Here is a 72089-nt window from a genome sequence, read left to right on the forward strand (position 1 = left end):
GAGTAATGGCACCGTGAAGGGTATTTCGGTCTTTTACGTAGTTAAAGTGTGAGTGAAACGTATCAGACTTTTAATGTAGAGTACCGTTAATAAATCGTCGGTTTGTGTGAATTGATGCTTTATGTTAGAGGAGACTAAGTATAGGATTTAGATTATGAGAAGGAATTGATGAGGATTTGAGGCTAAGGAATTAATTGGGAATTATAGAATTGCTTTGAGGATAATCGATGAATTAGAGAAAGGAGTGTTCATTGTCGAGGTTAGTGAATGATGATTAGGCAGTTATTATACAAAACGATCAAATTAATTAATAAGGAAATGCTAGTATGGTTTGAGTGACTGACAAGTGATGGGTCGTGAGTAGGAGTCAACTTCGGAAAAGATTTGGTGTATTTTAGACAAAACAGTAAGGGTTGATGATAAAGCCTATGTAGATGTGAGACTGAAAAGAAATACAAGAGGAGTTATATTGTGAAACAAGGATAGTTATGAGATGGTTTGGGAATGTTGTGATTGAGGTTGTGCGGGAATACCTGCCTGCCCGTGCATCGATTCGCTCTGTACGGGAAGTGGCGAGCATAGATACCTGCCTGCTCGTGCATTGATACGCTCTGCACGAGAAGTGGCGAGCATAGTTACCTGCCTGCTCGTGCATTGATACACTCTGCACGAGAAGTGGCGAGCATTCCTGCCTGCTCGTGTATAGATTCGCTCTGCACGAAAAGTGGCGAGCATTCCTGCCTGCTCGTGTATAGATTCGCTCTGCACGAGAAGTGGCGAGCATTCCTGCCTGCTCGTGTATAGATTCGCTCTGCACGAGAAGTGGCGAGCATTCCTGCCTGCTCGTGTATAGATTTGCTCTGCACGAGAAGTGGCGAGCATTCCTGCCTGCTCGTGTATAGATTCGCTCTGCACGAGAAGTGGCGAGCATACCTGCCTGCCCGTGCATTGATCCGCTCTGCACGGGAAGTGGCGAGCGATTTACAGTTTGTGGAGTATGAATTGTTCTTCAGAGGTCGATTTACAGTTTTGAGGGGATTGAGAAATGGATCTGAGGAAGAGATTTTGAAAGTAGTTTGAAAGCTAGAGGATTTCAAAGAGCGACGCGAGTGAAATTAGATAGTCTATTTTGTTGCTTTGTGTGCTTGTGTGCATTCGTTTTCTAGGATTTGGTTTGGATAGGACTTGATAAAGTGTAGGCTTGAATCTTGAGAATGGACATTGATGAATGAATTATGCATTGAGGTTATGAGTTAGGAAGTGAACGATTCGAGATTGAGGTTAATAGTTGACGTCTAAGCATTTGATTTGTGGGATGATTATTATTTATTGATGGGATTTAAGATGTGAATTTGAGGAATTACATTTATCTTGATGCTTGGATATTTGTTGATGAATTTGTGATGTGATTGAGTAATTATAGATACTCTTGTGGATTATTTTAAGCATGGAAGTTGAGGGTTTTATTAAAGATAATTATTTTGTCTTTTATACGAGCTCTAGTGAGCTTACCAGGTTTGTTGTATAACCCGGTACACCATGGATGTGGTGTAGGATTTGTGTTTTACAGGTTAAGCAGGCTGAGGAAGCAGTGGGGAGAAGACGAGGCAGTGGGACCCACAAAGATTTATTTAATTGTTTTTACTCAGTGGTGTGTTTAAGATGTTTTTGACAGAATTATATTTACTTATGTTGTTGTGCATGGCTCAAAAGTGAGAGAAAACAGATTTAACAGTTTAATGTTCAGTATTTTTCATGGGCCCGAGGTTCGGGGTGTTTCATTATATACCAATATAAATTGTAATTTAATTAAATATGATGCATAACATATAATGTTTATTAGATATATATTTGCATGAGTAGTATTGACAGTTTAGTATATAGTACTGATGGGCCAATGACATTTCATCTAGAATCAAGACCATATTGCTACTTTGCTAATGTAGTTAGCTAGTGAAGCCTTTAAACAAAGTATCCTTTTCGGGTTTAGAATTCAGGAGATTTGAAATTAGTGAAGAAATCCAGAGGATTTGTTCTATCTCCTAAATAGTGCATACAGAAAAAACCTTTAATGTGAAAGAAATTGTGAGTTGATGGATATCCTGCAAGTAAACAGGGTGGATGTAATATAGTATATGGAAAAGGGTTGTCGTACCCACGAGGATTTTTAATTTAACTCAAAATTTAAATTCCTTATTTAGATCTAGTTAACTAAAATAAAATAAACAATAAACAATAAACACTTGAAAATTAAAAACAACCTTGAGAAGAGTATTGTGATGATTTATGATGAGAGCAATTAAAAACGAAAAATGCAAAGACAATGATTAACAATAGGTAAACTAATGAAGATAGAAGATTATGGTTTAACAATCAATTAGAGAGAGAACTAGGGATTTGGAATCAACCACAAGCAATCCAGTTTAGGTTTTAATACATTCAACAGATTCTTTTGATTCTTTAGATGAAAATTCTTGTATCTAAGTTCCTCTCAGACACTTAGACCATAGTTTTCCTTAAGTGCATGATTTTTTCCTTCTCAGGCAAATGTCGTATACCCTATCATGCAGTTTATCCTTTGTAGACACAAATTTAATATGTAAGATTCATTATGCTCTAGAAAATAATAAGAGAACTAGGCAAATCATTATTTTTTCTCAAGCAACAATATAATTTACCACACTCAACCACAATAAGCTAATTCAAATTATATTAATTTGACTTTAAATTTACTAGATGCAAAACCCTAAGGTACGCAGTCAAAGAACTTAACAAATAGCAACAATTAAAACAGTGATTAAGCATATATTCATCTAAAAGAAACTAGAAATCCGTCAAATAATATTAAAACCATATATAAATCATCATGATAGGGCATCATCCTAGCCCTAGAAAAAGAGTTAATTAGCTCCTCATGTTCAAAGAAAACATAATGAAAAATCTAGAAAGAGTTAATTAATTAGGGTACACCCATTTCTGAGGCCCAATTTGATATTACCTCATTCTTTTAATAAACACCCATTTTTGAATTTGTCACGTAGGATTATCTATTTTATGTTCAAATTAATGTCTTATTTCAAGTTATTGTCATAAAGTTTTTTTGTAATTAATTGTCATTAATTTATGAAGTTGAATATTAAGATTTTCCATTTCTGGTTTTCATTTTCAAATTTCAAAATAGGTCTAATCTTGTCCAATTTAGTGTATTACCATATAGAAGAAACGTCTTTTACTTATTGCAAACATCATTAAGCTTCCTTCTCACCTGTTCTCTAGGTTGCAATATTATAAAATTCAATGGAGGGTGCTATCATTGCAAGATGTCGTCTCGGCCAAAAACAATAGTTGTTCCACTTTTTTTCTCTAGGTAAGTAACTTATTATTTTGCTTTGGTTGTGTTTGTGGTTTCTTCGATCTTCTTCTTCTTCTTTGATCTTCCTTTTCTTTTATTTTTCTTCATCATCAATCTTCGATCTTCTTCTTCTCCCTCCCATCTTTTTCTTTGATCTTTTTTTTTTTTTTCAACACCAAGCCCTCCATGATTTTTGGTTTTATTTTTTTTCCACAATTTTCTACCTGAGTAAGAGGTGATGAAACCATTGGTATATATACCTCAAAAGGAGGTTGGATTTGGGGGGGATAGGTATCTTCTTCTTGACCTAAGTGATAGGTATATATCTTCTTATCTTTCTTCTTTTGTTTTATGTACGTCAGTCCAAGGTATTGGTATTTGTATTTATATATCTTAGTGCTAAATTTGTATTGTGATGGATTTGTTATATTTTTATTAGATATATATATATTTTTAACCCAAAGTGGAGGCTTACTGTATTCATTTTTTTAATCTATATTATAGGTATATTATATGTATATAGGGTGTTTAATTTTTTTGTATTTAAGTGTTTATATGTTGATGTGAATTGGATGCATATATGAATCATGAAATTTCAACAATAAAAAAATTCAAAATTAGGAATAATAAATGCCTCAAATAATGGATCTTTAAATATTGCTCAAATTGGAGCAATGGCATCTTTTGTAAATATCTACAAATTCATGCCTAAACTATTATCTGACGTGAAAAAAAAAATCATCACATACATTTATTTACCTACTGGGCCTACTCTAAAATGGAGTATTGAAAATGAAGGTATATCTAAAAGACTCATTTAGAAAACATGGAAAAACTTATGAACTACAATGATGGATGAAAGAACCCGATGATGGCAGCAGTTTCTTGTCTCTTTCACACGTTCAAAAAATCTCCTTTTTAAAGAACATACCCCTCCTTAAATAGGAACAAATCCTTCTCTTATTAGTTGAAACACACTTCCTTATTTGATTGGGTTTATCCATGTGATGAGTTGTCATTGATGATTTGGCATCTAAAAGCCCAACAAAAGTAGGCTCAGACCTTAGAAAATAAACCTGCATTCTTGTAGATACTTCCCAAATGCACGTGACATCAATGGGGCTCCAAGAATGAAATCTAAAAATAATAACTCTGCATATTCGCACAAAACCTTCTGCCTGACCTGTCTGTACTAAAATGGCAATAACTTTCTCTAGAAAAATGAAAATGATGAATCGTAAAATTCAACAGAAAGCTAACATCCGTATCTTTCCATCGGTATAAGGCTTATCATCTTGTTTGCTCCGATGAAGTGCAGTTTAATCCGAGAAGTTGGCTGATCTGCACAGGAATTTTTGCTCCGAAAGTGTCAGAGTGCCTTTTTTGCTTTGTTTTCTCTTCTTTGCTCTTCAACCCTATAAAAAACACAAAACTAAGTTAAACGAAACTAAATTCACCTAAAAACATAACAAGAATAGGAGTATAAAAATGTATGAATTATAATGGTCAGATCATGAGTTTTAATAATTTTAATTTTCAGGTTTGGGATAGTTAGGCACAAAGATGAATTTCCCCACTGCAGAAAATTTCCTCCACTTCATAGAAAAAAATTTGTAAACCAAAAATAAAAATAACCTATAGTCATTGGAGCCTGTGGAGCTCCAATGATCTTGTTGCTGCAAGTGAAACTTTTGCCACCATTACAAGCACCTTTCCACTTCTTGGGAGAAGACTAAAACCTTCATATTTAAAGGTCTCCGATTCAGGCCAAATTCCACTGTCAATAATAACATCATTCTCGATAGTTCTACTGATTTATCATGGAATCCCATAAATTTGTTGGAACAAATGTGTATGTGGGTAATGGCTAGAGAGGGAAAAATGCTTCAAAGGCACGGAAAAGTTTTACGCTTTTCTTAAGACTTTATTTTCCCCCACAACAAGTGTGCAAAGGGGATATACAAATAAGTCCCTAGCTAGGATACAATGAAGCCTAGTAATATGCATGCTAATGTTGGTCTGCGTTTTGCACAACCGAAGACCAACCCAACACTCAAATGAAGGTTTTCAAGAGACTCAAATTAAGTTCCTAGTAATCGTTTCTGCAGTATAACAATTACTAGATGTTTTTTGTAGAATAAAAACTATAGTGAAAGCTTGTTAGAAATCTCAAAGGAGATGAAAGCACAAGATAAAAGTGAGGAATTAGAATTTTGGATGTATTTAATCTGCAGGGAGTCAATCTCTTTATATAGAGATGATCCTTTTCTTGCTAAATGGTGTATAACTTTTCAAATTTTGGGTTGCTGCTCTTTCTTAAGAGTTGTCATTTGTAGTAAATGGCCATTAGATTGTTCTAGTCAATAGACACCTTTTGATCAAAAGTCATACACTAGAACCCAACACACACCTTTAGAAAGAGACATCCCTCTGCAAATTTAACCCAAGTGGTGCAAAGACCACTTTGCACCCTTCCAAAATGAAAGGTTAATTTCAAGCGGTTATACAACCACCACTTCACCAATTCCTCTTCCTATCTCATATTTATATTATGAAAATATATCTAACAAAATTCCCAAGATCCGGTTGTTTGAAGCTGGAAAGTTCTGCTTGGGAGACTACTTCCATGATTAATGAGTCGTAGCTAGGTAGCCAGCAAAGATGATGCCAGCAATTTTCTAGCAGCAATTTTCTGTTGCTAAAATATTTTTGTCATCGACTTTAATTACTTTGAAACTTAGGAAATTCTTTCTCCATACGGCCAGTTTTTCAAAATTTAAAATTTTATGTGAGATTCAATTCTTAAGCTCTTTAATCAAGTTTATACTCAAAAGGTTTGCAACAGGTTAATATCTTGTTACCATTGGGATTTTGATTAAAAATGCTTTCTTCTTTTGGGTGATCATGGATTCACAATCCGCTTTTCTAAGTAACAAATGCTCATTGGTTTGGCTCTATTTAATACAAGAACTTAACGATATTGAAAAATACACAATCAGAATTTATTTGCTTAGAAACAATGAAGTTATGCATAGTAACGATGAAATTGTGATTAAGCTGCTACGTTGCTTATGACAATTGGACTTCTAACGTTGTGAGTTCCATCAGACCAAACCAGTGATGTAGATACATGTGATCCATCTGGTATTCCTTCTCCGACAACGATCACATCAAAAGTCTTCTCCTTTTTCAAGGACTTGAAGGAAAGAACATCAGGCACCACTTTGATGTCAACCTTAGAATTTGCTGAGATTTTGGCCTTGTAAGTGGAGTTTCCAAGGCCAACATTTCTAACTTCTCTATGAAATTTAATCATAAACGATTTTGTTGGTGCAACATTAGCTGCCAGTGAAGGGTAATTGTGATCCTTTGGAGATCCTTTGTCAGAGCCTGTAGGGCAAGTGCTGTTATCCCCATATATAACTCTAACTTTGGTCTCATCAAAGACCAAGCAGAGCAACTTTATGTAATCTTCTTTAGAAGCATCGTACACAAGACCGGGGTCTATAGCTTTTAGAGGATTGATATGTCCTGATCCATAAGCAAATTCACCAGGGGAATTGTCGGTATCATTCATGGGCCAAGCTGTAGTCATAAGAGATGATTTAATGGCTGTTGGAGACCAATCAGGGTGGATTGTTTTAATATATGCAGCTGCACCAGCAGCGTGTGGGCAAGACATGGAGGTTCCAGATATTATACTGTATTTTACACGCTTCTTGTCTTTACCGCTTCTTGTGATAGGAGAAACAGGTGAATATGCAGCCAAAATTTCTATCCCTTGGGCAGTTATATGTAGGTTAATAATTTCGGGTAAAATTTGATTAGGTCCACGTGAAGAGAAGGAGGCGACAATAGGAGCGACACGATCTTTTGTGACTTCACTCTTTAATATGTTAGCTCGAGGATCTTCCGTTGAGTTCAGGTTGGACTTGACCACATCATAATCTTGGAAGCTTAAACCAGTTGCAGGTTCTGGGACAACAGACGAAACATCAGCTCTTGAAGTGTTTGAAATATATTGAACCTAGTGCACCGGCTTTATGAGCCTGAATATTTCCACCAAACTGATCACATAGCACAATCTTTCCCTTAACCAAATCACTGTCTAGGCAAGCACAACTCCTAGCAAGAAATTCAGAGCATTGACTAGAAGAAGCATCTTTTCCATTTATCAACGGAAAACTTGTTCCATTTAATCTGAAAGTGTTCACTGAACTCCCAACCAGAGTCTTCCATTTCCAAGAACAACCTTGTCAATGATCCGACGATCTGTGCTACTTGCTGCAACTGTAAGGATCCATGGTGCTACACTTGATACAGTACCAGCTAAAGGACCATCATTGCCTGCAGAGTTTGAGGTTAATATCCTTTTCTCCATTGCAAGAAAAGCACCAATAGCTATAGGATCCTGATAGAAACCAATTGCAATGCTGCCTTCGATTGAAATTGTAATGATGTCAACTCCATCAGCAATAGCATCATCGAAAGCACCCAAGAGAGCCTCTGAAGGGCACCCCAAAGCAGTGCAGACTTGATATGCAGCAATTCTCGCAGAGGGAACTCCTACCCTTGCAGTACCTTGTGCTAGTCCGTAAAAGCTCACATCCTATATGGCGTTCCCTGCTGCCGTTGAGGCACTGTGGGTTCCATGACCTTGTTCATCCCTTGCAGACTCCGATGATGAGTAAATTCGAGCTCCAATGATCTTGTTGTTGTGATGCAGAACGGATGGGGGAGAAGTTTATGCAACAGCTTGATCGTTGCAAACCCAAGAAAATTTGGGAAATGATTTCTACTAGTCGGAGGGTTTGGCTCTGAAAGTGGGACTAATGCATATCGTTTCGAAGGGAATCGCGAGACGAGTCAAACTCATTGCTATGCCATGACGTATGGGTTTTTTCGGCCCCATCCGAGATCGTTTAGGGCCTCAAAACTGCATTCTAAACTTTTAGACATTTTATTTATTTTCGTTTATATTTTATTTGGGTTTGTAATTATATATCCGTGGGCCTTAATTATATGGTTGTTTGCGCCCTAGGGTTTCTTTAAACGTACTTAAGCAATTTTTACAATTGCTAGCCGGATTATTCTATTATTAATTTATCAAACTAATTGTTGAGGTTTTCTCTCAATTTCCTGGTGGATTCCAGGCTTCTTGTTCTTTTAGGTTTACATTTGTAAACCTTTGGCTGATTGTACTGCATCATGTTGCAAGTGAAATTTTTGCCCCCATTACAAGCACCTTTCCACTTCTTGGGAGCAGGACCAAAACCTTCATCTTTAAAGCTCTCTGATTGAGGCCAAATTCCAGTGTCAATCACACCAACAATAATATCACTCTCGACGGTGGAATTTTGATGAATTTTTTGATCATTGAAACCAAGAAAGTCCCAAGATCTTGTTGTTTGAAGTTGAAAAGTTCTGCTTGGAAAGACAGAGACTACTTCCTTCATGTTAGCAAGCTTTTCGCTTTCATTTTTAGTGAGGTTGGCAGCAACTCCATTGAAACTCCTTTTGTAACTTCTTACCAAGAGATTTGCCACATAACTACTCTCGATGACTCGTTGTAGTAGACCAAGGTGGTGAGACAATGGTGAGTACAGATCATCACCAGGAAGTGATCCCAAGTACACATATGAACCTTTCTATCTTCATGATCAATGACTTTGCACAATAAGCTCATAATGATTATGAGAATAGGGAGGACAGCATAAGAAAACAGGAGAGCTCCCTGCTTAACCATTGTTTTCGATGCTCAAAAACTTAAACTGGTGAAGAGTATTTATCTAGAGTGCTGCTATTTGCACACTTTTTTTTTTCGTTTTGCACACCCCTTCTAAAAAAATAAAAGAAAAACTCAAGGGAAAAGACCACCTTTTAAAAAGGGTGTGCAAAAACAAAAAAAAAGGAGTGCAAATAGAAGCTCTCTTTATTTATACTTTGACTACATGGCACAAAATCTCATCTCCATTAATAAGCATCAAGATTTTATTTTCTTCTGAATCCATATATTTGTACTCAAAATAGCCAAATTCAGTCTTTTTTCAAGAAATTTAAGAATTATTAAGGTCGGAACTAAAGCTAATAAATGATTTTTTCTTCTTTTCTCTCTCCCCCTCCTTTTCTCTCCTTTCTCCAAATCTTATTTAAAGAAAATCCCCAATAATTTAAATCCTCATGATAATAATTTATGTTATTGGAATGTATGCCATCTGCTGAGTGAGTCGCATAACAATGGCGGCTGGGAGAGAAGAAATGAAAGGGAAAAACTGAAGAAGAAAGGTCATCGGGTGGAACCTGGAAGCCAGGAGGGAAAGAAAAAAAAAAAGGAAAGAAAAAGAAAAAAAAAGAAAAAGGAAGAAAAAGTCAAAAAGGAAGAAGAAAGGTCATGCTCACGCCATCACGTGGAGAAGTGGAAGCCAGGATTAGGAAGGAAAGAAGAAAAAAAAGAAAAGAAAAAAAAGTTTAGGGTCGATTAGGGTTTGAGATCTTTGGGCAATTGAAAAAAAAAAAAAAGGTTTGGGGTTTCATTTGATTCTTTTGGGATTTCGTTTAGTTATCTTTAAACCCTAAATCATAATATATTTCTATATAAAAAATAATTAAAAATACTCTAAAGGGCATAAATCCTAATATTTTATATCATATCTTAAAAAATATAGAGTATATAGGGTTTAATGTAATATTATGGCATATAAAGTATTGGGTTTATTGTATAGATTATAGAGTATAAAAAATATAGTAATTTTATTTATTCATTATATTAATTTTATTTAACAGTATTTGCCTCCAGTGCGCATTATATTCATCACATATCACATGAAACCTACCATATAATTTGGTTTCTTCAATGTTTTTTATCAATGTAGTAGATAATATGTTAAATAAACATATGGTAAAGTTTCATTCAAAATTTCCGTATTTTGATAGCAATTTCCGTCGTTTCCGTCTAATTTTTGTCGAAATTTAAAAATCTTCGAAATTTCTGTCGAAATTTCCATCGATATTTCCTTGAAATCCGAAACTTTATTCCTTGGTAAGTACAAAAGAATTTAGCATAACAAGTAAACATATTACATAGTAAAATAAATCAACTATTAAATTAAATGCAAAGTGCAAAAACTAGTGCAAAATACATAGAAGCTCTTCAAACACTCCAAGAAATAGAATCAAATACAACACCAGTAGGAATTTCAGATTATACATCTAATATCTCAAACCAGCATATCCCTATCAGACAAAATAATTTTATATTTCAAATTTTAGTAAATATAAGTGAAAGATTAGACAATCTTGAAGAACAAATTGACCTTAGCAAATCATAAGGCTACACTGCATCCAGAATTAGTACAAAAATTAAAAAGATTAACTATAGGAAAAACAGTAACAAAACATAAGAAAATCAATCCCTTTGATAATACTAAATGAAACTCTTCAGAAGAAAAGACAAAAAAGTGGTCAGAACTGAAGACATCTACCCAACAGAAATAGAAACACAAGAATTTCTTAGAACATGATTTTGAAAAACATAAAAACATAAGAACTCATTATATCATTTAGGAATGCTAGAAAGTAAGAAAAACATAGTTAGTAATATATATTAGTCAACAAGAAATTAGTTGTATAGACAAAGAAGTCATATTAGATTTATTAAGTCCAGAAGCAACTAAAGAACTTATAAAACAACAATATAGATCAATACATGTAGGAACAATTCTTGTAGAAATATCAGGATTAGCAAGAGTACAATTAGGAACTAAAACACTAGTATATATTTATGATGATAGATGAGAAAATCATGAACAAGCTGTCATAGCTACAGTTGAAATAGATCTTAATAGGGACTTAGCAATAGTAGGATGTATACCTAATTTTCCAATGAAAATCAATGAATTTAGTCAACATATAAAAGTAAGTATAAGAACAAAGAATTATAACATGAAATGTGAATATAAGAACTTAAGTGTAAGACTAATGTATATAGGAAAGATAATAGATAAAATAGATTATAAATTTAATTTAGAATTTCAAGATTTAATGAAAATGTTTGGATGTAAACATATTAATATGATAGAAGCACGACCTGTAGATAATAGTTTTTTTTCGTAACGATGAGTACAAATTTTCTATAGCCTCAAAATAGTTAAATCACTTCCAAAAATCCTCCTCTCATAATTTAATTCCAAAAAATGAAAACAAATAAAATAATCACCAAACTCTTGATCGAATTTTCTTTCTCCAAAAAATTCACTTCCACACAACTAAGCTCTAGAACCACAATCAAAGATCTTGGTTAGTTAAAACAAATTTTATTTAAGGAAAAATTCTAATTCCTTTAAACATACGTTAAGAACAAGGTCAGAAGAATTAAGTACAAAATTAGCATAAACTGAAAATTCAGGGTGTTTCAGGTTGGTTGTACAGTTTTTTGAAGCATTGATGCTTTATTTTTCGCTCAACAAAATTTTGTTGTGTGCTTGATTACTTTGTGTATGTGTGATCTACTTTCTCAAACTAGTTGTTATAAATATAATTTGTAAACCTTTTAAAACAAGCTTCACAATTAACCCTTATAATTTATTTTAAGAATAGTGCTCTAGATTAAGATAAATCTCGGGCCAAATAGAGGGGTTCAAACAAGAAAACCCCACAACTTTTCAAAATGTGAGTTTCATTCCCTTTTCTTTTAATTTCAAAGCCCAAAAGCAATTACTAATAGTCAGAAATAGAAGTTAAAAATGTCATTTTGTTCTAAACAAAAAAATTTCAACTTAAATCTCAAATAGAAATCGTAGGAAAATACTCTGTACACCCAAACAAAAAATCAAACCATAATTCCTAATAAAGTTTTAATAGAATCCAGCAAAACAAATTTAGATTCAAATGCTAGTAACTCCAACAAGATTCAGTTCGATCTTCAAAAAAATTGAAAATTTCTTCTCTGATTCACTTCCTATTTCTTCTCCTCTTCAATCATTATCTTTTCTAATTTACTTGCAGCTGTGCAACACATAGAAAAGAGGGATGGCAAAATATAGAGAAGGGGAAAGAGTAGAGCACGCAATAGATGAAGGGAGGCTAGTCAACGAAAATGACGGCAAGTCGGTCGCCAGTGCCAGACCGTTTAGAGGGCGACTACAAGTTGTGGAACTGCAGAGTGCTTCAACAGTTTGATATGAATTTTTGGTTTTTGAACGACCTCCCAATATCCATATCAAACTTGATGTATTGAAAATGCACATGCAGACTAGTCATTCGACCTTACAGGTTGTCAAAAATGTAGGATCTGCAACTGTAAATCATCAATTGACGTATAATTAGACAGTCATAAATATGGCAGTAGTCAATTGTAAGTAAATCAAAACTTTAGGTACTAAATTGAAAAAATTGAAACTATATGGTGCAAGTTGTGAAACACCCCTAAACTTCAGGGGTGTAAATTGTATTTGCTCTTTTATTATAAATAACTTTCTTATAATTATATGTATTTATTGGTAGAAAGCTAACCATGGTTAGCCAACTTAGTTTATAAGACACATGGCTCAATTATATTTTCATGATAAGAACCATCTTCTTTTTATGTTTCCATTGAAGCATTATCCTTGAAAACAATTAGATCAATCAACAACCATATAACCATTTGATTAAATAATCATCATTTTAAGTGTTTATTGAAATATTATGATCGTCTATTTATTTAAACACAATTAGATATCTTAATTAATGGTTTCTATTTGTCTAATTTTGCATAAATTAATGATCGATATTTGAATAAAGACATCAAAAATAGACAGTTCGGATATTTGAAATACAATATATATGGACTGAAATCCATGAGAGATCCCTTAAATAAAATCATCTGAGAAATCCCTTAACGGAAGAGACATATATATATATACAGGCTCCTTCTATTGAGGTATACCTCAACTTATTTATGTTGAAGTATGACCTTGTTGAGGCCCACACGAATCGTTTTGCGTCGATCCGAACCATTCGCAAGGATCATCTTCATTGATAGATCATCCTTACAAAAAATTAGCTAAATCGGAAATCATTTGCCTATCTAACTTTGATAAAACAAATGGACGGTTTCATCGAAAATATTTGGTTCGTCCATTTATTTGATAAAAGTTAGATAGGTAAATGATTTCCGATTTGGCTAATTTTTTGCAAGGATGATCTATCTATGGAGATGTAAAAATTGAACGGTTCGGATCGACACAAAACGACTTGTGTGGGCCTCAACAGGGTATACCTCAACATAAATAAGTTGAGGTATACCTCAACAGAAGAAGCCTGTGTATATATATATAATAAAGTCTCAAGAGCTATTAATCGTTTTTTTTTAGGCTATCAGATTTCGAGTGATCGCCAGAGACACCGAGTGATTAGTGTCGTCTTTTTAACCTTAATGATCGCTTTATGTAGCGATCACCATTGCTTCCACTCCTTTTTTACATCATTTAACAATGTTTTCATTCCCATGGAATATAAAATGGCTTGTGAAGATTTGATGCTAAGTTTTAACTCTGCGATTTTGGGATTAGAAACCTTATTAAAATCTTTTGCTTCAAACCTTTAATAAGAAAATAAGAAAAGATTACGGTATGAAATCCATTTATGATCAACCCAAATTTGTCAACACAGCCTATTTATTGAAGGGCTTAAGATCAGGGGCGGAACTAGGTTAGGGCTACCATGTGCTGTAGCTCGAGTAGCTTTTTTGGAAAATACATCTTATTATGTATGTGTTTACACCCTAATTTGGTTTTGGGCCGTGAGTATGGCCTAGCCCATGGTTTTGTTAATAAAGCATAGTAGACGCCTAAGCCCACGTTTTTATGTAAGCAAGCCCATTCAGTTAGGGCCCAAATTGAGAAGGAAATCAGGAGTTCAAAGCCGTCAAGAATCCTTGGTGAGGTAGGAGTTCTAAATAAGACAAAAAGTGAATGTCTTGGGCGCAAAGAAAGGAAGAAAAAGGAGTTTTAAAGCAAATAGGAAAAGGTTTCCTAACCCTAGGGACCGATCACTATATAAAGAGGCATCAACATTCAGAAATCTCTCTCAACACACATCTCAAAAAAATCAAGCACAAGCTTTTCAACAACTCTTCTTCAGAATTCTCAAAGAACTTTTACTTGTTCTTTAGTTTCTCTATTTCTCAAGACCTAGTTCTTTTGTTTTTGGCTCTGCTAAAATCTTTTCTTAGTATCGATTTCTTTTAATTATTATTTCTTTTTGTTGGTTATTTTTCTTTATGAGATTTGTCATAAGAACTCGTATTATTACTCAATTTAGCAGAGATAATCAGACTATCCACACATTCTTCATTAAGATTCATTATTTTTCAATTAATCCGGTCACTTAAGCTACAATTTTACGTACTTACGAATTCGAGCATCAAGTCATTGAAACCAATAATTAAAGTCCTTGAGGATCAAGTCATTAAGAATCTAGGCGAAATTATTGTTCCTTGTTTTGCCGAGCAATTTTTTGGTTAGAAGGTTAGTTCACGGTGCGATACATTAGTACACTCAATCATAACTTTCTGCAACGGTCTCTCAGCCGAAAAGGAGTGGCACGCCCGCAAGCTCATTAAAAGAACTACCAGTGTTCTTGCTAGAATTCCGGCCAGGCTTGTCGTGAATTTTAGAGGTAACAGTATGTTTGTAGCCTAAGAGTACATATATAGCCCACCCAATTAAGAGTTAGTTAGGCCAATTTACTAATTCTTAGCCTAAGTTTTTAGTCCTTAATTTACTTCTTAAAATTAATATTTCGCTGAAAAAATGGGCTAAAACTCAATAGGTTGAGCTAACTCTTAGTTAGGTAAGTTATATATACTTTTGGGCCGCAACATAAATAAAAAATAATCATATGGTTTGCGTGATTTTTTTTTCTTAATGGTTAGTAATTTAGCACAGGTTTTTGGGTAATATATATATATATATGGGTGATGTTAACTATGTGTGATTGAATTTATCTAAGGGCTCTCATAAAACAATATCTTATAATTAGTTCCTCATAGTAGCCATTCAGTTATAAGATTTTACTTAGATCTTCATTATTACGATGATTATAATATAATTGTATCTAGAGGCAAAACATAGTCATTAAACTTTAAGATAATATTAGCTAGCCCCCTTAGCTGACAGGACCGCCCCCGAATTCCACCCTGAAACCCGGAGAGGTCCTGCGGGAATCCAAAATCAAGGAAAATCCTACCGAAAATTCGGCAGAACCTCCCCTGAAAATAGACTAACCCAGAAATTTCAAACCTGTTAAAAGCACACTTCTAAACAACAACCACCTCTACCACAACCAAATAGGGTCTTAGACCCAACAATTTCACAGAAAAACCAACTAAATATTTAAAGTGGTTATCAGAGCCTCTAAACTATTACAAAGAATTTTACACCGAAAAATAAAATGACGCCTACTGGTCCGAGAAGTAATATGGATGTGACTGCCTCGACGTAATGGCTCGACCTCCACCAAAGCTACTACCTGGGGGGAACAATTTAAGACGAAAGAAAATAAACCGTGAGACAAACTCAGTGAGTGGACAGTTTAATAAAAACGAAAAACATAAGTAAAATTTATGTCTTAGAAAATCCTTCAAAACCACGTTTAACTCTAAAACCTCAGGTCACTCTTTGAAATCCCCCAGTTTTAAAACAATTTCACAAGTCTTAAGAATGTTATAAAACTCATGAAACTCAAGGAAAAGATAACTCAAAACACATTTCTCAATAGCAAATCATTTAAATTAACAAAGTCATAAAAATAATAATAAGATCGAAATCATTATAAAAATCGAAAGATATTTCTCACTTAAAATCCATACTTAAACTCTGAAGATACCAATTTCATTTTCCACCATACTATATACCCTGAATAACCTGGCCATACACCTGTGCAGAATTCCTGCATCGCACAGGCAGGCAATATCCTGGCCATACACACGCGTGGAGTGAAATCCAACACGTGCAGGCAATATCCTGGCCATACACACGTGTGAATAAAATCAGCACGTGCAGGCAAACCTGGTCATACGTGCACGCAGAGCAGCCCCCAAAGGGCGAAGCATCCCGACACACGGCCCAAAGCCTATATGTGTGCCGTGATGGGTCCCAAAGACCTATGTATCTGATAACCTGGAGGGTACTGCAAAAGCGGTTTGAAAACTATCTTTCATAACCAAATCATAAAATCATTTTCTCACGGATAGATCGAAAATATCTTTATCGTTCCAATAAACTTTAAATCCTCAATCCACAATGCATAAGCACAACTAGTAAAATAGTCCTTAATAAATCTCATTCGAAACACATAAAACCAATCAAATCTTTGACCATAGGCTAAAATATGAAATAATCCATACGTGTAAAAATAAGAAACTAGTTTTCTTTCCAACGTTCAACAATAAAACTTATTCGAAATAACATTTGAAATTCAACGTTTAATACCAATGATCAAATCCCAAATCAAATCAAAATATTATGAAATCTTTAATGAAATTATTTGAAAACCAAAGTTCGCTCACATTTGTTATTACTAAAACAAATTCAATTAACCAAGATAAAAATGCAAATTTTATAAATCATTTTAAGGAAGTAAGGTCCACTCACAGTGATAGCCCTAGCTTCGATCCTCCGCCGGATCGTCACGAACCACGGTCGTCTCGCCTATAAAATGCACAACAAAACCGTAAAATTAGTCTCCAATTACGGTCCGAAACACTTTTCGGTTTCCCTAATCACTTCCAACCTACCCAAGATCAACAACCAACTCAACAATGGCTCTAAATGATCCTACATTTCAAGAGATGAAAGTGGATGTTTGAGACCACTGCGATTGCCGCCCAAAGTAGCTATCTCAAGTCCAAAATTAACCAAATATATAAAAATTTCTCAAATCTTCTCATACATTCAAATCTAACATCCACTTTTGGGTTTCATAAGGATGAGATTGTCCAAAACCACACCAAAATTACCAAAAGACTTAGCAAATCCTCAGCGGACCCGAATGGGTTCCAACCTTGCAAATCAAACTTCCCAGAACTCGAATTTCCTCCAATTTAGTCTAAATTTCAGGTTCTAGATGACTAATGAGTACTTTAGGGATGTAAATCATTTCAGAAAACAGAGAGAAAAGCCTTTAAATCTGAAGTCTACAGAGGAACCCGAAATGCCCTTCAATTCTCCAAAACCCAAGTTTCTAAATGCTCAAATTGAACAAGATAGGTATAGGGGAAATAAAGCCCATAGGAAATGGAGGGAAACCCACCTGAAAACAAGCCGAACGGAGGCCGGAGAGGGTTGAAAATCCGGCGAAGAGGAGCGGCGGCTGTAGGATTTTCTGGCGTGTTTCTCGCGTGTGGGTGCTGGCCGGCGAAGGGAAAGGCCGGGGAGGTGGTGGTCGGCTTGTGGGGATCACGCCGGTGAGCCCAGCTCGGAGGGAGGTGGCTGGCGGCGTGATTTCCTGGTCGTGGTGGTGCTACGCCGAGCAGGGGAAGAGAGAGAGAGACGCGAAAAAGAGAGAGCACGGGGAGAGAGAGAACTGGGCCAGTGGGGTTAGCTGGTCGCCGGCCTCTGGTCGCCGTGAAAATGGCCGGAGTTGGCCACGCCGGTGAGAGAAGAGAGGGGGAGGTGAGTGAGCTCGGGGAGAGAGAGAGAAGTGAGTGCGGGAGAGAGAATAAATAGAGGGAGAGAGAATAAATAGAGGGAGAGAGAGTTCTAGAGGGAGAAATTTCTAGAAAAATCTAGAGAGAGAGGAAATCTGATTTTTAAAACTCACTTTTATAAATTTACAACATTGCCCCTTACTTTAAACGCCTATATCTTTCAAACCGTAACTCGGATTGGCGCGTGCCGCGTGTCTATGAAATCGTGAGTTCGAAACCTATCTAACGGACCCGAAGTCAAAATCGAATTCCCATTCTTTTTAAAAGTTAACTTTTGGTCAAGCTTAAATTAAAACAAAAATAAATAAATTAAAACTTTAAATTCAAAACCCTTTTTACTTTCCAAATAAATTTCAAAATCTTTAAAATACAATCCAACATCTTTTATAAACCTCTTAAAAACATAGTTAAATAAAAATTTAAATTTCTAGTGAAAATTTGGGTCGGGTCGTTACATTAGCAAAATTTATGGTTCCGCCCTTGGTTAAGATTGTCATATTCGGCTTTTTGGGGTTGACTTGAAAACAATCTATTTTTAAATTGTGTTTGGTGGGTTGATCTGACTTTAACGCAAATCCATTTCCCAAATTCGTTAATTTTGTATGAGTTTCAAGTTATGTCAAGAATTAACACCTCTACCGAAGACGAACTCTGAGTTTGGATCCCCACTACAAGAAAAGTGAGCAACACTCACTATTTTTGAAATGTAAATTCTAGTAAGTTGCAATTGCTCAAATTTATGGTCAACAAACACTATTGTGCCATTGACTTCATAAAGCACCCCCATTTTAGTTTGTAAACACTAACTAATGTGGGTTAGGATGGCTTATGGGGTTACTAAATATTGTTACCAACTATTAACACAAAAGGGACATAGGGTATATAGAGAAAAATAGTTGCTTATATAGTTGGTATAAAAAAAAGATCAAATCATCCACTCTTATAGTCACCAACAACATAAGAGAGGCTTTGTAAAGCAACAATTAATAGTTAATGAGACACATTGTCCAATACACTTAGGGATCCAATCCCAAAACCATCTATTTCAAATAAGTTGGATAACATATTATATGCCCAAATTATCAATTTGAGAAATAACCCTTTCATTAAATATTTTACAAATTATCCACAATCAGTTTTACAAAGATTTTAATAATAAAAAAAAAAGTTGAGAAACCCTAAATTAATAAACAAATATTTGGGAAGGTTATTTCTGTATATCAAATTCAAGAGTTGATATTATTTCCTTTAAAGGGATGCTAGTAATTTTATTTTTAAAACTTGCTGCCGACCCAAAAAAAAAAAATTTCCAGATCTACCTCTCTTTCTGCCAAACAAAACCCTCAACCCTCTGTTCTCTCTCTCGCTCTCCTCTCTCTCCCTCTCTCTCTTTTTTTCTCTCCCTCTCCCTCTCCCTCCCTCCCTCCCTCTCTCTGAAGCGTAAAAATGGAACTCCAAAGTTGGAGCATTGTGGATCTGAGCTTGAAGGAAGCTTCTATTTGATGCGTTCTTTCTTGTGACAGGTTAGGGTTTTCAAAACTTAAATCGATTTTGCAATTTTAGGGTTAAGAGAGTTGGGGTTTTTGGGGCTTTTGTGGTCTATGATGGTCTGGAAAAAACAAAACTGATTTGCCTAACAAGGGTTCCTTGTTCGTGTTTTGAGTGTGATGGTTAGATAAAAAAAAGGCATAAATTCAATTTAGACACATAACTATATATGCTATTTCAACGGGGTCTACAAACTTTCAAATATTTCAAATATACACCTGATTTATTATGTAAATTGAAAAACGAAATTTCGTCCATCAATTTATTGAGAGATTAGTTAAATGTCAGCTTGACTTTTGCTAACAGGGATTAATTGGCGACGTGGCACCAACTCAGCATACATTTCCTGCCAAATGAGCAACACATGTCCACTTGACACGGGCCCACACACCCATCATGTAACGACCCGACCCAAATTTTCACTAGAAATTTAAATTTTTTTTAACAGGTTTTGAAATTTCTGGGTTAGTTCATTTCAGGGGAGGTTCTGCCGAATTTTCGATAGGATTTTCCTTAATTTTGGATTTCCGCAGGATCTCTCCGGGTTTCAGGGTGGAATCCGGGGGCGGTCCTGTCAACTTGGTATCAGAGCATTAGGTTTTAGATTCCTCAATTCTGCACTGAATGTGCATCCCCATTATTGATAAGAGTTTTGGTTTTCTTATAGGTATTATGCCTCCTCGACGACGTGGCCGACCACCGGGGACCCACCATAGGGTAGCAGAAGGTGTCGATGAGACGACACAAGGATTCGAGCAGTCTATTGATAGGTTAGCCGAGGCTGTGAATACTGCTGTTCGTACTAGGGCGTTTCCTGAGGGAGAGTACAGCATTGAGCGTGCCCGTAAGCTCGGGGCCTCAAATTTTTCGGGTACTTCGGATCCCAGTGTGGCTAACGAGTGGATGATACAACTCGAGAGGATTTTTGAGGTTATGGGATGCCCCGATGACAGGAAGTTAGTCTTGGCTACTTTCCTGCTAATGGGTGACGCTTATCACTAGTGGGATTCCGAGCGTTTAGAACTCACCGCGGCGAAGGTCACTTGGGACAGGTTTAGGAGAGTCTTTTACGAGAAGTATTATCCGCGGGTTTATTGTGATGAGAAGAGGGCCGAATTCCTGAGGCTTAGACAGGGATCTATGTCAGTAGCAGAGTATGAGAGGAAATTCACTGAGCTTTCCAGGTTTTGCCCAGCACTTGTGGCAGACGAGGCAGATAGATGCTCGAGATTTGAGGAGGGTCTGAGAGACTCTATTCGCACGGTGGTTACCGCAGCTAACCACTCCACCTTTAGTTCATTGAGGGATGCTGCCATGAGGGTGGAGAGATCTTTAGCGGAGCGGAATAAGAGTGAGACGAGACGTCGCCCTCACCAGAATACTTTTGTGGGTGGCCCTAGTCAAGGACCATCTAAGAGAGGCTGTTTCAGTTCGGGTTCTTCAGGAAGTGGTGGTTTTAGAGGTGTTAAACATGGCTCAGTGGATAGCCGAGGTTCTGGACACAATCATAGTTCTGGTTATCAATCAGCGGGTAGCTCAGCTCGTAGCACAGCACGATTGAGTGGATCTCAGGGTAGTCAGATTCGTGGGACAGGCCGTCCTCTGTATAGTTCTTGCGGCAGGTATCATGATGGAATGTGTCATTTGGGTAGCTCTGGGTGTTATCATTGTGGACAGACGGGCCATTTTATGAGGGAGTGCCCGATGCTACAACCGGGTGATGGAGGATCTTCGGGATCGGCCCCCCAACAGGGACAGACTTCAGGGGCCCAGAGTCAGGGGCAGAGAGCAGTGGAGACTGTGGGTGCTACGTCTAGTAGTGGTGCCCAGTCCAGCCATGGCAGTAGAGGTGGAGGACAATAGAGGGGCCAGCCAGGACGCCGTAGAGCCCAGGGCAGAGTTTTCGCCATGACGCAGCAGGACGCTTTGGCTTCACCGGATGTCATCATGGGTACGTTATCCATCCTTGGGCATAATGCAATATTTTTATAGACTCTAGACACACACACTCTTGCGTATCACGTATTCTCGTTTTGATTGTCGATAAGAGATGAACTTTCTCGATTTGTGGGTTAGAGTGGTTTTCAAATGATTTAAAGGTTTTAAATTGATTTACTTCGTAATGATTTTATTCTGGAAAACTTTATCTAGGGTTTGGCGTTTCTACCACATTTTCAAGTTTTTATTTTTGAGGCGTACTTAATTTATTTAGGTTCGTTGTGGAGTGATCTTTTTAGTTTAAATGTCTTTGGTTTTCTCAAACGGAAGGAAATGTTAAAATTCACGCATATTTCAACTTATGGTTGTTGAAATGAGGTTTGATTTGATGGGCGATAAGAATTTTACAACTACAATTCACTTAAATTAAGGTTTTCTACTAAATTTCGAGGACGAAATTTTTGTAAGGGGGGAAGGTTGTAACGACCCGACCTGACCTAAATTTTCACTAGAAATTTAAAATTTTTTTTAACAGGTTTTGAAATTTCTGGGTTAATCCATTTTCAGGGGAGGTTCTGCCAAATTTTCGGTAGGATTTTCCTTGATTTTGGATTCCCACAGGATCTCTCCGGGTTTCAGGGTGGAATCCGGGGGCGGTCCTGTCACATCACCTCCTTCCCGCTCGTCGAACGCTCTCCTGACCATTTAGTCTCCAAAAAACATCACGTTTTCCCCCAAATTCGAATATAAATCTCTCACTTGTGTTCAACGAGCGAGAAAGAGATGATGAGTTTGTGGACCCGTGTCAGGGGTTAGGTGGACCTGTGTCGCTCATTTGGCGGGAAATGAGCGATACGGGTCCACCTAACCCCTGACACGGGCCCACAAACTCTCACTCTATCTATTATTATTAAATTGTGGGCCCGTGTCGCTTATTCGGCGGGAAATGTTTGCTGAGATAGCGCCACGTCGTCAAGTAATCCCGGTCAGCAAAAGCCAAGCTGTCATTTAACTGATCTCTTAACGAATCAATGGACATAAATTCATTTTTTCAATTTAGATAATAGATCGGGTGTATATTTGAAATATTTTAAAGTTCATGTACCCTGTTGAAATAACTTATATAGTTATGTGTCTAAATTGAATTTATGCCTAAAAAAAACTTGGTGTTCTGTTTTTAATTTTTATTTTGATGTAAATATGTTTTTCTGCCATAGATCCGGAGGCTCCCATTTCCTCAGTATTTGCTAGCTATGGGGTGCAATGGGCAGCGTAAGCATATTAGCTGCTTCTTATTTCTCTTGTCATGATATTTTCCTAGATTGAGTGCCATCCATTTAAAAATAACTTTTTTTTTAAGATCCATATATACTTATTAGTTATTGCAGTTATATTATAACAACAGGAGCATATATACTGGTTTGTGTTTTGTTTTTTTTTTAGTTCTTTGGGTTTCTATTATTTATGTTTGTAATATAAAAATTTTCATTTTCATTTAATGTTTCTACAGGCACTGATGCGACCCACCGCCCTATTGTCACCACCATATTTGGTGTTGTTTTCTTATTCCTCAATTTTTTATTTACTTAACAGTTTTTATTTTAGTTTTCTGTGTAGTTTTTATGTGTTAATTTTATATTTTTGGTATAGGCTGTTGATTGTGCTTGCTTGAGGTAAGGAAATCCTATCCTGAGTTTTTAAATTTCTATTTTGATTTTTGGGTTTCAGTTTGGGGTATGATTTGTGCAAGGTTTCAATTTTTAATTTCTATTTGGGATAAGCATATGCAGAGGAAGTAGGAATTTTATTTCAGTTTTGGGTATATGTATATATGTGGTGATGAGGATGACATAAGAGTATGTTTATTGTTTGATGCTTCTTTTGTTAGGCAATGAAGAAGCCAAAATTGCTTTGGCAACTGGGTTTGTTGACAACGAGATTTTAAGTCAACAACATTCAAGATTCTGCAAAGCTTGAAGTAATTATGCCATCGATCATTTGTGTTTTTTTTTTTTTTTTTTTTTTGCATCTTGAATATTGTGATGTTTTGGCAAAATTGCCTTCATCTTTGTGAGTATCAATCTGCCATTGTTACTCTTAAGTTTCACATTGTTCAAATTCTGTAAATATACAAAAGAGGAAATTACAGATTTAGTCTATTTATTTTATACCTAGTTTAATTTTGGTACACGATCTTTTTTAAGTTCTGTTTTGGTCCACTAATTGTTTCATTTGTTCAATAAAAATCCAGATTTGTGACTTTAAATCTTTTGGGTTGTGTTTTCTTCAATTGTAATTGAAGTATAAGTTATATTTCATCATGTTTTAGTCATTAAAACAAATTTGGAGTATGAGAATCTAAAAGAATTAAGATTGGGTGAAGTTTGAAAAATTGGCAGTTTCGGGTACCCTACTTTGGGGTCAATTATCTTGAGTTTTAGAACTCCAATTTGAATGATCTTTATATGGTTGTAAAGAAGAAATGCATAGCTTTAAAACAAGTATATGTGATGAATTTGGGTGAGATTTGATAGGGTAAAAGACATACCAAATTTGAAAAAACAAATCTGGATCTTTATTGAACAAGTGAAACAATTAGTGGACTAAAACCGAACTTAAAAAAGATTATGGACCAAAATTGAACTAGGTATAAAATAACTGGACTAAATCTGTAATCTTCTCATATACAAAATTATCAAGGATTATAATAGTGTATAAGACCACATATCAAGTGTTTTAGAGTCAACTAGTTGGTTCAATAACTGGTAAGGCATAAAGATTGATAGAGTCATCACTATCATAATTCACATTCCATGGGATCAAGGTTTGATCAAGTAGTACTCTCTGGTAGCTCACCTCATGGTTAATGATGATGTGATGTTTCTTTGTTAAATTGGTGCATAATTGTGTCCCTCCAATCAACTCTGTTTGCTCTCACTCCCGATGACCAGACTTTTTGTTTCCATAATGACATTATTTAGTATATAGATGTTCAAGTTAATTTTTTGGGCTGAGTATCTTAATTCAATATGAAAATGAATTTAAATTGTTCAACATTCTTTGGGACTTAATCCCAAAGAAGATGCAGTAGAAAAGAAGAAAAGGAGAACAAGAGAAACAGCCCCAAAATCATGCTCAGTTCTTTTGCATGTGTTTCTTTGTAATGGTCCAACTTTCTTTATGATTTCTCTTTTTTTTAGATGTTTACTGTTAGCATTGTACATCTTATTTCAGGAAATGAGATGATTGATAAGCAAGAACAAGTTTATATAGGTCCTTTAATTGCCTTCATCTTTGTGAGTATCAATCTGCCATTGTTATCCTTAAGTTTCATTGCTTTGCATATGACTTGCCTATTGCTTTGCATTGCATTGGTCTCCTATTAGCTTTGTTTTGATTGTAGTTGGTAGTAGGAAGCTGGCAGATATGGATGCACATGCTTGTGACTTAGGGGGGTCAAGTTGGAAGGAAGTAAAGGTTCTGTTAAGCTAGGTTTTCTTTTTTGTGCCTCTTCTTTTAAGCTAGTAAGCTAGTTTGACTGAATGTTGAAAGTTTAATTTAGGTGATCTATTCACTCAATTAACTTGATTAAATTCACTTTCAGTGATCGGACCCCAATTTTTATTTTATATGATCATTCAGGAACTCGTCAAACAGATACAACTCTGACGATGCAGTAACTAAAATCTGAAACTCCAGATTTACTTGTAAAATCAAACCAACTTCAGTAAATACCACAAGTCAGAACACACCAAGGAATTGAGTGACACCCTATGCACTCAAAGGATCCATCAATGTAGGCATCCCAGTGCTATCAACAACTAAAGTGGTGTGTGGACAGATTTAACAAACTTTCATTTAGCATTCATGATCTAAATTAACATGCTAAAGTGAAGTGTGTGATCTTGTGAAGTTATTTTCGAATTAATAATCAGCAACACATAGGAAACAAATCACAAACAAGCCACACGATTGTTCACCCAGAAAACCACTAACGGTTAAAAACTGGGGGTCTTTCCAGCTGACCAAGCAATCCACTAAAGAAGAAGTTCAATACAAAGGGAGCATACAGCACACAAGCTCAATCACTAAGTCCTAGACTAAGTGGCAGCTTTCTTACCCCTTTGTGCAACTTCCATAAGCAAGGCAATCGGTCATTCATGAAGAAGGCAGCTCCAACTCCAAGCTCATCAACCCATGGCACCAATTCACACCAAGCCCAGTAGATTCATCAATGTATGAACATGATATGCTAATGTTGGATTCTTAAAAAGAAGATCAACCTTCTCAAGCTAGAGGCATGAAAAGGTTGATACTGAATCCTTCAACTAAAATCTAGAATGAATGTGTTTGAAAAATATATAAAAAGATTTAAACACTCAAGCCCATTCAGAATTTTAGATGAAACAAACAAGTTCAGAAAATCATTTTGATTTTTAAGAATTAAATGAACATTTTCTGACTTGATAAAAATGAGCACTCACCCTGAAAATACCTAGGCATAAAACCACGAAAAATACCCACTGAAAATGCTCATAGACACACACAAAAAGATCTGAACAGAGTATCACATATACCCGTACACACACACACACCATTTCCGTGTTTGCTCGAGCCACGTGGAAGCCAATCAATGGCTGTCCACAAGAGACGAATAAGGGGCATATTCCCTTTGTCCTAGAGGGGTATCCTAGTATTACTAAGGATAGGAATGAGGAGCTGTAAAAACCAATATTGCGTTATTTTGCAAAAATCAGAAATGGAGAAGATGATGAATAGTGTTGATGTGTGTGTAAGTGTGTGGCGTGAATGACTAAGATGCAATCAGATCTGATTGATACAGTGGGGGAACCAAGTCATTTGCAATGCACATGTATGTCTAGTAAAAGAAAAACCAAGTCAATCAGAGAATGAGCTTTCAATGAAATGGGCTTTAAAAGAAAAACCCGAAATGGCCCCACTGCAGTGTCTGTCACTGTATCAACCACTGTACGTGAAAAACATTGTTCTTTATGACTAGTCAAATGGACACAAAACTGATATTTTCATGAATTGAATGAAGTGCAGTATACCTTGAGTCTTTGTTCATTCTTGACTTCTTCAATACAGCTGAACTTGTCCTTAATCTAGCCTAGAGCTTGTGAGTGATTAAATAAAAATAAATACAATGGTTTTGACAAGAAAAATAGCCAATATAACAAATCCTAAAAACTAACAAATGTATTTTTTGTACAACTGATCACACTTATGGAACCTATCATGTAATGTAATTTTACATATATATATATATATATGAAGTATCTTAATTTTGGTTTAATTCTGAGTTAGGAGTTGCTAAAACAGCTTTGATGTGTGAATATATGCAATGTAGATCATATGGAAGAATAGTAAATTGAAAAATTGGGTTTACTTGAGGTACGAACATGTAGATCATATGGAACAATAGTATTAGGTAACCACGGAAATTCTAACATAACTGCAGGCATTAGATGCCTTCAAGCTTTTGACCGTTAGATCAGTAAATGTTGATCTAACGGTTAAGAAAAAAACTTATGGGCCAGCAGGTAGCAAGTTAATTTCAAAATATTACGTAGTTTTGCTTCTTAATCTTTACCCTCTCTCTCCCGCATCCTTTCTCCAATCAAAGCCCAGCCGTCCGGCGGAAACGTTGGCAAAATCGGCCCCAAATATTCATCTACCAGTTACCATGCCGAAATCGACGAATCGATTGAACTTCGTGACGGCCATCCGCCTTATCTAGCGGAGTTGCGACACCGACCACCCAAGACATCGTCCTCTCGACACACTGATCGTCTGGGTGTCCTCCTTTAGTCCTGAAATTCAATCATGGAGGAGAATCAAAGGAGAACAGATCCAACCCCTTCGCCGGCGATCTGAGTTTCTAGCGGCTTCGAGGTCTCTCTCGGGGATCAGGTATCAGGTCATGGTCGCTACCGGATCATTACAGAGGTATAATTGCGTTCTCATAGAGAGATCGTCAATCTTGTCAATTACCTTGCAATGGCTTTCTGAAATTTGTGTATTTAAATTCTCTTACTTGTATGGATTTCAGAGGAATTGGTTTTTCTTGCTATGCCAGAAAATGTAATTGGTTTTTTCCCCGATTTGGGTTTTCACATATAGCAGCACAGAGTCCAGGAGGAAGATCTGTTGGTATGTTTTTTTCTATCCTTAAACCGGATACATGTTGGTATGTATGGGTACAGTTTTGTATGCTGCCTTGATGCAGGAATATATGATATGTGCAACTATGTGTACCTGCATTACCTGTACTGTTACGTTCTCTGAATGTAATGTTATCAGGGAGATAAAAATTGTCTGAAGTTTTAGTGTTGTGTATGTTTGTTCTGGAGTTCAAGGCTAATCCCGCATCTTATTTTTCCTATTATTTGTGTAGATAGCATATTTCCTATGGCCATGTGCTTGCTCTTCTCTAATCTGCTGATGTTGATGCTTTTTTCTATTGTTATTGAAAGACCAATTTTATATGTTAGTTGAAGGTTTTAATAGAAGAAAATGGTAGATTGGATCAGTGCCTGTAATCAACCAATTCTTAGTAGGGCATTACAATTTCTGGCTTACTTTATTGGCTCCATTTCTGATTGGTTATTTCTTAAATAATAAATTTGCTTAAAGATTTCTTTCCCATCTAAGCATTGTAGTATTTTACAATGCTTAGATACGTGCTTTTGGGTCCTGTACTCGGGTACTGTAGATCACTGCAAGTAGTGAAAACTACATGCTATAGGACCTTACATATAATTGCTTAAATGGTTTTTGTACCTTTGTGCTTGATACAAAAACATGCCACTGGACCTCTTCTTTTTATTCTGTGATAGCATGACATGTTATCAACCTGTTTGAATTGCATACGTGGTTCAATTTTAATGCATATTTTGAAGCATTATGTATAGCATCATCTTTAACTCATCAAAATATGTTCAGATATTCAATGCGGGATTGTTTCAAACTGCAACTGAGCATAAGGAACAGATTCATGGTAATTCATTTATTTTAATCTCTGAGAGTTCAACAATTGACCTCCACACGTCTAGGTTTCATGAAATGCAGAGCTCCTGTGTTAATGCTCCCTTTATGTTTGTCAGCTCATGTTTCTTTACAAGATTTTAAATATTTTTTTTTTTTGAAGTAAATGATTGTATGTGATACTGAATTTATTCTTATGAGATTGTTACAAGAATGCTGCAAAAACATTCTATGATGAATTGTGATGGAGATATGGTATCAGCTGCATGGGTCAAATTCATGACTAAAAATTGGAGTAGAGAGGTAGAGAAGAGAAAACGAAGGCCCTTCATCTGAGTTTTTTCTAAGAAATGGGAAGGTCACTAGTAATTCAGACTTTTTGCATGGACTTGGCAGCCGCTTTTGACTTTAACAACTAGAGACTAAATCTATTCCATGGTTAAAAATTTTGGGCATGGGTGTTCAGACAATATATGAGCATGAAATTCTTCCAGGGCACAATATATTCAAGTCTCCCACTTTAGCAAGTATATGCATGCTTACCACTTTTCTTTAGCAAGTATTTAGCATGCTTACCACTTTTCTTTTCTCTGTTTTTCAGAATTATTGACCAGCATGACAAACTGAGGAAAATAAGCACAGAAGCTTATACCACCGAGATAAGTACTACTCTTTTATCCTTTTGTCTGGTATAACCTAAGTATCATATAGCAGATAACATTGAGAAGTTAAATCACACATTAATATTCCGATTTCTTTAGTAAATGTCACACAGTACTTTCTTACTTGTTTTGTTGCCATTTTCAGCAGTTATAATTGAATAATCATGTATCTTGTGCTATCTTATGTATTTCTTTGCTATCTCATGAAGTTTTTGAATTGGGATCTAAAAGGCTCTATTAATGAAAACAAACTAATGAATGCAGATTGGGTTGGTAGTTCCGTTCGCTCACTGTATATCTTCATGTTAAAATTGTGTGAAGAAGCAATCTTACCTCCAGACCTATTGCAGAGGCAGAGTATGTTGCCATTGTGTGGTCTGCAACGTCTCAGCAATCAACACATGAAGATTGACTAGTATTTCATACCAAGTGTGTTCAAGCTAGTTGCTGATATTTTCCAAACCACTTCCAATGGTCCCATTATGTTCTCCAAGGATCAAAATTGGTCTCTGAAACTCTCCGTGCTTTTGGAACATGTATTTGAACAAATATTGATTAGTTAAATGAATGGATGAAATTTTTATGAATGGATGGATTTTTGTTGAATGGATGGATTTTTATGAGAGAATGGAATATAAATAACATTTATAACATCCAAATCCCATTAAAAATTGACATGTATAATCTTGTTTATTTATATCAGTTTCAGGAGGTTTTATACATCGAAAAAACTTGATTACGATTTCCAATCTTGTTTTGGATATGAGTTGGGCTGAAAAAACAAATGGCATTTGCTTTGTTCTTTTGACAATTCATCCATTGCGTTTGATCTGTTTAAATGATTTTAAACGATTCGACAGGGACTGCTCAGGATCCCAATTATAACAGCATTATTCAATGATTAAAAAACAGAAAAAGATTTTGGTTAATACATAAAGGGGCAGCAAAATACAAGCATGTGTATTGGCAAAATATGTATTGGCACTCTTGGGTACTTGATATTCAACAAATTTTACCCAACTCAAGAATGCCTAAACATTTTGATACAATATTGATTAAAAATGTAAAACACATGTAAATGTGTAATGTATATAGTTTTAGACTTTTAGTATAAGGTTTTTAATTAAACTTGTTAATACTTAATACCTTAAAAAATTTGATCTAAAAAAAACCCCCTACAAAATTTAAAATTCAAAAAACTAAAATTGAAAATCACTAAAACAAAAAAATTAAAACACAAAATATTGAAATTGAAACCAAAAAAATTCCATCCTCGCCCAAAATATAAAATTAACCCACCCAAGTTGAAAAAAAAATGAACCTCTGGCGCGTCTCCAGACTTGTCAAATAGTGTAATTTTGAATTGCATGTCAAAACCTGATTGTTAAACAGCAGCTTGTATTTAGCACTCTGAGAATGCAGTTGCCCTTTCGTGTATACACAGTTGCAGTGCGAAACGTTTTTTTGGCCCAGTGATGAAGTTACCATTTTCTTGAGATTTGGTTCAAGAAAATGGTAACTTGGATTAAGAAAATGGTAACTTACAATTCATTGAGAAAAAGTTACCATTTCTTGAGAAAAAAAATCAAGAAAATGGTAAGTTTGGTCACGCTGGGGCTGGATTACCACTTTTTTGAATGAAGTTACCATTTTCTTGATCAATTGATCAAGAAAGTGGTAACGTGTTTTGCTTCACTGATTCCGTTACCATTTTCTTGATATTTAGTTCAAGAAAATGGTAACTTCGATCAAGAATGTGGTAACTTACCATTTTTTAAGAAAATGTTACCATTTCTTGAGGAAAAAAATCAAGAGAATTGTAACTTTGGTCAAGATTGGCCTTAGTTACCACATTCTTGAACTAAGTTACCATTTTCTTGATCGAACGATCAAGAAAGTGGTAACGTGTTTTGCTTGGCTGATTTGGTTACCATTTTCTTGATGTTTGGTTCAAGAAAATGGTAACTTACCATTTCTTAACAAAAAGTTACCATTTCTTGAGAAAAAAAATCAAGAAAATGGTAGCTTTGGTCAAGCTTGGGCTTGGTTACCACTTTCTTGATCGAAGTTACCATTTTCTTGATCGAACGATCAAGAAAGTGGTAACGTTTTCTGCCCCACTGATTTAGTTACCATTTTCTTGAGGATTGGTTTAAGAAAATGGTAACTTGGATCAAGAAAATGGTAACTTACTATTTCTTGAGAAAAAGTTACCATTTCTTAAGGAAATAAATCAAGAAAATGGTAACTTTCGTCAAGCTTGGGCTTGGTTACCACTTTCTTGATCAAAGTTACCATTTTCTTGATCGAACAATCAAGAAAGTGGTAACGTTTTTTGCTTGGCTAATTTGGTTACCATTTTCTTGAGAATTGGTTCAAGAAAATGGTAGCTTGGATCAAGAAAATGGTAACTTACCATTTCTTGATCTAAAGTTACCATTTCTTGAGGAAAAAAATCAAGAAAACGGTAAGTTTGGTCAAGCTTAGGCTGAGTTACCACTTTCTTGAACCAAGTTACCATTTTCTTGATCGATTGATCAAGAAAGTAGTAACGTATTTTGCTTGGCTGATTTGGTTACCATTTTCTTGATGTTTGGTTCAAGAAAATGGTAACTTTGATAAAAAATGTGGTAACTTACCATTTCTTGATCTAAAGTTACCATTTCTTGAGGAAAAAAATCAAAAAAATGGTAAGTTTGGTCAAGCTTAGGCTGAGTTACCACTTTCTTGAACCAAGTTACCATTTTCTTGATCGATTGATCAAGAAAGTAGTAACGTGTTTTGCTTGGCTGATTTGGTTACCATTTTCTTGATGTTTGGTTTAAGAAAATGGTAACTTTGATCAAGAATGTGGTAACTTACCATTTCTTGAGAAAATGTTACCATTTATTGAGGAAAAAAATCAAGAAAATTGTAACTTTGGTCAAGATTGGCCTTAGTTACCACATTCTTGAACCAAGTTACTATTTTCTTGATCGAACGATCAAGAATTTGGTAACATGTTTTGCTTGGCTGATTTGGTTACCATTTTCTTGATGGTTGGTTCAAGAAAATGGTAATTTTGATCAAGAATGTGGTAACTTACCATTTCTTGAGCTAATATTACCATTTCTTGAGAAAAAAAATCAAGAAAATGGTAAGTTTGGTCAAGATATAATTTTGTGATTGCATGTTCAAACCTGATTGGCAAACAGGAGCTAGTTTTTAATACTCAGAGAATGCAGTTGCATGCGTAGGTGGTTACCACATTCTTGATGTGAATTTACCATTTTCTTGAATTTAAGATCAAGAAAGTGGTAACTTGGGTTTTAGGCAGTTTTGTGAAGTTACCACTTTTTTGATGCATCCCTCAAGAAAGTGGTAACTCATAGTCAAAATTTGGTAAGTAACCAAATCTTGACAGAGTTACCACTTTCTTGAGGGATGCATCAAAAAAGTGGTAAAACCCAAATCACACAGAACTTCCGCTCATTTCACTCTCCATTCAAAATAAATAACGTAGCCTCACCCAGACCCTCTCTCGCCGCCCTCGCCCTCTCAGTCTCTCACTTTTTCACTGAATCCTCGCCCTCTCAGTCTCTCACTCTCTCCCTGAATCCTCGCCCTCTCGCCATCCTCTCACCGAAAACTCAGAAACCCATCCCAGAAAGATCAGACTCTCTCTCGCCGCACTGTCGTTCAATCCTCGCTGTCGCCACCCTTTCGCCATCCTCCCACCAAAAAACGCAAAACTCAGAAACCCATCCTAGCACGTCCATCGCCCATCATACCAGAAAACTCAGACCCTCTCTCACTGAGTTTCGAAACCTAGAAACCCAGAAAACTCACTCAGACTCTCTCTCTCACCGAGTTTCGATCTCTCAGAAACTATAAAACTCCGACTCTGTCTCTCTCACCCAGGTTAGGGCTTCGATTTGTTTACATTTGATTTTGTAGATTTATTCATATGTCAAACTCTCTATCTCTTTCATGAATTTAATATTTGGATTTTGAACTAATTTATGCAGGCTCAGAAACAGGCACTTGCAGCAATTTAATCTGAAGCCAAGACACGTTGAATGACAAATATTTCTGCGCAGGGATGACCTGTGTTTATGCAGGTTGAATTATGTGATTTGTCAACTTCAATCCCAAATCCCTTTCATCCCTGTGCACCACTGACATCTGGGAAGCAGAGTATGAAAACAAATTGGCACTGCTAAATCAAAAGGAGAATCGGTATATTCATTTTTCTAAGGTTCTCCTCTGTGTGTTTGTTTTTGTTAGGAATAAGTTTGACTATGACTATGCACAGGGGACAATTACATGCATTAGTTTTATTAAAGAGTGGACAGTTTAGGAATATATGAAGGATTATCACAGTGCACACCTTTATTTCTTTACTATTGATTCTGAATATCATCTTTTCTTTGACCTCTGATATATGAAGGATTACTACCTTTCCAATTAATTGATTGCGTACTATTTTTTCGTGTGGCAATACGAGTTTTTTCATTTGTAGTGAATAGTTATAGCTTTCCCTTTTTTCTTTTTAATTTGTGCAAGGAAAAAGAAAAGTGGGGTTTGTTTTTATGCTCTTTTTCTTTTCAAAATCTTGGAAAGGGGGGGGGGGTGGGAGGAGGAGTACGTAAGTGGGGCTGATTTGTTAGGCTATTTTATTTTCCATGAAGGTTTAAAATTAGATATACTTTACGATGATGAGGTTCCGTTGAAATTATTCAGAAACTTGAAACTTGATCAGGTGGAGAGCAATATTTCTAAATAACTGGAAGGTATGAGATCATGCGTAGGATGGGTTTGTTGAGCACCCTTGTAGGCTGGGTCTACAATTCATATGATGACATCCATAAACTGGAAATGCATGCACTGTTTAGCTTTTCCACTTTTTTTTGGGTGTCAATATTCATTAACTAAACTTTGCACTAGTTGAAAGACAGTATTGCTTTAGGGAGAACAAATTGAAAGTTTTACTTTAACTTAACTTTAAAGCCCATGGTACATTTTGAAGCCATGGTAGACAGTCAAGTGAGATGTATATGTTCTTATTGAAATTATCCTGTTATATATTGTGTCTACCTAATCTTTTTACGTAAAAAGTAATCTTGTTTTCACTAAATGTTTTTACTTTTATGCATCTCTTAATCAAAATTTGTAATTATCTATTAAATCTTGCAGGTAGCATCCTTCAAGGACACAATTGCTAAGAAAGATGAGAAGATTGAGTGATTGCTGAAGGTCAATAGTAATGTCTATTGATTGACATGACTTTCTCTTCATTATGAAGCCTAGAGTCTCTTTCCTCTTGCAGCTTTTTTTTTTTTTTTTGGATTCTCATATCTTTTATCAATGCAATAATTTCTTTGCTCTTGCAGTTGTTAACTTGTTGCAATATATTATGAAACATTTGACTGCTTCATTTACAAACTATGAAATAGGACTGTATTAGATAGCTTCTAGGAAGTGTATGTATGTGCAGTAAAAATATCTTAAATATGTCCTTTTTTTTATTAAATGAAATCATTGTCATTTTCTGGAATTATATGGAAGTTGGACTTTTACCTTGATTATTCTTGTTTCAGAATTTGTACATAGAAAGTTTCACTTCTTGGGATATCTATTCATCTTATTGAAGACACTTTGTCGAATTACATATATATAACCACAACGTTTGTAGTTTTTCAATTGACTAGTGCTTGCATGTTCTGTTTACTTGTTTAATAGGAACACTGACTTCCACATTTGAGAAATAGATTTCACATCTAGACAATTGGCAAGAGGAGGTCTACCTGAAGGTACTATCTCTCTCTCTCTCTCTCTCACTCCCTCTATCTCTCCCTCTCTCTCTTACTTTGAGAATTTATGGTGACTGTCTTTTCTACTATCTATTTGGGTAGTGTTGTGAAGATATACAAGTTGTAAGAGCGATTGCTTACTTAATATGAAATATAAGTAGGAATAATCTGTTTAGTATAAAAGTCTTAATTCACAATTTTGTATTATTTTCTTAGTATAAAAGTCTTAATCTGTTTAATATAAGTAGGAATAATATGTTTAGTATAAAATTAAGTATATTATGATTAAGTGAATTCATTGTTTCCATCCATGTTTGTTTTGGTTGAAATTGCAGGATGTGTTCAATCTATTTCCAAATTTCAATGTGGCTGAGTTAATCTAGGCATGCATTTGCAGGTATACAAGACATCACATGGTCGCATTTTAGCTTATGATTTTATGAACTCGTTACGTGCTGTTTTTCTGAGTTTGTTTTGTTGGTGCCATTGAATAATACAGTGATGAGTGCAATGCATATGCCTGAACTGAATATTGAAACAAATATGTTTGTCAAGGAAAATTCCCCTAGCTTCTATTCTTGCATCTTATATTTAAGGAACAAGTAATTTATGTTTTGAGATTTATGTTAATGGGTTGTTTGTGTTTAATTTTAGGGGTTGAAGATGTGAGCACAAATTGCAAGACTCACAAGGTGGTTGTGCAGGGTGAGAAGGTTGATCCCATTAAGGTGCTTGAGCTTTTCATTTTCATAATGGGTTTTTTTTTCTCCATCATTTTTGTAATTATTTCTGTATTTTTTGTTTTTTAATTTGTTAGGTAGAATAAATTGGCTACTCAAGACGGGCTTTTGGGTTAAATCATCCTTCATAGTTGTGGCTTAATTAATGGGTTAAGTCATGAGGGGCTTTTGTTTTTTGGTTTAAATCATCCTCCATGATTATGGCTTTTGTTCAATGAAATTATGAGTAATTTGTTGTGGGTTCCTTTTGAGAATCTGAAATCGATGATGATAGCATGAGGTTGGTATGGTCTTGACGTTTTCCCATTTAATTTGAGGATTTGGCTTAAGATTGTTATTGGGGTATGGGTTCATGTGGATAGTTTTGATAATTGTTCGATTTCAAGGTATGGATATATTTAGGGATTTAAGAATTTGGGTTAAAATTACTCTTGACGTTTCCCATTGAGCTTGACAATTTGACTTCAAATTGGTTCGATTGAGTGAGTTGGGTAGAATTTGGTAGGGTTTACAATTATGGGTAGTATTTTGTCTGAATAATTGGCTTGAAACTGGAATTTCAATTTTTTTTTTTATTGTTAGTTGTGCAAAATGTTATTTGATTGCATGTCAAAACATGATTGGCAAACAGTAGATTGTATTGACTGGTCTGCGAATGCAATTGCACTTTCGTCTACACAGAATTGCATGTGAATGGACAGTTCATGAATTGCTTACTTAAAAAATATATCTATTTTGCAGCAGGGAGACATGGGTACCGCTTGTAACAGATTTGCTTCAACATCTGCACCCCACGAAGCTCAGAATGTTCCCGGTCCTTCAACCCCTACTCGCAACATGTTTCGGTTTGGTGATATTCTGCAGCACAATGGGATAAGTTATGAGCAGCTAACTGAAAATGACCTTATAGACTCCGAATTTTTGACACTGGAAGAAGCAGACAAGTTTTACAGAGATTATGCCTCGGCGATGGGATTTGGTGTTAGGGTACGTGATGGGAGACGGTCCGTAGTGACCGATAAATTCTGTAGTAGATTATGGGTTTGTGACAAGGAAGGCGAAAGAGCCGAGAAGTACATAAACTCACCGAATAAGAAGCGATGTCCCAGGAGCATCACAAGAGTTAATTGTCCAGCAGCATTCCGCATTGGCTTATGTAGGAAAAGTGATTGTTATGTTGTGAAGAAATTCTGTGTGGAACACAACCACCCATTGGCAATGTCACGCGAGGCTCCTCTAATCCGATCACACCGCTCTATCCCGAACGATGATCTTTTCCAGGCCACTTCAATGCGAGGTGTATCAATTAGGACGTGCCAAATATACGAGTACATGGTCGACCGAGCAGGAGGGTACCGTAATGTTGGTTACACGATCAAGGATTTGTACAATAAGGTGAATTGTAGACGCCGAGAAATCCTTTTTGAGGGTGACATTGAAGCTGCACTTGCATACTTGAGTGGGAAAGTCGACAGTGACCCCGAATTATATTGTAAGTTTAGTGTGGACGAGGAAAACAAGTTGGTAAACTTGTTTTGGAGAGACTCGCAATCTCTAGTGGATTACACTTGTTTTGGAGATGTTGTGCTGTTTGATAGCACTTACAAGACAAATTACTATGAGAAGCCTCTAGTGTTGTTTGTCGGTGCAAATAACCATCTATCAAGTACTATTTTTGGATGTGCGATCCTTGGGGACGAGACCAAGGAGACATACACATGGTTGTTGGAGACCTTCGTATCTTCCATGAGGGACAAGCGGCCTGAGTCAGTAATTACCGATGGAGACCTTGCTATGCGCAATGCCATAGATGCAGTTCTTCCTGGAGTTCCACATCGTCTGTGTGGATGGCACATCACGAAGAATTTAGCACAAAACTTGAAAGACCCAAACTTGATTCAGGCTTTCAAGCGATGTCTGTGGGCCACCTCAAGCCCCCCTGAGTTTGAAATGCGGTGGACGAGCATGGTTGAAGAATTTGGTGAATCAGAGTGGTTGAAGAATATGTATGAGATTCGTCACAAATGGGCCGAAGGATATTGTAGACAGCATTTTTGGGGTAGAATGCGTAGCACGCAACGGTGTGAGGGCATGAACAGATTTGTCAAGGACTTTCTCAAGAGTGGTCCGAAGTTGTTTGAAGTTATCCCAGCTATTGACAGGGGTCTGGCACGCCTGAGGAATTCACATGTGATTGAAGATTTTCAGATGAAGAATTCGAAACAGGTGCTGACAACTCATCTTAATGCATTGGAGCGGCATGCAGCAAACTTGTACACCGACAAAGTGTTCAAGTTAGTAAGGGAGGAGATAAATAAGGTTGCTTCACTTGTGACCGCGCAGCCTGTACAATTTGGGAAAAGTCGCATGTATGTAATTCATACATACGGTGAGGAACATGTTCAGTTCAAAGTTTTATTCCACCATATCAAAGGTATCTTAGAAATAAATTGCACTTGCAATCTCCTTAAATCACAGGGCTTCCCATGTTGCCATGTTATTAATGTCATGAAGTATGAGAATTTGAAAGAGTTTCCGGAATCTCTCATTCTTAAGAGATGGACAAAGTTAGCGAAGGAATCAGCTTCTGGTATCCCACTGCCCGACAACATTGTTCCCGACGAAGCACGAGAATTAGCGAGGTACAGTTATTTGAGTACAAGTTGCAACAAACTGTGTTTCCTGGCTTCCAGAACAGAGGAAGGTTTCAATTTGTTGAATAATGAATTAAGTAGGTTAGCACCATTGTTGGATGGGTTTGGGAAGCAAGCAGGAGATACCCACCTTCGCTTCCGTCGAAATGCTGCTCGACCAAACAACATTGTTAGAGATCCAAACATCGTGAGGACCAAGGGAACCCAAGACACAGGAGGCAGACGGGGAGGCAATGGAGAAAATGCGGTACATGTGATGCATTTGGTCATGACAAGCTCAACTGTCCCAAGAGTAAGGGACACCGTACAGGAAATAAGAACGGAAATGGCAGTAGGAAGATTGAAAGTGACAGCGATGCGGAGTAGCAACAGGTTGAGCCGCAGATGCAAAGTTTCGTCTTGAACACTTGAAAGTCTCATAACAAAAAATTATTATGTATTGCTATTATTTATTTGTAGCAGGATGAGCCTCAGTGTCGTTTGGAACACTTTTACGTCCCATAACAAACAATTAGTATGTAGAGCTATTATTTAATTTTTAATGTGAAATTAATTTAGATTGTAACTGTTATTGAATGTAAATGCTTGATTCTGACATTGCTTGTTTATTAAGTAAAAACTATTACAAGGACCAATTAAATTTATAGTCTTTACGAAACTAGACAAACTCACATCTCCACAATCTAGCTAAGTACATGTAGGGAATCAAATTGTAAAGGAAATGAGATAAAAGGATTCCGCCAAAATATGTTAGTAGGACACACTTACTGTCTAAATGTATAAACATGAGTGGTTTGGGTTTTGGTGAAATTAGAAACTTAGTCGTAAATTATAGCCCACCCAATTATGATACAATGTTATGTAATGTCAATCCATTATAGCCCGATGTGCAATTGCTTTATTAAAGTATTCTATTGACACCCCTGTTTGACAATCATAGTTGGACATGCAATCCTAAACCCTCAACCCTAATACCACTACTACAAATACCCCCCTTATATATCAGTGAATAACTGATGTCTATTCATGTTTTATGGCGATGTCTAGGTAGACGATATGTAATGTACTTTGGTCAAGATATCGTTTTGACACTGATATCCATTTTGAGGTTAGACATCTTTTTTATTTAATTCTAATATCTAATAGGCCCTTTTGATATCAGTTTTCAAATTTTCTAGTGAATTAAAATTCTGAATATGATATTAAAGATAGGACACACATCGTTAATTACTATGGAAATGATCTAAATTCTTATTAAGACATTAGTTCTGTTATATTTATCGATATGGTAAATCCATTAAATGTATTTTTGTATGCTTTCTACATCATATTTAATGTGATTTTGGATATGTAAACTACCTTAGATATCGTTTTATGCGCCCATAATTGATCTACATGCTATGTTACATATTGAGTTTTTTCTATTAAAAGATGTTTGAATGTATCTAAAACATCTGTATTTAATTTATAACTGATATAAAAGACAATGTTGGACATCATGTTTTTTATATTTATTGATATGGTAATGTTACTATTATATTGGTTGTTTTTGATAAACTAATGTGCATACTATTTTATATATGTGTGTGTAAATAAACTGATATGAAATTTGTACGATAATATCACTGTCATTATCCAATTTGTACTACAATCCTGATATAAAAGAAACTGACATTCAAGCCTGAAATTGGTGCAATCTCAATCCATTCCATTACCATTAATTCCAACATCCAATACAAGTATTTCAAGACCTTCCGAAAAAAGATTACACATTGCACCAAAATATAGAGCATATATCTATAATTAATTACCCCATCCCATCCTAATATCTAAATTAAGGTAGCCTCCCTTTACAAAAATCAATAATCAGCGCATGCATTTGCACAAAAATAGGTGCATGATTCACCGCTTTTAAAGGCTGCCTTCATTTACAAAATATTAATTGGCAGCACTTGTTACCTTCCTTCACAAAAAAATGCGAACAACTGTTATAATTCAGCTTCATTCACAAAAGAAAACCTCAACTGTTATTTCAGACATGAAACAAACTCAAAGATTTGCAATTTAACAGTCAAACTCAAAAATGTTGCTTTTTTCTTTTATTTATTTATAATTTTTGTATGAGTGTTTTATATGTTGAGGAGGAGCAGGTGTATTCTTTATTTTCTGTCATGTTCAAACAATGGATACTACAGGCAGAAATTTGTAGCTATCCATATGTTGTGCAACTACATTCATTCATGATGCAGTAAGCCTTCAGTTGTTCTTTTGATGCTCCACCTTTTTTCTTTTGGATGTGAATGTATATTCAACGTAAAGTTGTAGCTAGAGGATTATAGCTTAGTATATTGTTTTTTTTTTTTTTTTTTGTTCTCAATAATTTTTTGAAACTTCGCTTGACTTCAATTTTGTACAAGTTATGGAAAAAAGAAACAGGGATACTAATGGTGAAAATGAATGTTTTTTATATTTTCTCTCAAAGGTGAAACTATGGGCTGCTCTCGAGCTAGAAGGTATTTTTGAGATATTTCCATTACGAAACCTCAAGTCAGCAGTAGCTTAAGTGCATAATTTCACTCAGTTCTTGATTTGCTGCTAATTATATTTGGCTACCCACTCATTTTTACACCGGTCTCCTTAATTAATTCATTACAAGTATGCCCACAAGTTTATGACTCTGCTCCCCATTCGCTTGACCCTTTTATTTATTTATTTATTTTTTTCCATGAAGGACTCCTGGGTTAAGCAAACCAACATTCACATTCAAAGAAGTAAATCTGAAGGTGTTTGATCTGCAAGACAAGGTATTGTTGCAATTATGTTTCTGGATTAAGAAAATAATTTCTATGTTCTTTTATTCCACTTCAAATTTCAAATTTAATTTATGCATATATTCAAATCTCAACCACTCTCTTTTCTTAATGATATGAAAAACGTGATTCATAAATGCAGTTTTTTATTGTATGCAATTTGATAACAAAGTCATCTTTATTGAAGTATCCCAAATAATATTTTAGATATAACGTTTCAATACTTTAACTTGCTCGTTTAATTTTTTCAATTTTAATCACAGCCTATTTTATGTCATCATTTTCATCTAATTACAATATTATAACATTTTACCTTTTCATCCATTACAATATTTGTCCGCGGCATCAAATATTTTTTGTTTGCCTTTTCTTTGCGTTTGCTTGCTTGCCTTCTGTTTTTCTTCCAGGGTTTCGTTTGCTTGGTCGTCTGCATTGACCTGCAAGGTCCTCGAGACTGTGAGTTTGTTTTGGGGGTGGCATTGTTATCAAATTCCCCCCACTTAATGCATGTGAATTTAAGCTTGCTAATTTTTTCCCTTTATGTTGGGAAAGATGGCAGTCTTGATTTTCGTTATGGACTTGATTTCATTTCGTTTGCAACCCTTGAAAGGTTGGTTATGTCTAAGGCTGGTCTTGAAAGTAGGCAAATGAATGAGATACTTACATATCTCAGGCCGTCGAATATTTAGGACCCCAAAATTTTATAAATCCATTGTATATTATGTCTGCTTTTGGCAAGTTTCTACCTAAACAATAATGTTAATAAACACATAAACATGTTGTGAAATCATTTATTTTATCTTCAGGTTTCTTAAATAGTTGATGACATGCCCAAGAATAAGATGGTTTAATGGTGAATATTGACTATGTATAGATATAGCTACTTAGCTGGCTACAGACGTCGCTTAATTGATTTTGAAAGCTAATTCATGAGGTTTCTCAATTCAATTGTCCAACGTAAAATGGACATGCAGTCATTTGGGCCACGACTGTGAGTCTCTTAAAAAAGAGATTAGGCTTTCTGGTTTTCTTTTTTTGTTTGGCGAGGGGTGCTGTGGAAAAGTGGTTCCACTTTTTTGCCTTCTTATATAGATTATGATTTTAGTAGGTATCGATTCATGATTAAAACACTCTGATTAATCAAACACTTTGATTAAAATATTCTGATCATTTTGAATTAGTAGATGATACTTCTGTATTGCTCAGTAAGTTAGAGGTTCTTCCTTTGTTCTCAAAATTTGCATTTAAAAACATTTTTACAAATCAGTAAATTTGTACTACTGTGCAAAATTGCTTTTGACTGCTGATCTTTATGCTTAATCTATTAATTAGTATAAGTTACCAATTATCATAACATTTTAGGCTTGGTTACCACATTCTTGAACCAAGTTACCATTTTTTTGATCAAACCATCACGAAAGTTGTAACGTGTTTTGGTTGGCTGATTTGGTTACCATTTTCTTGATGTTTGGTTCAAGAAAATGGTAACTTCGATCAAGAATGTGGTAACTGACCATTTATTGAGAAAATGTAACCAATTCTTGAGAAAAAACATCAAGAAAATGGTAACTTTGGTCAACATTGGGCTTGGTTACCACATTCTTGAACCAAGTTACCATTTTAAAAACGAATGATCAAGAAAGTGGTAACGTTTTTTGCCCCACTGATTTGGTTACCATTTTCTTGCTGGTTGGTTCAAGAAAATGGTAACTTCGATCAAGAAACTAGTAACTTACCATTTCTTGAGATTAAGTTACCAATTCTTGAAAACAAAATCAAAAAAATGGTAAGTTTGTTCAAGATGTAATTTTGTGATTGCATGTCCAAACCCGATTGCCAAACAGGAGCTTGTATATAATACTCGGAGAATGCAATTGCCTTTTCGTCTATATACAGTTGCATGCGTAGGTGGTTACCACATTCTTGATGTGAAGTTACCATTTTCTTGAATAAAAGATCAAGAAAGTGATAACTTGGGTTTTAAGCATTTGTGAAGTTACCAGTCATTGAAACAACTCTCAAGAAAGTGGTAACTCTTAGTCAAGATTTGGTAAGACTGAGAGTTACCACTTTCTTGAGGCATGCATCAAAAAAGTGGCAAAACCCAAATCACACTCTCATTTCACTCTCCATTCAAAATAAATAACGTAGCCTCACCCAGACTCTCTCTCGCCGCCCTCGCCCTCTCAGTCTCTCACTTTCTCACTGAATCCTCGCCCTCTTGGTCTCTCACTCTCTCACTGAATCCTCGCCCTCTCGCCATCCTCGATCTCGCCATCCTCTCACCAAAAACTCAGAAACCCATCCCAGAAAGATCAGACTCTCTCTCGCCGTCCTCGCCCTCTCGTTGAATCCTCGCCCTCTAGTTGGATCATCGCCCTCTCGCCACCCTTTCGCCATCCTCTCACCAAAAACGCAGAAAACTCAGAAACCCATCCTAGCACGTCCATCGCCCAGCATCCCAGAAAACTCAGACCCTCTCTCTCACTGAGTTTCGAAACCTAGAAACCCAGAAATAGGAGTACATGGATTCATCTACACACTAGGGGGAGGGCATAGTATATTAATGGGGTTAAAGAGACCTGCTATCAATAGTTTTTAGACTAACCGATGGCGAAGTAGCTTCACCTGGTTCTCTACCTTCCATTTTTTTGAAGATTTTTTGTGGGACTTTCAAGGTTAGTGCGACAGTAAAAGAAACCGTCAGAACTGAGCTCCAGTTTTTTAACTCTTGGTCTTGTTTCTCTCTATGCTTTGGTTTTCTTGTTATTGACACTTTTGGAGATCTCAAAAATTTAAATGTAGTTGGTATTGTGCAAAACTACGCTATTATAATACTCTTGGTCTTCTTTCCTTGAAGGCCATTAATCTATCAGGGGTTTCCTTGCTGGTACATCTCCATTAATTTTTTTTACTTATTATGCATTCTCATTTATCACCATGGTTGACCATTCTCTTTTCATCATTAGAATAAATTAAATGCATCTTTGCCTTTCCTAAAAACCAATGTAGCTTGTAAGTTAATATTGATGAGGCCACATCCAACAAGTTGATATAACTATGGTTCTTTCTTGTCCTTGTCTTGTTTGGAATGAGTCGAATGACATGGGTCTTGTTATGGGCAACAACTTGATCTCTTTCAACTTCTGCAGGGAAGAGAAGAGGAGAGGTCTAAGGAAAAACAAAGCTGCCAGCAATAACAATGGTAGTGGAGAGTGAGCAATGGACAACCTTCCAAGTATGGGTGGTAAGTTACTGTGGGGGAATTAATGAGATGCTTCACTGGGAAGTAGATTGGCTTTTGAAAACTCTGCAGGGACTCATTGTAGCATGATACTTTCTTTGTAGCTAGGAATGAATCAGTTTCATATAGCTGGACCTCTGTGCTTTGTAGAAGTCCATAAAGTTTTGTTTAGTTCCTTTTGTTATTGGTTTTTGGCCAACAATTTGTTTGTTTGTTGAGAGCAGGAAAATGAATTAATATATTATTGTTTCAGAAACTCAAATAGTCAAATTTCTTGTATAGATCCCCAGTCCGAAACTCTCACTGAATCTCTTTCTCCCTTAATTTCCTGCTCGATCTCTTTCGCTGTTTCCTTCTCATCGATTCTCTCCTTGTAAGAGGCAATCCACACCTAATGTCATTTTAGTGGTCATCTCTTTTGCACAACAGAGAAAAGTAGAAAGAACATGCTCAAATCAGTAGTTGTCGATGGTACTCTTCTAGTTTCTTGGTTTGTTTTCGTTCTACTGTTGTGTGCTTGAGAATACCCATAGGTTTCAATGGAACAAAGAAACATAATCATGTTCTGCTGTGCAAATATGCGCTATGGATTCTTGTTTCCTTTCACATGCATCCCAGTAACTAACTTGCACACAAGTAAAAACTATTTTGCAATGGCCTTTTGAACTTGTTTCTAAGACACTTAACATTTAAACTTAGATGTGTTATGGGATTAATTGACTTTGAGTTTTAAGGAGACTATAGTAAGTTTCAATTTTATTAAACATCCAACTTCAATAGAAGTTGAGTTGCTAATCACATATTTTGTTTATTCTAGTTTCCAGGATATGAAAGAAGACATTTAAACCAACTCGAAAGTTTTCACAAATTCAAGTTTGAAGAAGGCAGTAAAGATGCACCCCTGGCCTTCAAATTGCTCTGAGAAGTGATGTGAAGAACCAGTGCTTTCCTTTGGCTGTTAATTGTGCCTCTGTTATATGCTGCAGGGTCTCTCCAAAACACAAGGATTTGGTAGGTCTATTATATATAATCTTCATTTTAGAAGTTAGGCAAACAGAAGGCTTCTTCTTCTTTTATATTCTGTACTGAATTTTATCATCTTACCAACTTCTGTAATTAAGAAAAACAAGCCGATTCCATCTTTTCATTTCAAAATACGTACGAGTGTCCTGAAATCAATCTTATATTTTTGCAGATTACTCGTTTGGTTTAGAAAAAAAAAAAAAAAAAACATACAGGAAGGACAACCTTGGCAATTGGAGATGGGGCAAATGATGTTGGCATGATTCAAGAGGCTGATATTGGAGTAGGAATCAATGGCATGGAAGGAATGCAGGTAAGCTTCAGAAATGATCTTTGACTTTAGGACTTATTTGTGGTGACATGGGTGATATGTATCTGTATAATATACCCTTGTTATTCAATTTGAAATTTGTCGTCTTTGCAGGCTGTTGAGATTTCAAGGACAGATTACAAGCCTTCGGAATGGACATCTTGTATCTAGAGATTTGCATTGTTGGGTTTTTTATTAAAATCTAAGTTTTGAGAGAGATGTACATGTTTTGATGGATAAACTTTGATATCCGAATACTAGTCACTTGTCATTTTGAAATGAAATGTATTAACATCTACTGTTGCTACTTATATTGAAAACAAAGCAGGATGTATTTAATGTTGTAATTTTGAAAAAATGAGTTTAAAATAGTAATTAAAATCGAATTTGTGACCAAATTCTATCACTAAATGTATCTACAATATTTTAGTGAAGGAATGGTAGGTTTTAGTAATGAAGATTTTGGTCACTATTTCATGTAACCACCAGATCCACCTCATCATATTTTAGGGATGAATATATTTATGTTCCTCACTAAACCATCATCTATGGTGATGAAACATAGGCCTTTAGTGACCAAAATTTTGGTATTTTTGGGATGGAATAGTTCATCAATAAATCAATTTTTTTCGTGAGGAAAGACTTTGGTCACTGAAAAGTATAGGTTTTAGTGATGAATATTTTTTGTTCCTCACTAATAGGCTTTAGTCACTTGGTTTGGGTTTCGGTCAATTTAGAAACTTAAACTTAAACCCTATATTCTATATCCTAAATCCTACTGTGTTTTTTACAAATTGTAAATCCTATAACTTACCCAATACACTATACCTTAAGACTATAATTCATAGTTGGTAACTTGGTATATAACTATAGAAGCAATTTTGTTGAGAATTTGGGATTGCATGTCAAAACCTGATTGTCAAACAGGAGCTATGTTTAGTAGTCTGAGAATGCAATTGCTCTTTCGTCTATACACAGTTGCAGTGTGAAACAATTTTTGGCCCACTGATGATGTTACCATTTTCTTGATGTTTGGTTCAAGAAAATGGTAACTTGGATCAAGAAAATGATAACTTACCATTTTTTGAAAAAAAAGTTACCATTTCTTGAGAAAAAAAATCAAAAAAATGGTAACTTTGGACAAGGTTGGGCTTGGTTACCACTTTTTTTATCAAAGTTACCATTTTCTTGATTGAACAATCAAGAAAGTGGTAACGTTTTTTGCTTGGCTGATTTGGTTACCATTTTCTTGAGGATTGGATCAAGAAAATGGTAAATTGGATCAACAAAATGGTAACTTACCATTTCTTGAGCCAATGTTAACATTTCTTGAGGGAAAAAATCAAGAAAATGGTAAGTTTGGTGAAGCTTGGGCTGGGTTACCACATTCTTGAACCAAATTACCATTTTCTTGATCGATCGATCAAGAAAGTGGTAACGTGTTTTGCTTGGCTGATTTGGTTACTATTTTCTTGATGTTTAGTTCAACAAAATGGTAACTTCGATCAAGAATGTGGTAACTTACCATTTCTTGAGAAAATGTTACCATTTCTTGAGGAAAAAAATCAAGAAATTGATAAATTTGGTCAGGATTGGCCTTGGTTGCCACATACTTGAACCAAGTTACCATTTTCTTGATCGAACGATCAAGAAAGTGGTAACGTGTTTTGCTTGACTGATTTGGTTACCATTTTCTTCATGATTGGTTCAAGAAAATGGTAACTTTGATCAAGAATGTGGTAACTTACCATTTCTTGAGAAAAAAGATCAAGAAAATGGTAAGTTTGGTCAAGATTGGGCATGGTTACCACATTCTTGAATCAAGTTACCATTTTCTTGGTCGAACGATCAAGAAAGTGGTAACGTTGTTTACCCCACTAATTTAGTTACCATTTTCTTGATGTTTGGTTGAAGAAAATGGTAATTTCAATTAAGAAAATGGTAACTTACCATTTCTTGAGAAAAAAATCAAGAAAATAGTAAGTTTGGTCAAGATATAATTTTGTGATTGCATGTTCCAACCTGATTGGCAAACAGGAGCTTGTATTTAATACTCCGAGAACGCAATTGCCTTTTCATCTATAGACAGTTGCATGCGTAGGTGGTTACCACATTCTTGATGTGAAGTTACCATATTCTTGAATATAAGATCAAGAAACTAGTAACTTGGGTTTTAGACAGTTTTCTGAAGTTACCACTTTTTTGATGCATCCCTCAAGAAAGTGGTAACTCTTAGTCAAGATTTGGTAAGTTACCAAATCTTGACTGAGTTACCACTTTCTTGAGGGATGCATCAAAAAACTGGTAAAACCCAAATCACATAGAATTTCCGCTCATCTCACTCTCCATTCAAAATAAATAACCTAGCCTCACCCAGACCCTCTCTCGCCGCCCTCGCCCTCTCAGTCTCTCACTCTCTCGGTAAGCTATCCCTCCTCTCTTTCGCTTTGTAGCATTCTCTCTACCTCATCCTCTTGGGTTTCTTCTTTATGAAATAGGGTTTCAAATTAGGGGTTTTTTGGGGTTTATGTTTTTCTTCAAATTAGGGGTTTTCTTAGGTTTGTTTGTTTCTTCAAATTAACTACACCTTCGTCCGACACTGGAGTCTCCCATTTTCTGCTTATCAAGGATTTTTTTCATTTTGGGGTTTTTATTTTCCTTCTGCATTTGGGATAGTTACAAGTTTGGTTTTTGGGCATGTTCGGCTCTGCATTTGGGTTTTGCATCTCACAGAGAGTGCAAAAAAAGACTAAGACAAGGAAATAGCCTTGTCCTTACCTACTGGCAATGGCCCTGTTTACCTCACCATCATCGACGTACCCACTCGCATCCTCAAATATTGAGATATGGGTTGGTTGCTGCTATATCCAACTCCTCCAGCAAATTTATGGACATATGAGTGAGAAACCGTAGCCCTAAAACAGTTCTTTTATGTACTACTGAATTTGTAGATCTCACTGGCGCTATCAGGTGCTCGGCCTTTCTCTCTCAATTCAATCTCTGTTTTTGTTTTTGTATTTTTTTCTTTTTTAAATCTATTTATGTTGTCAATCAAAGTATATTTGGTTGAATTTTGTTGTAGGTTTTTGGTAGTTCTCTGTATCTATGTGAATCTGGTGTTGGTTTTATAAATTTCTTTATGATTTGGTATTATAGATCAACACTTAATTCCGCTGGATGTTCTGAGGCAAGAATAAAATCAAAAAAATCTGGCCTGAAGTTCCAGTTTTTGATATGCTTCCTTAATCCTTAGTTCTAAAATTATTTCTTCCCTTTTTCCTAATATATTTAGATATCCAAGTGTATATATTGAGGTGAGATTTTGAAACAGGATACTCGAACTTTGTTTACATGGGCTCTTGATGGTGAAATTCTTGTTCTTAACATTACCCAACAACAGATTTTTGCCTCCAACCCCCAATTAAATAGCATCAATGATTGCATTTCTCATTTAAGAGGAATGATGCAAAACCCTGAATTTCTTTGTCAGTTGGCTTCTCCTGAGAATATGCAGGTATGGTAATGAGTTACTAGCTTGCTTTTGGAATTTTGAAGTGTTTGTTTACCTAGGCTACCCAATTCACATGAGAAGTCTACTGGATTGGGTTTCTACTTTGTAGTTGTTTTGGTTTGTTGTATTTCTTTCTACTTTTCTTGTTTGTATGAACCTCTTGTATCACTTTGGCGGTTTTCCTTTTAATGGTTGAAGTATTTTCTATTTTTCTTTTTTAGGAACATGTTTTGGGTTGGGATCATTGTAAATTGTGGAGTTGGAAATTAATAAAGCTATGTAAGGTCTTGATGCATGTTTTAAGTGAACTGCAATGAGTAAGGGAATATGTTGGTTTTGACTTGCAATAGAGCAGATGTAATTGGACACTTGATGAAATTTATATGAATAATACTTGAGAAATGTTTAGCCTTTTCTTTTCCTTAGATGATGCTGGTTCAGATCAATTTGTAGCTTTCAACTAAATTTATCACTTGTTATGGTTTTCTTTTGTAGGTTTGTATGTCAAGGGTAGTTAGTACGTACTCTGCATTGGGGTTTATTAGTTTTTTTGTAGTTGCGTGTGAATTATTGGAAAGATTTTCAAACATGTCATGCAGATTGGCCTGTAATGAGTTACAAGGAATTGTGTTAATGCATATTGGACTATAATGAGTTCCACAAAGCTAGGAAGACTGATATTTTGATTAACATACTCTGCAGTTGAAGGAGCATTTGAGGATGAGAATAATGGTATGTTTACTTTCTTATCTATTTTGTTTAATTTGTTTTCTATGTAAATGTCATCATAAGAAGGAAAAATTGATAACTTTTATTGCTGCTTTTGTACTGTGACAACTGAGCCAGCTGTTTGTTTGAGTACTGGTAAGCCCCTCTTGTTAGTATGGTGTTTTATTATCTGTTTGTTATTTTTTCATTCTGGGCTTGAATGTTGTGTTCACTATTTATTCATGGTAGATGTTGAGACGAATGCGTGCTTGGATAACAATGGTGGTTGCTGGCAAAATAAAGCAGCCAACCTCACAACCTGCAAGGTATAGATCATAACTTACTAGCTCATCACATGCTTTTTGACAAATCAGAAAATCGTGTATTTTAACTCCTCTTCTTTGGGACTTCAGCTCGCACACTCAGGATACATTTCGTGGGAGGGTTTTTGAGTGCCCCCTAGTTGATGGTGTGCAGTTCAAAGGAGATGGTTACACTAGCTGTGAAGGTAAAACGAAAAAACTATATATTTTTTGTTTATGTCAAAAAAGACATGAAAATTAAATAGAGAAGGCAAAAGTGTGGTTAAAAAAAATTGTGGATTTTTTTAATGCTCCTGGTTTTGCATTCAAGTTGGTCAAAAGGTTTGATCAAGATTTAATGATCCTAGTTGTTTATATCTACATATTGTAGACTTAGTTCTAAAAATAAATATGTATGGGTTACAGATCAATGGAAATCTGCACTGAAATTTCAGTTCTTATATTCTTCTTCATGTTAATCAAATTATAGCTAGAATACTTCCACTTTGCAAAAGTTTTCCTTTTGTTGCACATTGTATTTCAATATATTAATATTACCATTGGCTTCCAGCGAGTGGGCCCGGGAGGTGCAAGGTAAACAATGGAGGTGGTTGGCATGAAGCTCAAGATGGACATGCATATTCTGCTTGTACGGTAAGTGATCTTTATGTGTTCCCTTTTTTTTAAAAAAAAAAAAAAAACAAAACATTCTGCTCTTGGAAAATATATTTATTTTAAATTCCTATTATTTCTCTAAACATGATGATGGAGAGGTCAAATACAAGTGTCCTACTGGGTTTAAAGGTGATGGTGTCAAAAGTTGTGAAGGTAAGAGAAATTAACGTCTTGGTATTTTTTGTTGTTGTTTTCCAATTTAACTGTAATAGGAAATAAATCTAGTAATGCATTGATGTCTAAATAGCTCAAGTTCAGAAATTAAAGTCATGTTTTTGTACTGTGACAACAATGGTTCGATGCAATATATTGCCAATTTTGAAGGTAATCAACGCCCAGCCTGGGGATGCAAAGGGACTAATGTAAGTGAACGTTTTTGTTAAGTTTGGCCGACCATTTGTGCAACCAAAACATTGAAATGTCATAATGCATGTGTTTTGTATTAGGGTAAGGCTGACTGCCATGGCTGGATATGGGTAGATGAGTACAAGAACTGTGGATTCACCAATGTTTCGGCATCACAACCACCCAATGATACCGGAGTGTCAAATGTCGCGGATTCATCACAAGGGTCAGCTGCCCCTGATTTATCTCAACAGTCCAGACCCCTGGATTTGGTGGATGAAGAACCTGGGAACGACTATCATTCAGAGTCATCGCCAGACTGCACCCCTGCCAATTAGCGTCCATGGTGGCCATCTGACTCATCGTGGTCACCTGATCCTGATGAAATTTACTCCCCGTATTAACAAATGTAATTATAATGTGCAAAACTGGTTGTGACGTCACTAAACTTGGCAGGCTACAATCAGGAAGATTGCTGTTACTCTTGATTAATTTTGCAGTTTTCATGTTGTGAGAATTGCTTCTTGGGTATCTGCTTGGTTATTGTTGTACTAAGACTCAATCTAAGTACTGTGGATGAAGTGTATGCTTGGCCATTTTATTTTATGCATTTTGTTCGTTCTGTTTTTTATGGATGTGAGTAATGTGACTGTGTATACATAAATACGTGGCTGCATTGTTTGGTAAATAAATGACGTATCGGTGTGCATCCTGAAAATTATGACAATTAAGTTATTGAGACGTTAATAAGTTCATGTTCGTTAGTAAATATTCAGGCACTCCAATTTAAACTAGCAGAGGATAATTGGGTATGTTAGACTAGACAAATACATTCATTTAAGAAGAGATGCTGAAAAACATAATGTCATGGGCAGGGGCTTGCCTCTGTAATAATATGCCTTATAGGAACCCTAGTTGTGCACGAGGATGCAGTAGATCTATCATTCAATCCCATGCAGAGTTCCATGTGTCCAAGAAGGAGGCAGATTCTTCAACAGATGCTGCCTCTGGCGCGTTTCCAGACTAGTCAAACTGTGTAATTTTGGATTGCATGTCAAAACCTGATTGTCAAACAGGAGCTCGTATTTAGCACTCTGAGAATGCAATTGCTCTTTCGTGTATACACAGTTGCAGTGCGAAACCTTTTTTTGGCCCAGTGATATTCAGCAACATGTAAATGCTTGATTCTAACATTTCTTGTTTATTAAGTCAAAACTATTACAAGGGGATCAATTAAATTTATAGTCTTTATGAAACTAGACAAACTCACATCTCCACGAAAAAGTTAAGTACATGTAGGGAATCAAATTGTAAGAGAAATGAGCTAAAAGGCTTCCGCCAAAATATATTAGTAGGAACCACAGTTACTGTCTAAATGTATAAATATGAGTGGTTTGGGTTTTGGTTAAATTAGAAACTTAAACTTAAACCCTATATTATATATCCTAAATCCTATTGTGTTTTTTTAAAATTTTAAATCCTATAACTTACCCAATACCCTATACCTTAAGACTATATTTCATAGTTGGTAATTTGGTATATAACTATAGAAGCAATTTTGTTCAGAATTTTGGATTGCATGTCAAATCCTGATTGTCAAACAGGAGCTTGTATTAAGTAGTCTGCAAATGCAATTGCCCTTTCGTCTATACACAGTTGCAGTGCGAAACGATTTTTGGCCCAGTGATGAAGTTACCATTCTCTTGATGTTTGGTTCAAGAAAATGGTAACTTGGATCAACAAAATGGTAACTTACCAATTTTTGACAAAAAGTTACCATTTTTTGAGAAAAAAATCAAGAAAATGGTAACTTTGGTCAAGGTTGGGCTTGGTTACCACTTTCTTGATCGAAGTTACCATTTTCTTGATCGAATGATCAAGAAAGTGGTAACGTTTTTGCCCCACTGATTTGCTTACCAGTTTCTTGAGGATTGGTTCAAGAAAATAGTAACTTGGGTCAAGAAAATGGTAACTTACCATTTCTTGAGAAAAAGTTACCATTTCTTGAGAAAAATAATCAAGAAAATGATAACTTTGGTCAAGATTTGGCTTCGTTACCATATTCTTGACTGAGGTTACCATTTTCTTGATCGAACGATCAAGAAAGTGGTAACATTTTTTGCCCCACTGATTTGGTTACCATTTTCTTGATGTTTGGTTCAAGAAAATGGTAACTTGGATCAAAAAAATGGTAACTTACCATTTCTTGAGAAAAAGTTACCATTTCTTGAGAAAAAAAATCAAGAAAATGGTAACTTTGGTCAAGGTTGGGCTTGGTTACCACTTTCTTGATCAAAGTTACCATTTTCTTGATCGAACAATCAAGAAAGTGGTAACGATTTTTTCTTGGCTGATTTGGTTACCATTTTCTTGAGGATTGGTTCAAGAAAATGGTAACTTACCATTTCTTGAGAAAAAATTACCATTTCTTGAGGAAAAAAAACAAGAAAATGGTAACTTTGGTCAAGGTTGGGATTGGTTACCACATTCTTGAACCAAGTTACCATTTTCTTGATCGAACGATCAAGAAAGTGGTAACGTTTTTTGCTTGGCTGATTTGGTTACCATTTTCTTGAGGATTGGTTCAAGAAAATGGTAACTTGAATCAAGAAAATGGTAACTTACCATTTCTTGAGAAAAATTTACCATTTTTTGAGGAAAAAAATCAAGAAAGTGGTAACTTTGGTCAAGATTGGGCTTCGTTACCACATTTTTGAACCAAGTTACCATTTTCTTGATCGAATGATCAAGAAAGTGGTAATGTTTTTTGCCCCACTGATTTGGTTACCATTTCTTGAGGATTGGTTCAAGAAAATGGTAACTTGGATCAAGAAAATGGTAACTTACCATTTCTTGAGAAAAAGTTACCATTTCTTGAGGAAAAAAATCAAGAAAATGGTAACTTTGGTCAAGATTGGGCTTGGTTACCATATTCTTGAACCAAGTTACCATTTTCTTGATCGAACGATCAAGAAAGTGGTAACGTTTTTTGCCTCACTAATTTGTTACCATTTTCTTGATGTTCGGTTCAAGAATATGGTAACTTTGATCAAGAAAATGATAACTTACCATTTCTTGAGAACAAGTAACCATTTCTTGAAGAAAAAAATCAAAAAAATGGTAATTTTGGTCATGATTGGGCTTGGTTACCACATTCTTGAACCAAGTTACCTTTTTCTTGATCGAACGATCAAAAAAGTGGTAACTTGGTTTGAGGCAAGGTTTTGGTTACCATTTTCTTGATGTTTGGTTCAAGAAAATGGTAACTTGGATCAAGAATATGGTAAGTTACCACATCTTGATCAAGAGTTACCATTATCTTGAGGGATGCATCAAAAAAATGGTAAAACTTGTTTACCAGTTCAGCAGGTTCTCTATTTTTTTTTTTTGGTGCAGGCATTCTATGCCTGCAGTCATTATAGAAGCTCCCAAAGTTTTGCGTTACACGCAATATAATCACTATGGTCTCTCCACTATTATTAATTGATTGTAAATTAGATGGTCTACGTACCTTCTACAGGTATGGTGGTTACTTCCTCAATACTTGATTTGTGGTGTATCAGACGCTTTCACAACTGTTGGACTTCAAGAAACTTTCTATGACCAAATGCCGGAGCAAATGAGAAGCATGGGAGCAGCAGCATTTATTAGTGTTATGGGAGTTGGGAGTTTCATGAGCAGTGCTATTATGTCTGTTGTGCAGGATATTAGTTCAAGATCAAGTGGTGGTAAATGGCTTGGTGACAATCTCAATCGGGCTCACCTTGATTACTTCTATTGGGTGCTTGCAGTGCTGAGCACATTAAATTTGTGTGTTTATGTGTTGATTGCAAAGGCTTTTGTGTACAAAAAGGTTGTAGTCCGGGAAGAAACATTAAAGACAGAGCTCAGCTTATTTGCAAAGAACTATGATGGAGAGATATGAGACATAATGGGTGTGATAATTAATATTATAATACAAGAACATTTTGGTTTTCTATATTAATTTAAAGAATATCATGACATTAATAATTAACATTTATCTGTAGCGTTTTTAATAGGTGACATCAGTTTGTGTAGCAGGAAGTGAGTTGTCATGGTATGTATATAGTATATTTTGGCTAATAAATTAAGGGTCTGGATTCATAAAGTAAATGATCACAACCAATAATCACCCGCACGTTGTTAATTATATGCAATGAATGAATTTAAGATTATATGCAATGAATGAATTTAAGCTATACCAAACCTTCTTGTATCGGGGCACACAGCAAGTAACTAGAAGAGTACTTGCAGCACATGCTAACACCACATTAAAACAAGGCTCTCATCAAATTTATTTTCAAAATTCCGTTTATCGAATTATGTGTGTATATATGGATACAGACTTCGTAAGAATTTTCTCATTTTCTTGAACGAGGACATCTCTACTCTTGACCTACTGGATGTCCCACAATCGGAGCCGACCATCATAAAGGAGATTCTGTTAGAGTGGGATTCCTAGTTAGTTTTGGAATATTTGTGAAATATAAAAAGTATGGGGTTTGTATGTAATTAATTATATCCTTGTGTAATTGGGGTTAAGTTATATATATATATATGTGTGTGTGTGTGTGTATAAATACCTGTTTCAAATAATGATTATAAAGTATACTTTTGGATTCTTAATGATAAGCTACCCACCTACTTTACCCAAATGATAAAAAAAAGGTCCACTTAATCTGTTTTAAAACCACCTTTTAAAAAAATAAGTTTTTTTTTTCCTCTCTCTCTCTCTCTCTCTCTCTCTCTCTCTCTCCTCCCCTCCCTTTCACGATCTTCTCCTACCTCTCTCTGTGCAATCTCTCTCTCTGTGCAATTTCTCTATCTCCAATCTTTTTCTCTGTTACCTCTCTCTCATCATCTGCTCTCTCTCACCTTGTGTCAACCTCTCTGTCTATTTGTCCTTCTCTGTTCTTCACCATATCCCAACGTTGGAGCCTTGAAGGAGGCCGACGACCTCTGATCTGAAAGTGCTGGACGCGATCTGGAAGTTTTTTGTGCGATTTGGAAGTATTGGGCGATTGTTACTGTCGAACTGTAACTATCTAGGACGATAGTTACTATTGGATAGTAGCAATTATTGGGTATTGTTAAACAGTGGAAATTCTCCTAATGCGAAAAAAAAGGCTAGGCGTGTAACACCCTGAATTTTTGGCTTATGTTAATTGTGTTACTTAAGCTCTTAACCTTGTTCTCAAGGTTTGTTTAAAGGAATTGAAGTTTTCCTTAACTCTATTTTAACTAACTTAGACCTTTAGTCGTGGTTTTGAAGTTTACTTATGTGAAAGTGAATTCTTGAAAAAATAAATTCAAGAGTTTGGTGATTATTTTATCTGTTTTCATTTTTCAAAATTAAATTATGAGAAGAAGATTTTTTATAATTTTTTTGAAAGTAATTTGACTATTTTGAGGCTATAGGAAATTAATCCTCATCAATACAAGTCCGAAGGATTTTTTAGGGAATTATTTGGAGTCTCAAGCTATTTTTAGTGAATTTTCGAAGTTGGAGAAATTATAAACAAAATAGGAAATTCAGAAATTAAATAAAAGTGGAAAGGACACTGGCTGGGCCGACAGCACGCCACGTGGCGCGCTACTAGTGGCCCAGATGCGCTGATGGAATGATTGACGAGGCGCAGGGGTGCTGACCAAGCGGACGCACGGGAAGCTCAGTGTAACGACCCGACCCAAAGTTGACTTTTAAAAATAATGGACTTTCGTCTTTGACTTTGGGCACGTTGAAAAGGTCTCGAGTCCACGAGTTCGTAGACACGCGGCACGCGTCAATCAGAGTTACGGTTTGAAAGATATGGGCGTTTGAAGCGAGGGGCAATTTCGTAAAATGGACAAATTGGGTTTAAAAATTTAATTTTTCTAGAAGTTTCTCTTTCTTTCTAGAATATTCTCTCTCTCATTATATACATCTCTCTCCCCGCACTCTCTCTCTCTCCTCTCCCCCGTGCCAGTCTCTCTCGCCCCTCACCCTCGCCGCGCCTGTCACCGGCGCGTGACGGCGCGTCCGACGGCGGCTGGGCTCGGGTTTTGGCCTGCCGCCATCGCCTCCCTCCTCTCTCTCTCCCTATGGACTCCATTCCACCGGCCGATCACCCACGACGGAGAAACGACACAAAACAGGGCCGAGCCACCCCGCCGGCGATCTGTGTTTTTCGACGGAGTTGCGGCGCCGGACCACCTGGGTTCTCTTCCCCAGGCCACGGCGAGTCTGCCCATGACCTTCCCTCACGACGGTGACGCTCCACGACGACGATTCGATGCCACAAGGGTTGCGGCTGCACCACCGTGATTCCACTGTTCCGGCAGAAATTGGATGGCCGGACCTACTGGGCTTTGTTGCCCTCGTCATGGTGGGTTCAACCATGGTCTCCGTTCATCCATACGAGGCTCCACGACGGAGCAATGAGCTCAGGAAGCCAAGCCAGCCGCCGGCTTCCGCCGCCGATTCCGGCGTTTCCGGCGATAATTGGCCATCGATCCAGTTACGAGAAATGATCCTCTAGGTATGGGCTTTCCTCCCCCTTGTTATTGCGTGTCAATTTTGAGAATCTAAAGATTTGAAATTTTAGGGCTTGTACCCATTTCGGGTTTATCTTGAATTGAGCATGTTTGAATAATTTCTGAGTTGTTTTTCGTCCAATTGAAGTGCCTAGGCTGTTTGGGGTTGATTTTTAGTCGAAAAACAATAATCTTTTTAGGATCTGTCGCCGCTGCCACCACTGCCTCCGCCACTGGTGGCGGCGGGTCAGCGGTCGTTTGGCTCACGGTGCCCACATTGAACTTCTAGGAGATCCTTGGAGGTTGTTTGGCGAGTTCTGTGAAATCTCCGTGTTGTTTAAGGTCGGGCAGCCACTGTGTGTGGTGGCGGCCGCCCGTTTTGGATGTTAAGCAACTAGTTGTGAATTTGGTATATATATTTAAGTTGGTTGTCTGGTCTTAACAGGTACTTGGGCTCGGGAAATCTCATTCACGATGCCGTTATGCTGCCGGATTTGGTATCCGAGTAATGGCACCGTGAAGGGTATTTCGGTCTTTTACGTAGTTAAAGTGTGAGTGAAACGTATCAGACTTTTAATGTAGAGTACCGTTAATAAATCGTCGGTTTGTGTGAATTGATGCTTTATGTTAGAGGAGACTAAGTATAGGATTTAGATTATGAGAAGGAATTGATGAGGATTTGAGGCTAAGGAATTAATTGGGAATTATAGAATTGCTTTGAGGATAATCGATGAATTAGAGAAAGGAGTGTTCATTGTCGAGGTTAGTGAATGATGATTAGGCAGTTATTATACAAAACGATCAAATTAATTAATAAGGAAATGCTAGTATGGTTTGAGTGACTGACAAGTGATGGGTCGTGAGTAGGAGTCAACTTCGGAAAAGATTTGGTGTATTTTAGACAAAACAGTAAGGGTTGATGATAAAGCCTATGTAGATGTGAGACTGAAAAGAAATACAAGAGGAGTTATATTGTGAAACAAGGATAGTTATGAGATGGTTTGGGAATGTTGTGATTGAGGTTGTGCGGGAATACCTGCCTGCCCGTGCATTGATACGCTCTGCACGAGAAGTGGCGAGCATAGTTACCTGCCTGCTCGTGCATTGATACACTCTGCACGAGAAGTGGCGAGCATTCCTGCCTGCTCGTGTATAGATTCGCTCTGCACGAGAAGTGGCGAGCATTCCTGCCTGCTCGTGTATAGATTCGCTCTGCACGAGAAGTGGCGAGCATTCCTGCCTGCTCGTGTATAGATTCGCTCTGCACGAGAAGTGGCGAGCATTCCTGCCTGCTCGTGTATAGATTCGCTCTGCACGAGAAGTGGCGAGCATACCTGCCTGCCCGTGCATTGATCCGCTCTGCACGGGAAGTGGCGAGCGATTTACAGTTTGTGGAGTATGAATTGTTCTTCAGAGGTCGATTTACAGTTTTGAGGGGATTGAGAAATGGATCTGAGGAAGAGATTTTGAAAGTAGTTTGAAAGCTAGAGGATTTCAAAGAGCGACGCGAGTGAAATTAGATAGTCTATTTTGTTGCTTTGTGTGCTTGTGTGCATTCGTTTTCTAGGATTTGGTTTGGATAGGACTTGATAAAGTGTAGGCTTGAATCTTGAGAATGGACATTGATGAATGAATTATGCATTGAGGTTATGAGTTAGGAAGTGAACGATTCGAGATTGAGGTTAATAGTTGACGTCTAAGCATTTGATTTGTGGGATGATTATTATTTATTGATGGGATTTAAGATGTGAATTTGAGGAATTACATTTATCTTGATGCTTGGATATTTGTTGATGAATTTGTGATGTGATTGAGTAATTATAGATACTCTTGTGGATTATTTTAAGCATGGAAGTTGAGGGTTTTATTAAAGATAATTATTTTGTCTTTTATACGAGCTCTAGTGAGCTTACCAGGTTTGTTGTATAACCCGGTACACCATGGATGTGGTGTAGGATTTGTGTTTTACAAGTTAAGCAGGCTGAGGAAGCAGTGGGGAGAAGACGAGGCAGTGGGACCCACAAAGATTTATTTAATTGTTTTTACTCAGTGGTGTGTTTAAGATGTTTTTGACAGAATTATATTTACTTATGTTGTTGTGCATGGCTCAAAAGTGAGAGAAAACAGATTTAACAGTTTAATGTTCAGTATTTTTCATGGGCCCGAGGTTCGGGGTGTTTCACTCAGTGCGTTGCACCACACCGGATTAGATCCTGTGATCTAATCCTAGCCGTCCTAGCTCATTAAAGAGCTTTGATTGCTGCCATTGATCTGGGGCTGGAACCGGTCACTGTAGTTCCGGGTCTGTGTGACCTGCGTGTCTTGATTTGGAGCGACTCGGATAATCCAGTTGGGTTTTCTGACCCAGTTCGTATTTTTTGTGTGTTTTACACTTGTTTTTTAGACTTTTAAGCATCCTATCCCACATTAAAAAAATAGAGAAACTTTCCACTCCCTTTTGCCTATAAATAGAGACCCTTGTACCTCATTTTCACTTGCACCACTAAGTGAAGTTTGAGATACTCACTCCTTGGTTCTTTGGGAGTCTCTCTAAGAAGAGACATACCAAAAGGGAAGAAAATTATCATAGTTTTAAAAGTTTTCTTTTGGAGAGCTTTCCAAAGAGAAAGAGCCCTTATGAGTGAAATCTAGCTTTGGAAGTCTACAACCGAGTAAGTCTTTATTTATTTTTCTGCTTTATTTATTTTTCTTAGGCTTTAATATTAGGTTGCATGCTTAGATTAATTAAGTATGATTTATTTATTTATTAAGCATGCCTAGGTTTATCTTGGAGATATTTTAATTGCTTTAATTGCTTAATTTATTTGGTTAATTAAGTATGATTGGTTGTAAGTTATAACCTTATTTTGCAGATTTAATTAAAGGTTATTAACTTGTAGAGATTAAATTGGATTTAAGCTATTATTCAAGCTTAATTAATTAGTGGAATATTTTGGAGAAATACTAATTAATTAAATACTTGGATAATACTTAGGTTTAATTTATTTTAACCCAAATTAATTTGTGGAATTGCTTTAAACCAAGGCAATTAGTCAAGTGGTTTGACTTTAAGATTAACTTAAAACTTAAAAACCCTAAAGAGTAGAGTTTAGTCAACTTAGGACTAAAGTCTTTAGAAACGTGTGACTTAAAAAGATGGGTCATAATAAGATTGTGTTGAACTTAACTTTTGATTAAGCTGTCGTATTGTCGGACACTAGGAACATCAGTTACCGAAATATTTGTTTGTGACGTGACAAGAAGGCGATGAATTCGAGATGGATGAGGATGCATAGGCTATGTAAGAAAATACATGAAGAGCATTGAATTCCAGGTAGGGGGATTTATCCTACATTCTTGACTATGGACTTTGTGTGTGTATGTGTAGTTTTTAAACTGTAATAACATGCTATTATTATTATTATTGTGTTTGGGTAGCGTAGTACTTGACCTTGGGTTCAAATCCCTAAACCTTCTAGAAGAATTGATCTATATATTATGTGGAGTTTAGCCAGGCTAACACGTGCTACGTGTGCTTATGAGAAACGGGGACCCATGATTGATCAGGTGGCAGTGATACGGTTTGTCAATTGCGAGTTCCTATCTTTGATTACCAGGGCACTCTCGTTATGGATGCTATTTCTTTTAATAGCTGGTCATAATCGTACTTAATGTGTATCGACCATCTGTATTATTGTTATTTATGGATTTTTATGCATGTTTGCCATATTGCAGTATAACCGAGTCATAGATGTTTTGTAAAGGATTTCAAAGGAAATGTTTGAAGAACTTGTTTTGGATAATTTAAGAATCCGATGGAAAAAGATTTTCACTATGTTTTTCACTGGGAATGGTTTTGTGGTTTTCAAACCTAGCAGGATTCCCTGAAAGAAGCTATGATCGTATGAGATGCTTACCCCCTACATTATTTTTGTGTTCCTTGTTTATTAGATATTTTTATAGGTACGAGCATGGTAAAGAGATGAACTTAGACAAGAGTCAAGCAGAGCAGCATCTTGAGACTTGTCAACTTCATGGATTCAATTGGTGTTGTTGTTTATTTGATTTTTTGTATCGAGCATATTTTGTTGATTTCTCCTCTATTGATTTGAACTAGTTTTGAGTTATTTAGTTTGGTTATACGTTTGAGTAGTTTTGAAACCTTTATTCTATGTTTGACATGTATTTCGAATTTATTTAATTCTTCAAGCTTGCAATGAACTACCGTAACCTTGGGGGTTGGTTTTATAAAGAAATTATATTTTTATTTCACATGTTTTCCACTATTTATTATGTCTGATCTAACTTGGTCCATTTAATTTAAAAATGCTCAACCTATTTTGGGTATCTTGGGGGATTAATGCTTGATTAGTGACATTAATCTCTTTGGACATTCAAGATAGGTACATCTGTTGCATACCCGGGGTTCAGGGTGTGACAAGGCGCGTTGGGAATTGCCACTGTTGGACAATGACAATTCTCCTGACATGAAAAAAAAGGCTGGGCGCACTGGGCTCTGTGCCCAGTGCATTTTTCCAGTGATTTCATTAAAGTGGACTGAATTGAGACTTGCTTTTTGATAGTGGGCCTTAAAAAAAAAGCCTATTTTCTACAATGGACTTAAAAAGAAACAAAAAATAAAAAATAAAAAAAATAAAAAAACCCTACCCGTTTATGGGATGAATAAAGATTTATCTTAAAATTAAAACTCTAAAACAATTTCTTGGCATGGTACCAGAGCCACCCAAATTTCCTATTCCTAAGATATATACTCACAATTTTTTTACATAATCGTACAATGCAACAATACACCAGAAAACAAGCATAAATATATTGATTTCAGGGTCAATTATACTTTGCACCCCTCAAGTATAGGTCGTTTTTTACTTTGGTACCCGATGTTCAAAACGTTTCAATGTGAAACCTAAAGTTTATGAAAATTGCAATGTGCCCATTCTATTAACTCTTATGTTAATTTTGACTGTATATACCATGTGTGAGATTCATTTACACTGATGTAGATAGTAGATTTACGCCACACAAAAAAAAAAAAATTTAAAAGCCAGCTAAAATTTTATCAGTTAAAAAACTAACAATCAATTAAAAAAATAAAAAACTGGGAACGGAAGAGATGAGGGAGGAGGGAAATGTATGGATGAAGGAGATAATTTTTTATATTTAGTTTTAATATTATCTATTAATTTTTTTAATATATAATAATTTAGCAGCATTTTTCTAATTTATTTTTTGTTTATTTTGTTTATTTATTTGTCCACATAGCGTACATTTACTGTCCACATCAGTGTAAATGAATCTCACACATGCTATATGCAGTCAAAATTAATAGAAAAGTTGATGAAATGGGCACTTTGCTATTTTCATAAATTTTAGGTTTCACATTGAAACGTTTTGAACATTATGTACCAAAGTGAAAAACGACATATACTTAAGGGGTGTAAAGTGTAATTGACCCTTAATTTCATTACCTAATCTATAGGTAACAAAGCCTTTACTTGTCTAACATCCCGGTATACAAACTCACCCAATCTCTAACCTTAAACCATTATTGTTCTTTCTAAACCTCCCCATAAGGTATACAAATCAACAAAAAATTTATAACAACATTTCATCAAGTATCTAAAGAACATCATCTAACCCATTCCAAATAGTCATCTAAACTCTATACTAAACTCTATTAAAAATTCAACCTCCTCATTAGGCGTATGAACTAAAGATATCCCCACCCAAAATATGTATACAAACTCAAAAGTCCAAAGTATACAAATTTAGGTCATTTTATATGAACTAAAGATATCCCCACTCAAAATATGTATACAAACTCTAACTCAGGTAAAAACGGATAGAAGAGTAAGAAACCTCTAGATCAAGTCAAATAAATAAAAAGATGATACCTTTGGCTCAAGTAAAGAAAAAGACGAAAGAAGGAGAAGATACATTTGGCTCAAGTTAAAATTTTAAAAAGGCAACAACAAGAATGAGATGTAAAGAAAGGAGAAAATTATACCTCAAAATTAGGACTAAAAAAAAATAAAAGAATTGAAGAAGATGGAAGATGAAACAAGAAGAAAGAACAAAAAGACGATTGAAGAAGAATTATGACAATTTTATTTACTTTATTGTTAGAAGTTTCAAGAAAAAAATACAAACACTCAGTTGCATATATCTTTGAAAAATGATGATACACAACCATAATATAAGAACATTCAAATTTCAAAATTACAACTTGAAATATAAAAAATTTCAAAAAGTGAGCGGTCTTCGTCAGCCAATCAACAATCACCCAAACTTCATTATGTCCCTTAGTGGACTTTGGAAACGTCGTAACAAAATCCATAGTAATGTAATCCCACTTCCACTCAGGAATAGGTAACGGCTGCAGTAAACTAGACAGCTTCTGGTGCTCAGCTTTCCCTTGTTGACACACATTGCAACGACTAACATATTCTTCATTCCCTTCCACTAATATCTCTGTTTAAGATCCTTATACATTTTCGTATTACCAGGATGCATAGCAAAGTGAGTACAATGTGCTTCATTCAGAACTCATTGCTTGAGCTTCTCATCCTTTAGTACAGCCATTCGATCCTTGTACCTCAAACCATCTGAGTGTATCCTCCATCCCCCAGGTGCTTCTCCTGAGTTTACTTTTTGTTTTAGTTCTTGCAACTCTAGATCCTCTTTTTGCTTTTGAACTAATTCTTGCTCCAATTGAGGCTCCAACTGTAGACCAGTTAGAATTCCAACTTCTTGAACTTCAATCTCATACGACTACATTCGCCTTTCTTGGATGGTACAATAATTTAAAATCATAATCCTTGATGTACTTCATCCATCTCTTTTGCCTTAAATTTAGGTCATGCTGAGTAAAAATATACTTGAGACTCTTGTGATTCGAAAACACAGTGAATTTACTTCCATACAAGTAACACCTCCAAATCTTCAAAGCATGAATTACTGCTGCTAACTCCAATTCATGAGTAGGATAGTTTTTGTCCTGATTCTTCCCCTATCTCGAAGCATAAGCTAATACTCTCTCATTATGTATCAGCATACACCCAAGTCCTTGTGCTGAAGCATCCGTATAAACTTTATACGAATGCTTACCATTTGGCAAAACCAATACCAGAGCTGTTGTTAACCTTTTCTTCAACTCCTCGAACACCTTTTCACACTTATCATTTCATTCAAATTTAACCTTCTTCTTCAACAAACAAATCAAAGGTGTAGCAATCTTGGAGAAATCTTGAACAAATGTCCTGTAATAACCTGCTAATCCAAGGAAACTCCTTACCTCCGTAACACTCTTAGGTTGTTCCCACTTTAGTACAGCTTCAATCTTGCTCGGATCCACTGAAATTTCTTCCCTATAGATTACATGTCCAAGAAACTGCACTTTGGTCAACCAAAAATCACACTTCGATTTCTTGGCATAAAGTTGCTTTTCTAACAGAGTCTCAAAAACAATCCTCAGATGCTCCTCATGCTCTTCTTGAGTCCTTGAGTAAATGAGAATCATCAATGAAGATTATGACAAACTTGTCCAAGTAAGGTCGAAATATGCTATTCACCAAGTCCATGAATGTTGCTGGTATGTTCGTCAATCCAAATGGCATCACTACAAACTCATAGTGTTTATACCGAGTACATAAAGCAGTCTTTGGTATATCCTCTTCTCGAACTTTAAGCTGATGATAGCCAGATCGTAAATCAATCTTCAAAAAGTGCTTAGCTCCACTGAGCTGATCAAATAACTCATCAATCCTTGGCAATGGGTATCTATTCTTGATAGTAACATTGTTCAACTTCCGATAGTCCACGCACAAACGCAATGAACCATCGTGCTTCTTAACAAATAAAACTGGCGCTCCCCAAGGTGATGTACTTTCTCGAATGAAACCTTTCTTTCGCAAATCCTCCAATTGTACTCTTAACTCTTCCATCTTAGCCAGTGCCATCTGATAAGGTGGAATCAAAATGGGTTGGGTACCAGGCACTAAGTCAATTTGAAACTCCACTTCCCTATGTGGTGGGATACTTGGAAAATCTTCGGGAAACACTTCAAGGTATTCATCTACTACTGGTATGATTTTCTTTTCACCATTCTTTACCTTTGTTAATGCTATAAAGGCATAGCACAACAAAACTCTTTTGTTCTCAAAACAAGATTTCAACAACGGGTTTAAGGGACTAAAATGCTCATTTAACCTTATGACTACCACTCCTCCTTCAGGTGTAACTACAGTGACCTTCCTTTTCTCAAAATCAATCCTAGCTTGCTTAACTTGTAACCAATCTATTCCCAAAATTAGGTCATAACAATCCATTTCCAACATAAACAAATCAATAGTCAAAACTTGGTTATGTACTACCAATTAACAAGCTTTAAAGATTCTATTTATAGTAACTTTTGTTCCTTTGGGAACACTCAATTCTAGGGGTTTCTCCAAAAGTTTAGAGCTTAATCTTAAAGCTCTAGCAAACCATACAGATATAAAGGAGCGAGTGTGATGCATCAGTATCAAATAAAATCATAACTTTAGTATTGGATAAAAGAATCATACCGTCAAGTGTAGCTTTCCCACTACTTTCACCTAAAGCAAAAACTCTGCCATCACTCCTAGCTTCACTACAAGAATATTGTCAATAGATATCACCAATTTTATATCAGATTTGAATATGACTGATATTGTAAAAATTATAATATCAGATATTTTTTAGCTGATTTCTAAACTCTATTAGATATCACATGGTTTTTTTCAACTGATATATAATATTTTCATTTTTCTAAGAACTTATAAAAATATCAGTATAAATTGTTAACTGATATCTTAACACAACACTTATAATATTTTATCCAAATACTCAAACTCACTGATATGTAATGTGTTTTTCCTGACTTAAATTTTTTTGTCCTACTCCCAAGTCCCAAGTCCCAACACTTAGACATATACAGATATGCTAAAAATTAAAAACCTAGGTCTATCTCTCAGCTCACTTCTCTGTCTCTCTCTCGCAAATTCCATTTCGCAAAAACTGTCTCAGCTCATCAGTGTCACACACTCATCGTGGCCGTCGCCGTCGTCGTCGCCACTCCCAGACTTCATTGTGAGTTCGTCTGTCTCTCTCACTCTCACTTCTCTGTCACTCTCACTTCTCTGTCTCTCTCTCACCCTCTGACTCTTAGCCTCTCCATTCACAGACGTCAAAGAACAACCTGACCAATCGCACCCCAGCCTCTCTCTTGCCGTCGCCGCCACCGCTTGAAGATCCTTTCGACAATTGAAGTATGAATTTCTGGGTAAATTAGTTTCTGAATTTTTGGGTAAATTAGTTTGCTCACAAGGGCGTTTTCTATGTGCTCCATTTTGAAGAACAAAACTTTAAATTAGTGAGTGAGATTTGGACTATCTGCTCATCAGCCTCACACACTCGATGTCGTCGTCGCCTTCGCCTCCTCCTCCTCCCCCTTCTCCCTCTGGTCTCCGTCTCCTCCAACAACCAGCCAAGGACCCGATTGGAACCCTAAATGTGTCAAACCTATTTCCAGCGATCCATCATTTCTGGTGGCAACAAGGTCTCGCGCCACCACCAACCTTCTCTCCTCGGTGCGCTAAACCTCCCAACCTACTCTTCAATCTCTCAGATCTACTCCCTCTGATTCGCCGTTCACCAAGGTCTTTGGGGTTTTACATAAAAGTTTGGATTTTCATTTCATTTTTCTCCAGCAATTGAGCGACCCACTGCCCTACCATCGGAGCCACCACCATTTTTGGTGATAATTTTATTTCTCAGTTTTTTTATTTACTGATAGTTTTTATTTTAGTTTTCTGTGTAGTTTTTGTGTTAATTTTAGTTTTTATGTTTCAGGTTGTTGATTATGCTTGTTTGAGGTAAGGAAATCCTATCTTGAGTTTTTTAATTTCTATTTTGAGTTTTAGGTTTCAGTTTTGGGGATATGATTTGTGTAGGGTTTAGAATTTAAAATTCTGTTTGGGCTAAGCATTTGCAGAAGTGAAGATTTTTTGTTAGTTTTGGGTATTATTATTTTCTTAGTCCTATCTTTGTACTCGATCTTCTATATGGTAAGATTTATCTTCTATTGCTTAAACATTCCTTTGTATGCTTTGCCACTTCAAGTCTGGGATTTGATATTTTATATGGTTTGGTTTTAATATTATGTATCATGTTTCTTATAACTAGAATGATGATTTGAGGTTATGAGAAAAACAACATTGGGGAGAGCTGCTGTATGCTCCGGGCCAGCGTTGGTTGCAACAACACCAAATCATGGGGAGAGCTGCTGGGTATTTTCTATTTTGTTTTATCTTTGTTTATGAACTGTTAGGTAAAGTTTTGATAGGAAGATGATGAGTAAGTTAACTGTGAAATAATAATAATATTATCGAGACATTATCTTGTTAAACTATCAGAATCGGTTATGTATATATGTTTTAAACATTTGATGCACCTAATATCATATACAAACTAATCTTGGGCTGGTTTACCATAGTTGATTCTACATGCATTTCATACGTTGAAGTTGTCTAGTCAAATGGGTGTATGAATGTTAAGATTGATTGCTTCTATGAAGGTTGAGTTGTAGCTGATGTTATAAATCTTTGATATATGGTTCTGTTTATCCTTGAAACAGAGCTTTCAACAAAAGAAGTAATGGTTCTCTAGAATAATACCCGGGTTTTACAATGTAGCTTACACTTCAGATATAGGGACTATAGAACATATAGTGATTTAATGTATGTAAGCTCTTTCTTTTGATGATGTTGGGTTATAGCACATATAGGTATTTTTTATTGTATGCTGTTGCATTTTTTTGTGTTTGAACAGGTAATATGGCAGATGCATGTAGCTAGAAAATGTAGATTGCTACACAGAAGTCTTTTGCATCTGTCAGCATGCATGAAGATAAACCATTTGATTTCTTGCTTACTTTATTTGGTACGTTTAAAATTTGCAAGTGAAGTTCCTATGCAGCATATTGTTTAGTGTTGAAGTTACTTATTATGTATTGATTGCTAGATTGCATTTTACTAAGAATCATAATTAAGTTCAATTCTTTGATTTGATCAATGTATTAAAGACTGCTAATCTTTAATGATTTAATATACAATATATGGATTTCATTATCTCTTCAAAAGACCTTGGATTATAAGATGTTTAAAACATTTTTCTTTCTCAATATTTATTTTTAAACAATGAAGGAAATACAGAAAATGCTTACAATTTTTTTTTTTTTTTTCTCTCCCAATTGGATGTGCACAATTCCCTTTTAGCCTTTTCATGTCAGAGCAATTGTACAAGTTAGCAATTCTTTCTTTTTATTACAACAGAAAAATAAACAATAATAACAAGCTTGTAGTTGAACGGAGGGGAAGGAGGAGGGCAATAGCTTTTGAATTTATAACATTGTCTATTTCTTCGAGTATGTCAGGCCTAAGTTTGTTACATACTGTATCCTTTCTTTAACTAGTATGGTGGATTTTGCAGAGGGTGTTATAGCAGGAGGTATAGCTGGTGTTATTGTTGAAACAGCTTTATATCCCATTGATACTATCAAGACAAGACTGCAGGCAGGTTAACTATGCAAATGACTTATTAATAATTTATGTTTTTATATTTGATGGATTTGCACCTCTGTTCAGGTTGGTTGATCCTTACTTTCAGCTGCAAGATATTAGTCTTTTTCTTTCTTCTTAGGTGACATTGAATCAATGCCATTCATTTGTAATTTTGTGTCACACCCTCTCTATCTTTTTGTTTTGTTTTGGTAATTTTTATTTAGGGTTTCTATTAGGGATTTAGGGTTTCTATTTCTAATTCTCTGTTTGGGTCTTCAATTTTTAGTCTTATTTTGATGTTAATTTGCTAATTTTGTGTCTCAGATCTTGCTCCCTCTCTCATTGAGCTACCTCCCTCTCTTAGTTGTTAAGGTTCATCTGCTTGACTACATAAATAATTACTGATTATAATTCTGGGGGATGGTTGATTACATGACTCGTTTCTTTTTCTTATTTTGTACCAAATTATTTCTTTGTCTAGGTCTGAGTATGGAAGAATTGGAGAAGCTTGCCAATCTGGTCCCAGAGCTCAGAAGACGACTCGAAGAGACATAGCACATGTTGTGAGTAACTAATATACTGCACTTGTTGTGAGTAACAGATGCATTTCGATTATTGTAGCTAATTGTATTGGCCAATGAGATCAATTGATCAAGTTGATTGATCTTAGCTTTAGATTTTGTGTTGACAAATACACCTGCATAAATTATGAAAACACACCCCAATTCTTCTACCACCATTCATTGTTAGGTGAGAAATGTGTTGTGCAGTCAAGACTAATATAGATCATGAGATGCAATAAAAGTCATTAGACTCATGACTGGTAGCATATATATATTTTTTTTTCCTTTTTGAATTTTATTTGGATACTTGAGTTTGATGTGGTATGTGGTATAAGTCAGTAATAGTTTGAGTGGTATGCTTGGTATTTTCCACACTAGATTTTGTATGTAATTTAGTAAACATTCTTTGCAGGTATTAGAGTTCCAGCAAAAGAAATGCAGTGTCATATTTGATCTTTCACGCAATCTTGCAAGGGTTTTGAAGTTCTGTACCCAAAAGAAATGCAATGCCAAGTCTGCTGTCAGTTTCCATTTTATCTTTAATACTCTTATCTTGCCTTTCTTTATCTTTTTTTATCTCTTTTTTGTTTGCTTTGATTTGATAATTCTGCTGTAAACTACCATTGCTCTTTATGGTAGATTTGGTACTTAAAAGATATGTGCATCTGTTACATTTATTAATAAAAAATGTCTAAATGAGCATAACATTATTTATTACTGTCTTAAATTAATTAAATAGTTCTGAAAATGTTGTTTGCAGAGATTAGCAAGATGGAAAGTAACTTATAATATGCAGAATACAAAGTATGATACATTTGAGTAAATTGAGTCATGCAGTTTATTGTTGTTAGAATAGTTTAAATGTTGATGTTAGTTGCCTTTTTATTAACTCATTTCAGGAGCATTTTCTATCTCTTCTTTCTATGGATGCATGCTGATGATGATCGCTGTTTTACTAGTGAAAGCATCTTCTTACTTAAGAATGATATTCTTCTGTGTGTGCCTTTGTAGGTGGGTAGGTGGGTGTAGTGAGTTATGGTTTAAATGTAGTTTTAGTATAAAATCAGGCTTTCATTAAACATGGAATCCTTTATCTTTTATATTAATTAATTCATCGCTTGGTTTCAGGTTGGTGGATGAACTTGCTGCTTTGTACAAGGTATGAGAATGCACTTTTTTGTATGTGCATGTGCAGCATGTCCTATTTCCCTATGTTTAAAGTTGCTTTTCTTTTCTTTTTATTTCAGCTCATAGATTTTTGTGGTGCAGTTGATTCTGAAAATGAGATAATCATGGATCTTAATTATTGCAGATTTGGTACTGTTTCCACATCTCATGGATCAGAAGCATCTAAAAAGTTAGAGGATCAGCAGAAGAGAAAGGCTAGAGTAGAGAGGTTTGGTCTCATGCCTCTTTTAATTTGGTGCTTGAACAGCTTCAAGAATTTGAATATTGAAAATCTCTAGTTATTTTGTTTCATTTATGTTGCAAAATGTTCTTAATGTATTTCTTGTTCATCAGGTTTGGGCTTGCTGGTTCCTCTTGCATTTGCTATTCGACACGGACAACGCCTCAAGGAAAAGTGAAGCCTTTCAAGTGACAAGCCCCTTATTATTCGAGTCATATATACTTTGTAGGTGATGTGTAGCTTAGTTATTTTGGTATATGCATGACTCTTTGGACATTAATTTTAGTTCTAATAGTTTGGTAGCTTGTAATACTTGACTTATTTTTATTATGAAATTATCAATGCAATTATTATATTCTAATGAATGTGTAATTTTGATTCAGTGTTTATATATTCATTTTGCCCTTATATTCAAATTATAGCCACAATTGTATGTTAAATTCATTGATATGCCTTTTAGGTGAAAAAAATTGATATATATCATACATTTCAAATTCCTTTTTTAAACTTAAAATAATAAACAATATCAGTTTTGGTCTGAAAACTGAAATGTTATACCATTTGATATCAGGTTCTCTCTCAGACCTGATATATAAACAATATTTAGATATCAGGACCAGTTTCATACCTGATATTGATATCAAGATTTTAAATCATATTTTACCTCGAATCTGAT

The 72089-nt window shown here is 35.8% G+C and overlaps 1 protein-coding gene, 2 long non-coding RNA genes and 1 pseudogene across 4 annotated transcripts; 3 read left to right on the top strand and 1 right to left on the bottom strand.

Moving 5' to 3' along the window:
- Positions 1 to 6404: 6404 nt before the first annotated feature.
- Positions 6405 to 9098, bottom strand: LOC147291907 (subtilisin-like protease SBT4.3; annotated as a pseudogene).
- Positions 9099 to 27199: 18101 nt separating this feature from the next.
- LOC147291908 (uncharacterized) lies at positions 27200 to 29773 on the top strand. The gene is made up of 4 exons (XR_015121419.1): positions 27200 to 27497; positions 27601 to 27701; positions 28494 to 28548; positions 29137 to 29773. It is a non-coding gene; the product is annotated as an uncharacterized LOC147291908 (long non-coding RNA).
- Positions 29774 to 34681: 4908 nt separating this feature from the next.
- On the top strand, positions 34682 to 36596 carry LOC147291909 (uncharacterized). 2 transcript variants are annotated; one of them, XR_015121528.1, is made up of 4 exons: positions 34682 to 34989; positions 35325 to 35386; positions 35644 to 35717; positions 36471 to 36596. It is a non-coding gene; the product is annotated as an uncharacterized LOC147291909 (long non-coding RNA). The 2 variants fall into 2 exon arrangements; XR_015121527.1 differs by lacking the exon at positions 35325 to 35386.
- A 102-nt stretch (positions 36597 to 36698) lies between these two features.
- Positions 36699 to 38786, top strand: LOC147291910 (protein FAR1-RELATED SEQUENCE 5-like). The gene has a single exon (XM_086236062.1). It carries the CDS (start codon positions 36699 to 36701, stop codon positions 38784 to 38786), a length of 2088 nt encoding a protein of 695 aa, XP_086092188.1.
- The last annotated feature ends 33303 nt before the right edge of the window (positions 38787 to 72089 follow it).

The sequence above is a fragment of the Dryas octopetala genome, chromosome 3 (genome assembly GCF_963921425.1).
Source record: "Dryas octopetala chromosome 3, drDryOcto1.1, whole genome shotgun sequence".
Classification (NCBI taxonomy): Eukaryota; Viridiplantae; Streptophyta; class Magnoliopsida; order Rosales; family Rosaceae; genus Dryas; species Dryas octopetala.

Coding starts and splice junctions, on each gene's coding strand:
- LOC147291910 (XM_086236062.1), top strand. CDS start 36,699: ATGGGATTTGGTGTTAGGGTACGTGATGGGAGACGGTCCGTAGTGACC.